Source organism: Phyllobates terribilis, unplaced genomic scaffold, assembly GCF_046119375.1.
Source record: "Phyllobates terribilis strain yellow unplaced genomic scaffold, ASM4611937v1 Scaffold_57__1_contigs__length_8443340, whole genome shotgun sequence".
NCBI lineage: Eukaryota > Metazoa > Chordata > Amphibia > Anura > Dendrobatidae > Phyllobates > Phyllobates terribilis.
Window position 1 is genome coordinate 7,123,149 of NW_027362817.1, and position 72,089 is coordinate 7,195,237.

The window sequence follows — 72,089 nt, forward strand, 5'->3', positions numbered from 1 at the left end:
CTGGTAAAACCCGGCCCTGTAATCCGGGCCCATTAAACTCTTCTCATCACTATGTGTGCTGGAGCCTGCTTCTCCGGGTCCTACATCACCAAAGCTTGGCACTTCGGGGACACATACCTCCCGTTCACGACCTGTCCGGCAGCCAGCTTACATAACCCCCTCTACCCAAAGCCGGGGGGCTTGGCACATTCTGTCACCATACAATAAACCCTTGACAAGGCATCAGCATTCCCATGTTGTTTCCCAGGCCTATGCTCTACCTGGAAACTAAAATATTGTAGAGCCAGGAACCACCTAGTCATTCTGGCATTGTTCCCCTTCTTTTCTCGCATCCACTTCATTGGGGCATGGTCTTACACTAACCTGAACCTCCTACCTAACAGGTAATACCTCAGAGTGTCTAACGCCCACTTAATGGCCAAACATTCTTTTTCTACAATGGAGTAGTTCTCACAAATGGAGATCTTCCGACTGAGGTATATTGCAGGGTGTTCTTCTCCGTTAATCTCCTGGGACAAGACTGCTCCCTGCCCGACATCCGATGCATCCATCTGGACCACAAACTCCTTGGAGATGTTGTTTCCACCAAGACTGGCTGTTTACAGAGGATCAGTTTCAATTCCTGGAAGGCCGCTTCTACTTAGTCCCTTTCAGAAGATCCGTCAGTGGGGCTGCTATCAGGGCAAAGTTAGGGACAAATATTCGATAGTAGCTTCTTTGAGAGGGGCTGTTACCAGTTCAAGATCGCCTCGACCTTATTTATTTGCGGTTTTATTTCCCCTTTACCAACCACGTACCCTAGGTACTTGGCTTCCTCCATCCCCATGGCACATTTCTTCGGGTTGATAGTAAAGCCCGCCTTCCTTAGGGCATCAAGTATGGCTTGAACTTTGTCCTGATGACTTTCCCAGTCCTGTCTGAATATGACAATGTCATCTAGGTAGGCTGCTGCATACTTTTTGTGGGGTGCTAAGATCCGGTCCATAGCTCTCTGGAAGGTGGCCGGAGCTCCCTGCAACCCAAATGGCATCCTGACGTATTGATAACATCCGTCTGGCGTCGAGAAGGCTGTCTTCTCCTTGGCCTCTTTGGACAGGGGAATTTGCCAATTTTTTTTGGTGAGGTCCAGAGTGGTGATGTACCGAGCAGGTCCTAGCCTTTCAATAAGCTCATCTACCTTAGGCATTGGGTAGGCGTCGAACTTCGAGACCTCATTCAGCTTCCTATAGTCGTTGCAAAACTGCCATTCCCCATCTGGTTTTGGCAATAAGACTATAGGACTGGACCATCCACTTTTGGACTCTTCAATGACTTCCAGGTTAAGCATTCGCCTCACTTCTTTTGAGATCACCTCTCTGTGGGCCTCGGCGATCCGGTATGGTTTTAGATTGACACGAACATGAGGCCCTGGGAGAACCTCATGCTCTATGACCTGAGTGAGTCCTGGCAACGCCAAAAACAGGTCTTTATTTCGCTGTAGCAACTCTTTGCACTGTTGCTTTTGGGCACATGACAGTGACTCTGCCACCTTGACCTCTTTCACATCGGCCTCAGCCTCAGCCACTAAACAGGGAGCTTCCATGGGCTCTCTATCTTGCCATGGCTTAATCAAGTTACATGGTAAATTTGGTAGGGCCTCCTCTTCCCCAGTTGGTGGATTTTATAGTTGACTTCCTCCACTTTCTCTACGGCCTCATAGGGGCCCTGCCACTTGGCCATGAACTTGCTCTCCACTGTGGGCACTAGCACAAGCACTCGATCTCCTGGGTTGAATGGTCTCACCCTGGCCGACCTATAATACACCCTGGACTGCACCTCTTGTGCCTTGAGGAGGTGCTCCCTCACAATGGGCATCATATGGGGAATCCTCTCTTGCATCTGGGCAATGTGCTCCACCACGCTCCTATAGGGAGTGGTCTCAGCTTCCCAGGACTCTTTCACCACATCCAGGAGTCCTCGAGGGTGTCGTCCATAGAGTAGTTCAAATGGGGAGAAACCTGTGGAAGCTTGGGGAATTTCCCTGATGGCGAACAACAGATAGGGAAGCAGACAGTCCCAGTCTCGGCCATCCTTTTCCCCTGCTTTCCTCAACATTGCTTTCAAGGTTTTGTTAAACCTCTCGACCTGTCCGTCCATCTGGGGATGGTACACGGAGGTTTTCAGTTGTGCAATCTGCAATATCTTGCACAATTCCCTCATGACCTTCAACATAAATGGAGTTCCTTGGTCTGTTATGATCTCCTTAGGCAACCCCGTTCTTGAAAACGAGTGGACTAACACCCGGGGCTATACACCTGTCAGAGGAGTTTCATAGTGGTACAGCCTCCGGATACTGTGTAGCATGATCTAATACCACCAGGATATACTGATGCCCTCGGGCGGACTTGACCAGAGGTCCCATTAGATCCATTGCTATGCGTTCGAATGGAACCTCGATGATGGGTAGGGGCACTAGGGGACTGCGGAAGTGGGCCACTGGGGAGGTTATCTGGCATGTGGAGCAGGAACGACAATAACTCTTTATTTCTCTATAGCAACCTGGCCAGTAGAATCTCCGTTCCTGAGTCTTGTCTGCACCCAGGTGACCACCCAACACATGAGAATGAGCCATGTCTAACACCCTGCGTCTATAGGGCCCTGGCACCAGCAACTGTTCTATTACCTCACCCCTTGGCTTGGTTACTCTGTACAGCAAATCCCCATTCACAGCAAAAGGAGGGAACGGTTCCTGAGGCATCTAATTTAACACAGAAACATTTTCAAAGGCCCCTTTCAGAGTTAAATACCTGAGTTGGGCAGTTCCAAAGTTTCCCTCGGACACCTCCAGCTCAGGGATATTGGCATCAGGGGATGTTGCCTCATCCTCATCGCCCACAAACACACACATGGGAAACTCATCTACCATGTTCTGCGGGCAAGTTTCTTTAGGGGCGATCTTGCTGTCGTCCGAGCAACCAGGTGTCTCCACTTTCCCCCACATTTCCCAGAATAATGCAAAGTCACGTCCAATTATTATGGGATGCAATAGGTCCTTAACAACTGCCACTTCATGAGATGTGGTGCCACAGTCTGTGTTTACATCCACCTGGGCGACAGGATAGTTCTTAGCGTCCCCATGGATACATCGGACACCCACCACCTTCCCTGGAACTAGTCGATGAGGGAGTGTGGCCCTTATCATGGTCACCAAAATTCCTGAGTCCAATAGTCCAGAGACTTGTACCACGTTTACTGACACTGAGCATGCCTGAGGGCCCTCGCCATGTTGAGGAACCGCGCTGCAGGCGGGGTAGGCAAAATAGGAGCAACGCCAGCCCATGTTGCAGTCCATTGGCTCAGAGTTTATGGGACACCAGGCGGCAATATGGCCAGGGGTATGACATCTCCAACACACTATATTATGGGGTGGGACAATGGGCAGAAACTCAGACCCCTCCTGAATTCTAGGACGCCCCCCAGGTGGGGCTCTAGTTCCCTTCTTTTGGGTGTCCGCCACCTTTTGGGAACCCCAGTATTGAGAGGCTACGACCCCTTGTTTTCCCAACGAACTCTCAACCACCTGGTATCTTTCCACCAACCCCACCAAGTCATCGGCATTATGTGGATCTCCCTGGGCAACCCAGGATTGCACCGACTTCGAGAGAGAGTGTATTAACCTATCTATAATGACCTTCTCCACCATCTGTGCTGGGGAGGAAGATTCAGGTTGCAACCACTTTTCGACCAGGTGTAGGAGGTTGAACATCTGGGACCGGGGAGGTTTGTCACTACAATAGTCCCAGGGGTGCACCCATTGCACCCTGACAGTCAGAGTCAATTTGGCACCCAAGCGTGCCAAAATCTCAGTTTTCAGCTTAGCGTACTCTTTCGCGTCCTGCAAGGCCAAGTCATAATAGGCCTTCTGCGGCTCGCCTGTCAAATATGGTGCCAGTACCTCCGCCCACTGCTCTGGTGGCAATTTCTCCTGCTCTGCCATGCTCTCAAAGACAATCAGGAACGCCACAATGTCATCACCTGGGGTCATCTTTTGTAATACTCTTCTTACCGTCTTCCTGACGTGTGAGCCATCACCTCGATCTGAGGATGTGGCGGTCGTCCTGCCACGGATCTGCTCTGCCAAGATTTCCATTTGTCTTTGCTGCTGTTGGATCTGCTGCATCAGAAGTTTATTTGTTTCCTGCTGCTGCTCCAGTTGCTGCTGCCTGCTCTGCTGACTCTGCAGGTACTGATGCTGGAACTGCACCTGCTGTTGCTTAAGTTGCTGCTGGTGCTGCGCTTGTTGCGCCTGCTGTGCCTGCAACAGATGTTTAAGCAGGTCTTCCATTTTGTCCGGCGACACTTGCTGGCTTATGGCCGACTTCACCCAGGACATATACGTCTTCTTGTAGCAGTCTCACTGCCGCTTGAGATCTGTGCCCGTGCTTCTAGCACCAATTGTAGGGATTTGTATTCAATGAGCCGCGTTGGAGGTAGGCACAGGTTCACACAGTGATGCAGTCCGCAGGTTCAAACAAACTGGTGGTTTATTTAGTGTCCATACACCAGTGAGGAAACAAAAGTAACAGCCTTTTCCTGGCACAAAAAAGAAATAACAGAACAAAGCTCAAAATAACAAGTCCATGCAGCACGGCCTCAGCCATTTAAACAAAGTGCCTTTCTCTGCCTCCTGCAGAGTCTAAGCAGCACATGCAAGGTCTGCTCACCTTGCCCAACACACACAGACAGACTGAGAGAGGCGCAGCTGTCTTAAATCAGCCTTCAAAGACCTGGACTGGAGGTAAGTGAGCAGCTGTTCCCCCCCAGCTCTTTCAGCTGCTCGTAAAACTCGGCTCTGTAATCTGGGCCCATTAAATTCCTCTCATCACTATGTGTGCTGGAGCCTCCTTCTCTGGGTCCTACATCACCAAAGCTTGGCACTTCGGGGACACATACCTCCCGTTCACGACCTGTCTGGCAGCCACCTTACAGGGCACACGGCCATTTGACTTTTTAAATGTAAAATTTGTTTGAATAATTAGTGGACGCCATGTCGCGTGCTTGTGCTTAAGCCCTGATGTGCTTAAATAGTGGAAACCACCACAAGTGACTCCATTTTGGAAACTAGACCCCTTAAGGAACTTATCTAGACGTGTGGTGAGCACCTTGAACCCCAAGGTGCTTCACAGAAGTTTATAATATTGAGCCGTAAAAATACAATTTTCAAATTTTTCCCACAAAAATGTTTTTCAGCCCCCAATTTTGCATTTTCATAAGGGTAACAGGAGAAATTGCACCATGAAATTTGTTGTACAATTTCTCCTGAGTACGCCGATAATCCATATGTGGGAGAAAACCACTGATTGGACGCACGGCAGGGTTCGGAAGGGAAGGAGTGCCATTTGACTTTTTAAATGTAAAATTTGCTTGAATAATTAGCGGATGTCATGTCGTGTTTGGGTAGCCACTGATGTGCTTAAATAGTGGAAATCCCCACAAGTGACCCCATTTTGGAAACTAGACCCCTCAAGGAACTTATATAGATGTGTGGTGAGTACCTTGAACCCCCAGGTGCTTCACAGAAGTTTATAACGTAGAGTCATGAAAATAAAAAAATTTTACTTTTTCCACAAAAATGATCTTTTAGCCCCAATTTTTTTATTTTCACAAGGGTAAGAGGAGAAAATGAACGGTTGTTCAATTTCTCCTGAGTACGTCGCTACCCTATATGTGGTGGAAAACTACTGCTTTGGCGCACGGCAAGGCTTGGAAGAGAAAGAAGCGCTATGTTGGCTGGGATGGGTTGCAGACACCATGTCACAACTGAAGAGTCACTGACATGCCAAAACAACAAAAACCCCATTTTGTAAACTACACCTCTCAAGGAATTCATCTAGGGGAGTAGTGAGTATTTTTTAACCCTCAGGCGATACACAAACTTGTATAATATTGGGTGGGGAAATGAAATATTACTATTTTTTCCACTAAAATGTTGCTTTGACCCCAAGTTTGCAGTTTTCAAAAGGGATAATAAGAGAAAATGTTACATAACTTCTCTTAAGTACATCAGTACCCCATAAGTCGTTGAGAACTACTTTTCAGGCACACTGCAAAGTTCGAAGGGAAGGAGCGCCATATTATAGTGCAGATTTTACTGTTGTTTGCAGGTGACATGATCCACTGGGAGAGCCCCTAAGGTCCCAGAACAGCAAAAAAACCCTATAAGTGACCCCATTTTACAAACTACACCTCTCAATAAATTCATTTAGGGGTGCAGTGATCATATTGACACCACATGTGACTCACAGAAATTTATACCATTGGGCAGTAAAGAAAAAATAATTCTATTTTTTACCACAAAAAAAAAATTTTAGCCTCAGATTTTACATTTTCACACAGGGCAATGGGTAAAAATGGTGCCTAAACGTGTCACACAATTTCTTCTAAATGTGGCAATACCTCATATGTGGCTTGACAGTACCGCTTAGCCATACGGAAAGACGCGGGAGGGATGGAACGCTATTTGACTCTTGTAGAACAAATTATTGTAGAATAGTTTGCAGACTCCATACACAGAGACCCTAAATGCTAGAAGAGCAGAATCCTCCCTCAAGTGACCCCATTTTGGAAATTATACCTCTTTGAGAATTTACCTACAGGTGTAGAGACAATTTTGACTTCATGGGTGTTTTACAGAAACAAGGAGCAATGGATGCTGCTGAGTGAAAATTTCAAACTACTGTTGAAATGACCAGTATGTTGTAGTGACCAGTACGTTGTGCCCTGCTCATGCTTCTGGAGACATGCACCCATAAATTAGGCGAGCTCTCATCGCTACAGCAATGCCAAACATGTGGACCCTAAATGTACAGTAGTTTAGGCACATTGTGGGGCTCAGAAGGGAGGGGGGCATTTGGATTTGGGAGCACATAATTTTCTGAATTTCTTTTGGGGGGCAAGGGCCATTTCGCTTTTCCAGAGAATTTGTGCTACCAGTAACTTGGGAGTCCCTTATATTTTCGTTAACAGATGACAGACCTGAGTGGGGACTTGCTTTTTTTGTGGATTGAGTTGAAGCTTTTATTGGGAACATATTACATAACGTTTATCCAGCGCTCTAGGCAGTGCACTTACATCGAGATTTCCATCTAAATCTTCAAGTGATGTAATTCAGATGAAACCCCTCCGGGATTCATTCACTATAGTGAGGCAGTAGAGTTACTCTCGATTCAGTCTGGCCTCTGTTTAGCGGTGTCCTTTTTTTCAGAAGTGCACAAAACTGTGGCCGACCGCGCTTTTATGCACGTCTAAAAAAACTGACACCGTGGGATCATAGGCCACGGTGCCTCCATCTACCTCATTACAGGAAATCTTCTGCTAGGGATTCCGTCTGAATCACGTATTTCCAAGATTTACATGGAAACCCCGGTGTAAGCACTCAGTGCAGAGCGCAGAATGAATATGAGCTGAGCCTTACTGCGTTGTTTAGGGAAGCAGAATGAACAAATTAGCAGCAGGTGAAGAATTGGTTTTATTTGTTTTTTACGCTGTTCCTCATGCAGTATAATTGATTAGACGGCTTTATTTTTCGGGTCAGTGCGATTACAACAATACCAGATTTTTATGTTTGGCTGTTGTTACACACTAAAAAAACACTTTGTTTTGTAAAATCTAGTTTTTGCTTCCCCATATTTTGAGAGTTATAATTTTTCCATATTTCAGCTGACAAAGTCATGTAAGGGTTTGTCGTTTGTGGCACAAGTCGACTTTTTTTATTGGTACAGTTTTTGGGTACGTGACATTTTTTGATCGCTTTATATTCCATTTTTTGGGAGGTAGAATGAACAAAAAACAGCAATTCAGGATTTTTTTTTTTAATACCGTTCTGCATGTTGTAAAAATAATACGCCAGTTTTAATATTCTGGTCAGTACGTTTACAGCGATACCACATTTGTATAGTTTCTTTATGTTTTGGCACTTTTACACAATAAAAACTATTTTATAGAAAAAATAATTGTTTTTGCATCACTTTGTGCTGAGAGCTATAATTTTTTTATTTTTCGGCTGATAGAGCTGTATGGCGGCTTTTTTTTTGCTGGACAAGATGATGTGTTTAGCGGTACCATTTTTATTTCCATTTGGCTTTTTGATCGCATTTTATTCCATTTTTTGTTTGGCAGTATGATGAAAAAGCATAGCTTTTTGCTCCGTGTTTTTTTTTTTTTTACGGTGTGCACAGAAGGGGTTAATAAGTGTGACAGTTTTATAGATCTGATTGTTTTGGACGTGGCGATACCAAATATGTGTACTTTTTTGTTTTTGCATAAATAAACTGATTTATTGGTTTAATATTTTTTTTTATTTTTTTTATTTTGTGATTTTTTTTAACAGTTTGAAAACATTTTTAGACTTTCTTTTACATTTTCACTTAGTCCCTGTATGGGACTTCAATTTTTATTTTACTGAGCACTGGTGTCATGCAATGCAATAGACATGTATTACATTGCATGAGAGCTGACAGTTTTACACTGTCAAGATCTCATGTTAGACTCAGCTGCTGGCTGAGTCTAGCAGGACACAATGCATGGCAGACCCGGAGGTCATCATGTGACCTCCGGCTGCCATGACAACGCCGAGTCCTATTATGGGGGCCGTCGAAAAGGTGAATGGATGACCCCCCTCTCCCTCTCACTGTCTCCTAAATGCCGTGATCGCTATGGATCGCAGCATCTAAAAGATAGCAAAGGGTTAACATCATTGGGACCTGATCCAATCAGGTCCCAATAATGTCTCCTGTCACTGCTACTGCTCTGCACTGCCAACCGCAGAACTTGCAGGACCCTTGGGGTCCTGAGCACTGCAAGACCTCTGACTGTTCATAAATGTTGGAGCTGCACAAAGCCCAGCAAGCACTGAGGTGTAGGTACAGTGGGAGAACGGGAAGCGGTTAAAAAGAACCTGTTAGGAGGATTTAGCCCTATAAGCCCTGTAGCATCTGCTTCTTGTACAGGTCACTGATTATTCAGAGACTTGCTTCCTTTTTAAAATTACGCGCCTCCACCTTCATCGTGTAGGCGGTGCGTGCACAGTGTGAGTCTGTGGGTTTCATCCCTCATTTTCATTCTTTGCCTCATCTAAGGTTCCTTTACTATTAGGTCTATCAGGTTTATATTTGGTTTCTAACATCTCGTATACTATTTTGCTTCTGCATGTTATATCTGCTCAGGTACTTAGGCCATTTGGCTATTGATGATTATCATGTTTGTAACATACCTGGCGGCGTTCTTGCATAGGGCACCATCTCCCACTATGCAAGATCGCAAACTTGGTCATCAGTCCAGTCTGCTAGCCTGGCTTCTTTCCATGCTGTCTGCTTGCCTGTGTTCTGGCTGCTTAGGGCGGCGTCCCGGTCACTTCCTGTTTCTTGTAGCTCCTGTGGGCACACCCCTAATGCATCCTCAGCCTATTTCTGTCAGTCACTGGATATTTAGACCAGCTTCATATGGAAGCTGATGTCTGAGCAACTTCAACATTCAGTGTGCTCCTTGACTCTGAATGTGCCAGGTCCTGTTCTGTTTTTCCCTGCCTGTCCGCCTTCCTGGAGGCTGTATTCCCAGGCCTGTCTGAACACGCTCCTAGCCTGTTCGTTTCTGCCTCTGGGGGCCATATACCCAGGCTCGTTCCTGTATTTCGCTGCAGTTACAGTTCCTGTCTGAACTGTCTCCTAACCTGTTACCTGTTTTGTCCCTATGTCCATTTCCTCCCTTTTGCTGCAGTGTCTGAACCAGCACTTGGCTATACCTAGGCTTGTTCCTGTATTTCGTTGCAGTACAGTTCCTGTCTGAACTGTCTCCTAACCTGTTACCTGTTTTGTTTCTTTGTCCGTTTCCTCTCTTTTTCTTCAGAGTCTGAACCTGCACCTAACTCCTACTCGTTGTCGCTGTACTTCTGTTTGTGAATTTGGAGTCCACTCGCTACTTCTTTGCAAGTACCTTGTGTGTATCTGGTTCTGCCTTTCCCTTCCAGTCTGTTCCGTGTGAACAGAGCCCTGTCCCCTCTGCTCTGTCTTTGGTCACCTCTTTGGTGGTTTATCTCTGCTCTGCTTTACTTACCGCTCTGGCTGTTTCTGCCCGCTCTGCTCTGCCTTGTCTACCGCACTTGCGGTTTCGCTCTACTCAGTCCTGTCCACCGCATCTGCGGTTTCGCTCTGCTCAGCCTTGTCCACCACACTTGCAGTTTCACTCTGCTCTGCCTTGTCCACCGCATCTGCGGTTTCACTCTGCTCTGCCTTGTCCACCTCACCTGCGGTTTCACTCTGCTCTGCCTTTTCCACCGCATCTGCGGTTTCGCTCTGCTCAGCCTTGTCCACCGCTTCTGCGGTTTCGCTCTGCTCAGCCTTGTCCACCGCATCTGCGGTTTCACTCTACTCTGCCTTGTCCACCTCACCTGTGGTTTCACTCTGCTCTGCCTTTTCCACCGCATCTGCGGTTTCGCTCTGCTCAGCCTTGTCCACCGCTTCTGCGGTTTCGCTCTGCTCAGTCTTGTCCACCGCACCTGCAGTTTCGCTCTGCTCAGCCTTGTCCACTGCACCTGCGGTTTCGCTCTGCTCAGCCTTGTCCTCCGCTCCGGTGGTTCTTCCGTGCTTTGCCTTGCTCACCGCTCCGGCGGTTCTTGCCTGCTCTGCTCTTGCTCTCTGCTCCAGGCGGCCTCGCTCTGCTCCAACCTGCTAGTGCCTCCCTGTCGGCACTCCAGCCATGCTTACCAGTACTCCCTGCCTGCATACCTGTCGTGCTTACCAGTGCCCGCCTGTCTGCATACCTGCTGTGCCAGGATGGAAGGCTGTTGAGTGTCATCATAAAGAAAGGTGGCTATATTGATCACTAATTTTTTTGGTTTTTGTTTTTGCATGTCAGAAATGTTTATTTCTAAATTTTGCGCACTGATATTGGTTTACCTGGTGAAAATAAACAAGTGAGATGGGATTATATTTTGTTTTTATTAAGTTGCCTAATAATTCTGCACAGTAATAGTTACCTGCATAAACAGATATCCTCCTAAGATAGCCAAATCTAAAAAAAAAAACACTCCAACTTCCAAAAATATTAAGCTTGGACATTTGGAGTCTTTTGGGTTGATTGAGAACATAGTTATTGATCAATAATAAAAATAATCCTCTAAAATACAACTTGCCTAATAATTCTGCACACAGTGTATATTGGCTTATGAAATTAGGTTCTAGTTTCATCACATCCATTACATATGTTACATTGTTTGGTCTTGTAGCCTTTTTGTTTTTAATACTTTGTACTGTCTTGGTTTGTTGCTTATGTATATAATAAATTTATATTTTTACAAAGTGATCTCCAGGCATTTGCATACTTCTTTGTTTTCTTGGTTAGCCGCCTCCATTATTTTGTTGGTGGCACGTGTACAGTTTGAGTCTGAGTCCTGTGTACAGAAATTCAGTAAAATGGCGCCGGAGGCAGAGCATGAGCAGATTGAGATTTTGGCTCGGTGAAAAATTCAACTGAGCCAAAATCTCGATCAACGCTTTAAATAATCAGTGACCTGTACAAGAAGCAGAGGAGACTGGTGGGGGGGAGGAGAACCAGTAGAAGACCCTGCCTCCATGTCCCACCCCGAAGCACAAAGCAGCAAAGAAGACCTCATTTTATCATAACTTCATAAGGTGAGTATTCAACAGCTCCTGACAGGATCCCTTCACATCAGGTATCAGATTATTCAGCATTACAGCACCATTATGGCAATATTGTTAGTTTATAGGGCTAAATCCTGCTGACAGGTTTTCTTTAAATGGTGAAACAAACCTCAGAAATTAGAAAAAGCGGCAGATGGTTGTGTAATAGAGTCATCACCTGTACATAATGATACAGGTTCAACTCAAAAACGGGAGCAGGGTTTAATTTTTTTATTTGCTGTATGTTGGGGTTACCCTTCAGATTTGTTTTAACCCCTTACTTTCAAAGCCTGTTTCCACCTTCCTGACCAGGCCAACCTTTTAAATTCTGACCAGCGTCACTTTACGTGGTAATAACTGTGGAACGTTTCAACATATCCTAGTGATTCTTAGATTGTTTTGTGTCATTCCATTTTAAGTGATCCAAATCTATTTTTTTTACCTGATATCTTAGGATATTTGTTTTCTTTGGTGTCTTTTTAAGTGCTATTTTAGTTAACTAAAAATTATAAGTTTTGAATTTTATCTTCATTAGTCACAAGACTGTTTGTTAATCTCCGTTGGATCATATTTCGAAGCGTGATTTTCTAAATACAGTCTCATCCTAATCATATGTTTAATACTAAATTAATAGGATCTATATTTGTAACACATTTTTAAATATACATGTAACAATTTTTTATTATTACGTCACTAATTGTCCTTTTTCAAGTTTTTAAAAATAGTACATTAGTTAAATCATTAAGCTAAAAAATAAAACAATATGAACTAGTATTAAACAATTAATAGTAAGTCTTTACACTGACCTTTTATCATCAGTTTGTCCTTTCTACTAGGTGATATGTAATCTTGTCACAATCTCTTACTAACAATGACCGTTTCCTTTTGTGTCGGTATGTCTGCTGTTATGGGGGTTCGCTCCACTCGAGTTACTATATGATTTTTGTTTACTTTTAAAATCTCTGGTTTTCTTGGATACACAAAGGACGGTGATGGATCAGAAGGTGCAGAAAAAAGTTACTTATTCTCCTTCATTATCATAATCTTTGGAGAGTACGTTGGCCAGCCAGCAGTGCCGATCATATTCACAGATCACATAACCATTGCCAATCTTGTGCAACCTTTAATTACTTTATGGACTTCACTGTCATTGCTGAATGAAAAAATCCTTATTTTTTATTTCTGTTTCACTACGTGGAATTACAGCGTGCTATTGCCAAGTCCCTTTGATGGGCTATGCTTCCTGGAATCAATGTTTTAACAAACTCTCCTTTTCTTCGTAGTCTTGTTTGGTACCCGAGGCGTAGCTAGGGTTTTGGTTCAGAGGGGGTGAAACTTCTGAGTGGGCCCCTAACCGGGTAACCCTGATTACAACTATGGTGGCGCACCCAGATAGTGGATGTAGGAGAACCTCAGCAGATGACCGCGCTGTTACTGAAAATAATCTCTATACAAAGACCAGCACTGATATTACCGACATATGGTGACCATATATTGATAGATGCCAGTCCTGCAGAGCATATAAGAGATCACAGCACAGTTATATACGATAACTTACAGCTCACGTTCTTTCTGATTAAGTTGTTCACTTTTCCCGTCTTTTCCATCTGGCCCAGACCAACACGACAATGTCTCCATCCATGACTCAGAGTCTCAGGTCTGCAGAGATCACAACAAAGACACATTTGACTCTTTACATTTCAGGCCCCGTCCACATCTATTCCCAACCTGCACAAATTCCTCATCCTGCTGATAATCCAATACTGAGCCTTTGTTGCTGTATGTGTCCTTATTAGTGTTGAGCGAGTACTAAAATGCTCGGGTGCTCGAAGCTCGGGCCAAGCTCACCGTGATACTCGGGTGCTCGACCCGAGCAACGAGCCCAATGTTAGTCTATGGGAGACTCGAGCATTTTTGCGGTGGCACCCCCGGCAGTCCTTTAAAAGCCTAACAAGTGCCCAAAACGATAGTGACAGTGCTCAAATGACATGGGGACAGCATGGGGATCGCCCCAGGAAGCATTTATGACCCCCAGGTCACTGCTGTCAACAACGTGGTCAGAGGTATTAAGCCACTTTTATGGGCTCACAATAAAACGTTCAAAAACGAAAATGAAACTTTTTTCCTGTGAAATATGTTAAGGAACATCCTTTCCAGGGAAAAGACTTGTGTATAAGTTAAAATAAATGACCAAAAACAAAAATACTCCTCCACACCTTCGGCTATGTTCACAAGTAGCATTTTTTATGCGTTTTTGCACTTTTGTATTGCTTTCAACTATGACAAATGCATTCACCGTGAAATGTCATTTTAACATTTTACAACCTTATCTGGCCATGTGCTGTGTGACACATGCATAAAGTGCTGAAAAGACAAGGGAACAGCATGGGGAAGACCCCTGGAAGCATCTCTGATTCCCAGGTCACTGTCTAAAAGTGTGCCCATCATAAGTGATCCTTACCGCATCAGAAGATGCAGACTTGCAACTATCCCCATGCAAGTTCTAGTCCCAGGGCAGTGTTCAATTGTACCTCCCCCATTCCTTGCAATACAAGCTCAAGTATGCAGCCTGCCACCCACCCACCCCCAGGCTGCAATACCATACTGCTGCTTGCTTACACTTTAAATTGGGCCTTTTAGGCATGTGGAGGCGGAATCTAGCCACCACGCCATGGCTGTGTCGGCGGCCTGGTATCCATACTCAGTCCCCAGCCGCCTGGTGGCCGGGTGTCCCCGCTTGCTCCCCAGCCTCCAGGGGGTGGCCGGGTGTCCATACTCGGTCCCCAGCCACCCCTATTTGTCCCGGTAACCTTTCCCACACTTTTCTTAGCCTGGCCTGCTTTAGGGCAGCATTGGCCGAGCCCACCGGACTATCAGACTCCCCCGGTGGGCCCTGGCTTCTCCATCAGGGTAGTTGAGAGTGCCAAGGTGAGGAGCATGATGAGGATGATAGAAGTTAGCATCTGCTTTGTTTTGTTGTAATGCAAGCGCGTGTATGTAGTAGCGGCTAGGCCTGAGTTGGTCAGCGTTTTGGCGCATATCCTACCTCCTCCGAGGATTGCTGGATGTTTTCCTGCTACTATCCAAGTTCTATGACTCCCGTTAAAACAAAGCTTCAGGTGATAAATGATGGATAAGGTAGTGGCAAAGGAGAAAGAGCAGGAGGAACAGGGACCATTCACATCAATATCAGGCCAGTCAACCAGATGTGTCTTGTAGGATATATGTTTCTGTAACAAAAGGAGCGGTTCGGCTACACAGTTATAGGGCATACAGTGAGTGCAATGCCTACCGAAAATTTCGAGCCACTCCAATGCCCTTTGGAAATGACATGGAGGTCAGAGGGCGTTAACTAAACCTTTTTTTTCCATTTATAGCAACTGGGTCTCCCGTGCACAGTTGGCCTAAGCAGTGAATGGAAGGCTTTCCAAAAATTATGAGGAACTGCAATGCCCCTTACAAGAGCCATGTGTGGCACCCCAGGGGTCTGGTCACCACAGTAATAGAGATATTACGTCGGAGAGCAAGTGGGAGGTTTCCTGGTCAGGATCCCTTAAACATGCAACATCCTCCTGCCCCAATCCTGGGAGGGGAGAATTCTGCCCTTATAAACTGGATCTGGGGCGGGGTTGAGTGAGTCAGAGAACAGTCAGAGTCAGAGTGAGAGCAAGGGAAAGTAACAGCAAGGAGCTCTGTAGGAGCTAGGAGCTAAAGACCAGGGGCTGGAAGCTGAGCAGAGCTCGCCCTGGCAGAAGACAATAGGAACCGGACACAGGAGTCCGAAGCTGTGAGGACTTATATATCCAGCAGCAGAAACCAGCCAGCAGGGGATTTCAGGTCCTCTGGCCATAGAAGTCCGGAGGCTCAGTCACAAGCAAGGGACCAGCACCGCCGTCGTGGAGCGGAGGCTAACAGAAGGCCCCAAGTCACCAGCCATACGGGTGAGCACTACACGGTACACTCAGGGACGTGGGCTACTTCTACCCGCTTACAGCAAGGTAGCCAGGAAGAGTGCAGACAAACGGGGAGGCCTACAACTCCACCTGGCCAGGGGAACTCCTGCTTGCTCACAGACTGACCAGGCCTCTTATGCTAGCCAGTACTCCCGGGAGGGTCTACCTTATAATCATCAGTAAAGACCCTGAACTGCACTGCAAAGACTCTGAGTCATTCCTGCTGTGCTCGTGCACCATCACCCCCATCATCCACACTCACTGCCCTGAGGCTATACTCCTCCCGAGGGGAGTTATCCCATTCTATGCTGGGCACACAACACCAGCCTCAGCGGTCTGCCTCGCAGCGGTGGTACTCCCTGACCGCAATCCACGGGTGGCGCAGTCGGAAAATTAACCTCAAAACCTAAGAAAGACTGCCACTGGTCTGACCAGCCTGAGCCACGGGACCAGGTCACCGCCACGGAGACTACAGACCCCAGAGACCCGGCACCGGGTATCCCACACACGTGTACACACGGCCCAGGGGGCGCGTCACATGCAGTACAGCATATTACAAACATAAGTCCCATTATTGGGGAGTGGGTGTCCCATAGTATTTCCTTATGCTTTCCCAGCAAAAGCTGCCAAAAATTAGGACGGAGCAACTTGCAATGCCCCTTACAAGAGCCATGCAGTACAGCATATTACAAACATAAGTCCCATTATTGGGGAGTGGGTGTCCCATAGTATTTGCTTATGCTTTCCCAGAAAAAGCTGCCAAAAATTAGGACGGAGCAACTTGCAATGCCCCTTACAAGAGCCATGCAGTACAGCATATTACAAACATAAGTCCCATTATTGGGGAGTGGGTGTCCCATAGTATTTGCTTATGCTTTCCCAGAAAAAGCTGCCAAAAATTAGGACGGAGCAACTTGCAATGCCCCTTACAAGAGCCATGCAGTACAGCATATTACAAACATAAGTCCCATTATTGGGGAGTGGGTGTCCCATAGTATTTGCTTATGCTTTCCCAGCAAAAGCTGCCAAAAATTAGGACGGAGCAACTTGCAATGCCCCTTACAAGAGCTATGCAGTACAGCATATTACAAACATAAGTCCCATTATTGGGGAGTGGGTGTCCCATAGTATTTGCTTATGCTTTCCCAGCAAAAGCTGCCAAAAATTAGGACGGAGCAACTTGCAATGCCCCTTACAAGAGCCATGCAGTACAGTATATTACAAACATAAGTCCCATTATTGGGGAGTGGGTGTCCCATAGTATTTGCTTATGCTTTCCAAGCAAAAGCTGCCAAAAATTAGGACGGAGCAACTTGCAATGCCCCTTACAAGAGCCATGCAGTACAGCATATTACAAACATAAGTCCCATTATTTGGGAGTGGGTGTCCCATAGCATTTGCTTATGCTTTCCCAGCAAAAGCTGCCAAAAATTAGGACGGAGCAACTTGCAATGCCCCTTACAAGAGCCATGCAGTACAGCATATTACAAACATAAGTTCCATTATTGGGGCGTGGGTGTCCCATAGTATTTGCTTATGCTTTCCCAGCAAAAGCTGCCAAAAATTAGGACGGAGCAACTTGCAATGCCCCTTACAAGAGCCATGCAGTACAGCATATTACAAACATAAGTCCCATTATTGGGGAGTGGGTGTCCCATAGTATTTGCTTATGCTTTCCCAGCAAAAGCTGCCAAAAATTAGGACGGAGCAACTTGCAATGCCCCTTACAAGAGCCATGCAGTGCAGCATATTACAAACATAGGTCCCATTATTGGGGAGTGGGTGTCCCATAGTTTTTGCTTATGATTTCCCAGCAAAAGCTGCCAAATTTAGGACGGAGCAACTTGCAATGCCCCTTACAATAGCAATGCAGTACAGCATATTACAAACATAAGTCCCATTATTGGGGAGTGGGTGTCCCATTGTATTTGCTTATGCCTTGCAAGCAAAAGCTGCCAAAAATAAGGACGGAGGAACTTGCAATGCTGGTACCCTGGTGGTATAGTGGGGTGGAGGCTGAGGATAAGGAGAAGAAGATTAAACAGCCGAAACGAGGAAGCGTATACCCATGTGTGGGTGTGAAGCGGTGCATGTGAATACACCTCCCGAAATAACACAGTGGATTTGACTTTATGTTACTCTGCTGTCATTTGGTGGTGATGAGAAGTCTGGCCCAATCCAGCCCTTGTTCATTTTGATAAGGGTCAGCTTGTCAGCATTGTCAGTTGACAGGCGAGTGCGCTTATCAGTTATAATATAATTGTCAGTTAGCGGCACTAAAAACACGCTCCGATAACACGCTAGCGGCAGGGCAGGCCAGGACTCCCAAGGCGTACAGAGATAGTTCATTCCAAGTGTCCAGCTTGGATACCCAATAATTAAAAGGCACAGAGGAATCACGGAGGATGCTGGTACGATCGGCAAGGTACTCCCTCACCATCTTTTGAAACTTTCCACTCCTTGTGAGAGTACCCCGTGCCTCAGGGCCTGTAAGCTGGGCGGGTGTCAGAAAACTGTCCCAGAACGTTGACAGTGTTCCCCTGCCTCTGCTGGATTGGAGTTGCATCTCTCTCGCCATGTACGCCTTGGTTGGGCAACGAACTGTGACCTCTGCCGCTAGCGTGTTCAGATGGGAATTTTTTTAAGAGTTCTGCAGCAAGGGCCTTCTGTTATTGCCCCATTTTTGTAGACCTCTCCACCTCAGGAATAAGAGAGTGAAAGTTCTCCTTGTAGCGGGGGTCTACAAGTGTCACCAACCAGTAATGACTGTCACCAAACATTTTGACAACGCGAGGGTCTCAGTTAAGGCAGCGTAACATAAAGTCAGCCATGCGTGCCAGACTGGTAATGGGCAAGATTTCCGTGTCCTCACCAAGATGACGACTGACCATGCTCTCCTCCCCCTCCTCCTCCTCCTCTTCCTCCTCCCCCCTGTCCTCAGGCCACCCACGCTGAACCGACGGTATGACACTTGTACAGGTACTACCGTCTACAACGCATGATAGCAGCTCCTGTTCTTCCTCCTCCTCCTCTCCCTCATTGTCCCCCAATGCACGTTGGGATGAGATGAGGCTGGGCTGTGTGTAATCGCCCGCTACGGCTTCTTGATCCATCTCATCATACTCTGGCTGCAATGCCTCCTCTTTAATTCTCTGCAGAGAGCGTTGCAAAAGACAGACAAGTGGGATGCTGACACTAATGATGTCATCATCGCCACTCACCATCTTGGTGGCCTCCTCAAAGTTTGTCAGGATGGTACATATGTTAGACATCCAGGTCCACTCCTGAGGTCTTATGTGTGGAGTCTGACCTGAATATCGACTGCCTTGTTGCAGCTGGTACTCCACAACTGCTCTCTTCTGCTCACAAATCCTTTGCAACATGTGGAGGGTAGAGTTCCAACGTGTGGGGACATCACACACCAGTCGGAGTGCCGGAAGCTGCAAACGCTGCTGCAACACAGCAAGGGCGGCGGAAGCTGTAGCCGATTTGCGAAAACGAGCTGACAGGAGGCGTACTTTCACGAGCAGATCTGGCAACTCGGGGTATAATTTAAGAAACCGCTGAACCACGAGGTTAAGCACATGAGCCAGGCATGGTACGTGTGTGATCTCACCTCGCCTCAGAGCCGCCACCAGGTTACGGCCATTGTCACACACGACCATGCCGGGATGTAGGTTCAGCGGTCTCAGCCACAGATCTGCCTGCTCTTTCACAGCTGTCCACAACTCACAAGCAGTGTGAGGCTTATCACCTAAGCTTATGAGTTTCAGCACAGCCTGTTGCCGCTTGGCGGAGGCAGTACTGCAATGCTTCCAGCTTGTAACTGATGTGGTGATATCTGAGATGGAGGCTGAACATGAGGAGAAGGAGGAGGAGAAGGAGGAGGAGGAGCTGTACACTGTGGGGGCAACTCTGACTGACATAGGGCCCACAATCCTCAGTGTGGGGAGGATGTGTTCCGTCCCAAGGTCCGACTGGGTCCCGGTTTTCACTATGTTTACCCAGTGTGCCGTCAGAGAGATGTACCGTCCCTGGCCACAAGCACTTGTCCACGTGGCCGTTGTCAGGTGGACTCTCCCAGTAACTGCGTTGTTGAGGGCACGGCAGATGCTTTGGGACACGTGCTTGTGTAGTGCGGGGATGGCACACCGGGCAAAATAGTGTCGGCTGGGGACCGAGTACCGAGAGACGGCCACCGCCATAAGATTGCGGAAGAATTCCGTCTCCACCAGCCTAAAAGGCAGCATTTCCAATGCAAGCAGTCGTGAAATGTGCGAATTTAGGACTGTGGCCTGTGGGGCGTTAGCTGCGAATTTCCGCTTTCATTCAAAGGTCTGGGATATGGACAATTGAACGCTGCGGTGGGACGTGGACGTTGATGCTGTTTCTTGAGAAACTGCCATAACAAGTGAAGACTGAGAGGAGGGGTATCTTTACATGCAGTATGGACAGGGGATTGCCTTGCACACACAACAGGGGGTTCTATTGCATGCACAACAGTGGAAGAAGCAGTGGTGACACCCGCTGACACTGGTCGTGGACCCTGGGTTTCGCCCCACAAAGTCGGGTGCTTTGCTGCCCTGTGCCTGATCATGCTGTTGGTGGTCAGGCTGGTAGTTTTGTCACCCCTGCTGATGCTGGCATGGCAGGTGGAACATATAGCCTTTTTGAGGTTATCAACAGAGTCTTTAAAAAAATTCCAGACTCTGGAATAGTGTTGAGCCACCCCCGTAGTGTTCGAGTTCGGTTCGGTTCGTCGAACACCCGTGTGTTCGCCGAACTGTTCGTCGAACTGTTCGTCAAACACCTTCGAACACCGTTAAAACCAATGGCAGGCAAACAAAAACACATAGAAACACATAGAAAACACCTTCAAAGGTGTCCAAAAGCTGACAAACTGCTCAGAAGACACAACTAACACATGGAAAAGTGACAAGTACATATAGTCATGCGAAAAGAAAAGAGGTGGAGGAGTAAAAGGAGGGGGAGACACAGATATAGGCATATCATGCCCTTCTAAAATCCAAAAAGTGAGAAGCCGACACGTTCAGTCCTCTCCTGCCCGTGCCACCTCCGTGTCGCCGGGTTTGTGCCAGAGCCGCGGTGAACCCTGACGGCCAGCCCCCCTCTCCCAATACTGGTGCCTGTCCGCTGGTGGGTCGAGCTAGCCCCCCTGTGGTGGAGGCAGCTCTATGCTTTTTAATTTAAATTGTCTCTCTAATTTGAATGAATACACTTTAAATCCATTTACAAGAATCTATTGGAGGGCAAGTCTCATGCCAGCAGCCGCGTAATTCCAGCTCCAGTAGCGTCCACTAAAGCTGCTGCAGTTAAAAAGCTTTTATAAGGATCGAGCTCGGCTGTCCACCGCAAGGCATCCTACTGCCAGTCCCAGCCCCTATGCCTTGGGGTGCCTCCTGATGCTCTTCACTGAGTATCCCGTGGTCCCGAAGCATTTCCTTTGAAAAAATTAAGTGTCCAAACTACAGGTGGTGTAGCTTGCTTAACAGCGGATAATCCGCTGACTAGCAGACACTGCTACTAGGCACAAAGTATTTCCTGGGCTAGATGCAGTTAAAAATTTGTAATTAGATACTCTCGTTGGATGCTGAGAAAGCATTCCATAGAGTGTCCTGGCACACCATATATGATTCTCTTAAAAAGCTTGGGGTAGGGGTCTAGGGGACCCTTTTATATCCAAAATCACGGCCCTGTATCACAATACGTCACCTAGGCTGAAGATAAATGGAACTGTAGCACCCTGAGGGCTCGGTTGCTACAGAGGTATTGCACCTCACCCAGAGGTGTGATATCTCACTCTCAGGTAAGGATGGAGTGTGGATCAGGACCCGACACCTGCATGCATTACACCACATTGCCGTGGGGCAGGGCGACCAATATGCCTCTGAGATGGGCACGACAGTCCCTGTCCCTGGCTGGAGTGGGGGGAGGGAACACTGAGGAAGGGGAACCCTATAGTGCAGGAGCAGGGAGGAAGCAGTTCCTGGGTGCATTGAGAAGGGAGTATAAAAGGTGGGCACCATCTTAGTTCAGTGCAGAGAAGTCTGAGCAGAAGTGGCAGGGAGCAGGCGCTCTGCATGAGCTCTGCTCCGGAGGCGGGCCTAGTAACAGAGGCCCAGGCCTGGAAGAGGGAGAAGGAAGGAAGAGGAGCGGAGAAGGCTCCAGGAGCGAGGAATGAAGGGATCCCAGGGGTGCGGACGGGCGAGTCGCCACCGCACGCCCGAATCCACCTGCGTTGAGGGGTCAGGCCAAAGGGGGAGACCGGTCCCCGAAACTAGTGGAGGCAGGAAACGACCCTCAGCTAGAAACCGGAGGCTGTGACATTTTATGTGGCGCAGCCCCTCGCTACACCCGCTAGGAAGGCACCACATAGGGTCAGGGAAACTGGCTCCAAGTTTACCAAGAGGAGGCCCGAGGCAGCCGGACAGAAGGGTTGGTAAGAAAGGCCAGACAAAGGACAGACAAAGGGGGTCCTGTGAAGCGCTCCAAAGTTATCTGGGAGTTGTCTGAGCCCCTCACCTGGTGAGCACAGTACGACGTGGGCAGCCGTTACCTGCAGACGTGGTCTGGATAATAAGAACTGTGAGTAAAGGCCCTGGACTGCATCACTGACTCCGTGTCGTTACTGCTGCTGCCCTGCACCATCACCCCCATCCTCCGCATACACTGCCCTGAGGCTATACTCCTCCCGTGGGGAGTTATGCTACGCTCTGCTGCACCCACAACACCAGCCTCAGCGGTCTGCCCTGCAGCGGCGGTTCACTCTGACCGCAATCCACGGGTGGCGTAGTCGGACATTTAAACATCAAAACCACATAAATAGTTCCGCCACTGGTTTGACCACCCTGAGCCATGGAACCGGGTCGCCGCCACGAAGACTACAACCACCAGCATCCACCAAAAAGGGTCCGGCTCCGGGTGTCCCAAGGCCCAGGGGGTGCATCAGAACATTTTCATCACCTTTCACAATCACCAATGGGACAAGTCAGGGATGTCCTCTGTCCCCTCTCTTATGCATCCTAGTGACGGAGCACCTGCTCTCATCAATTCGCCATAACCCCAATATTAGGTGGATTGAGGTGGGAGGCACTGAGTACAAGTGCTCTCTATTTGCTGATGATGTCCTAGTATATATCACTCAATCACATATATCCATCCATGCTGTTATGGCTGAAATAGATCACTTTGTTACATGGTCAAATTTTAAAATCAATGCAGCGAAGTCTGAGGCCCTCGATGTCTCCCTCCCCAAATCCATATAGGATTCCATCCAGTCCAACTTTCCCTTTGCCTGGCCCTCACAGGGTATCAAATACTTAGGAATTCCTATTCATAGAGACCTCTCCCATCTATGTTATCTTAATTTTGGGCCTTTTATTGAACAACTCCATACAGACCACAGTTGGCAAGTTAGAACTGTAAGATTCACTACGTGAACCACTGGTGTTTTGTGGAAAAGCACATGTACACTGTGTTCCAAATTATTATGCAAAAAGTGTTTAGGAGTGATAAGGGAAGAATTTGTTTGTCAGTTAAACTCATTGATGGTGATGTGTGTCAGGGCTCTTTATATCACTGTAAGCAATTGCAGACACCTGTGCTAATTAGTTTGGCAGGTGTGTCCAATGAAAGGCAAGACTACTTAAGAAGGCTGTCTCACATTATTAAGCAGACTACATTTTCTGCCAAAATGGGAAAGAAAAAGGATGTGTCGGCTGCTGAGAAGCAACAAATTGTGGAGTGTTTAGGTCAAGGCATGACTACAATCAACATTGTGCGATGATCAGGATGAAGTGTCTTGGCAATCAAGAAGTATGTAGCTGATTCACAGTACACACGTGTGCGTGCTGATAAGGGCAAATTGAGGACTCTTTCCTACAGGCAATTACGTCAGGTTAAAAGAGCAGCGGCAAAAAAGCCTTGTCATAGCAGCAGACAAGTTTTTGAAGCGTCCCCCGAACAACAAGATGCAGGGTCCTTCAGAGGTTTGCAGCTGTGCATACGCCATCCTGTCGACCTCCTCTATCCACTTCACACAAGCAGAAACGGCTCCAGTGGGCCAAACATTACATGAAGACTGATTTCAAAACTGTTTTGTTCACGGATGAGTGCCGTGCAGCGCTCGATGGTCCAGATGGATGGAGTGGAGGATGGTTGGTTGATGGACACCCCACGCAAACACGGCTACAGCGCCAACAAGGAGGAGGTGGAGTAATGTTTTGGGCTGGAATCATGGGGAGAGAGATTGTCGTCCCCCGAGCAACAAGATGCAGGGTCCTTCAGAGGTTTGCAGCTGTGCATACGCCATCCTGTCGACCTCCTCTATCCACTTCACACAAGCAGAAACGGCTCCAGTGGGCCAAACATTACATGAAGACTGATTTCAAAACTGTTTTGTTCACGGATGAGTGCCGTGCAGCGCTCGATGGTCCAGATGGATGGAGTGGAGGATGGCTGGTTGATGGACACCCCACGCAAACACGGCTACAGCGCCAACAAGGAGGAGGTGGAGTAATGTTTTGGGCTGGAATCATGGGGAGAGAGATTGTCGGCCCCTTTAGCATCCCTGAAGGGGTAAAGATGAACTCCATAATGTATGTGGAGTTTCTCAAACAGTACTTCCTGCCATGGTTCAAGAAGAAGAACCGTGTAATCCGCAGCAAGATCATTTTCATGCATGATAATGCATCGTCTCATGCTGCACATTACACATCTGCATCTCTGGCTGATATGGGCATAAAAGGGGACAAACTTATGGTGTGACCCCCATGCTCCCCTGACCTCAACCCCATTCAGAACCTCTGGAGCATCATCAAAAGGAGTGTCTATGATGGCGGGAGGCAGTTCACATCTAAGCAACAGCTCTGGGAGGGTATTCTGTCCTCATGCAAAACAATTGAAGCAGAAACCATCCAAAACCTGACAAATTCAATGGACGAGAGAGTTCAGAAGCTCCTTTCGAACAAGGTTTCCTATGTGAAAATGTAACATCACCTAGAATAAAGTTTTAAGTTGAAAACTGTTTGATTTCAGTTTCTAATAACCTGCTAATGCTTATAATTTCAAAAATGACCATTTTTTTGGTCTTTATTAAAATGAAAAGGTTGATCGAAAAGTTTGGGGGATCTAAGAGTGTGGCAACCCAGTAGTCATGATTACTTCGAATTCTGACAATATGAGGGTCATGTTGCAGGTAGTGCAGCAAGAAGACACTTATGTGTCTTGCGCATCTCGGAGCCCCAAAATTATTTTCCGGGCTAGATGCAGCTAAAAATTATTATTAATTTTAAATCTGGTGGAGCTTAGTATAGATGGCCTAATAGGATCAGTGCTGCACACTGCTACAAAGCCCAAATTATTTTCCAGCAAAGATACAGATAAACATGATTAGTAATTTGAAAGCTTAAAACGGTTGGTAGGGTGATTTTAACCAATCATCAAGCTTTTACTCTCCCCAGGATGACACAGGGGTAGAAAAGTCGTTTCGGATCCATGATTTGTTCATCTTTATTGTAACATACCTGGCGGCGTCCTTGCATGGTGGTCCATCTCCCACTGTGCAAGAGAGCGCACTTGATCTCCTGTCCAGAATGTCTCTCTGGCTTCCCTCCATGCTGTCTGTTTGTGTCTGTCTCTGCTGCTTAAGGGCGGCGCCCGATCACTTCCTGCTCTTTGTACCTGCTGTGGGTCACGCCCCTTGTGCGTCCTCAGCCTATTGCTGTCTGACACTTGGTATATAGCTCAGCAGCTCCCTTCTATCCCTGCCTGTGCATATGTGTTTCTTTCAGTGTGTGCTTGCACTCTGAAGTTGCCAGGTCCCGTTCCTGTTTCCCTGTCCGCCCTTCCTGGAGGCTGTATTTCCAGGCCTGTCTGAACTGTGTCCTGTATGTCTCCTGCCTTGCGGTGTCAGCTCCCGTGTCTGAACTGTGTCCTGTATGTCTCCTGCCTTGCGGTGTCAGCTCCCGTGTCTGAACTGTGTCCTGTATGTCTCCTGCTTTACGGTATTAGTTCCCGTGTCTGAACTAAGTCCTGTATGTCTCCTGCTTTACGGTATTAGTTCCCGTGTCTGAACTAAGTCCTGTATTTCTCCTGCCTTGCGGTGTCAGCTCCCGTGTCTGAACTGTGTCCTGTATGTCTCCTGCTTTACGGTATTAGTTCCCGAGTCTGAACTGAGTCCTTTCTGTGTTCTTTAGTCTGTCCTGTCTGAACACGCTCCTTGCCTGTTCGTTCCGCCTCTCTGGGGGCAGTATTCCCAGACCCGCTCCTGTATCCCGCTGCAGTGTCGGTCTCCTCCGTACACTCAGTTCCAGTCTGAACTCTCTCCTATCCTTTACCTGTTTTGCCTCTATGCCCGTTCCCTTCCTTTTTCTGCAGAGTCTGAACTTGTACCTAACTCCTGCCTGTTGTCTCTGTACTCCCGTTTGTGAGTTTGTGGTCCACTCGCTACTTCACTGCAAGTACCCTGTGGGTGTCTGGCTCTGCCTTTCCCTTCCTGTCTGTTCAGTGTGAACAGAGCCCTGTCCTCCCTGCTCAGTCTTCTGCACTCTAGTTGTGCTTGCCTGTACCCCTCTGCCTGTATTGTTCCTGAATCCCGGTGTGTACTGGGTCCTATCCCGCCTGTGTTCCTACTTGCTAGTGCCTCCCTGTCTGCACTCTATCTGTGCTTACCTTTACCCCCCGGCCTGTATACCCGCCTGCCTGCATACCCGCCTGCCTGCATACCCGCCTGCCTGCATACCCGCCTGCCTGCATACCCGCCTGCCTGCATACCAGTCTGTTCCTGTATTCCCCTGTGTGGGTCGACAGCCGTGTCCGGGGTCTGTCCTGGAGTAGCACCTGGTCCCTCTGCTCGGTTCCTCCTTGGTGCACTGGCGTCGTATGCCGTCGTGCGACCCTGGTCGGATCGGGTGAATACTTAGTCACGCCCCTCCAGGCATACACTCTCCGGCACGGTCCAGTGGAATCACTACCAATCACCCGCACACGCCGCTTAGCCCGGGCGTGTGCATAACAGCATGCACAGGCCATGGTTCCCGTTGAGCCCCACGGCCTTCGCTCTTTGAGAAGTTTTTCCAGCGAATACATGCATTAAAATAAATAAATAAATTTTTTTCCCTTTAGCTGAGTTCCAGGCGAATTGCGCACTCGTCCAGATGGATCTATCAGCTCTCGTTCCTGCGGATCCGCCACGTTACTATGGGGATCCAAAACAGTGTCGTGCATTTGTGGAGCAATGCATGCTACACTTTAAGGCCTACCCTCTTTATTTTCCTTCCGATTGGGCTAAAGTGGCCTTTATTATGTCTTACCTGGCGGGGGATGCCTTGGAATGGATCAACCCCCTATATGAGACACAGGATCCGATCCTCCGGGACCTAATGGCCTTCCTGGTGGCCTTTCTAATGGTCTTCGATGATCCTAACCCGGAGGCTCCTGCTGAAGCTTCACTTCCCAATATCCCGGAGCAGCCCCAATGGGTAATGTGTGTGGGTAGCGTAATAGTTCTCCAGCCCAATGAGACTACTGCCCACCCAGAATCCTCACAGGGTGACTACGCTTTCCGGAATACTTCTCCCAACCTCAAGAGGCAGTCCAGACGTGCTAGACTTAGAGGCAAGCAGTCACGCCTGGGTCTGTCCTCCCTGAGACCTCCTGAACCCTTCGGGGTGCTACCTGGTAACGAAAGGACAGAGACTCTCCTATACTCTGTACCTGATACCTCGCTCGCTTCGTCCAGTGAGTCCAACCTGGTATACTCCGAAGCAGAGGTTACTCCTGAGTCTCTACACCCCTCCGACCAGGCGGAGGACCTCCAGTTGTGTTTAGAACCCTTCGGGGTGCCACCTGGTGGTGAATGGACAGAGACTTTCCTATTTCCTGTACCTGATACCTCGCCTGCTTCTTCCAGTGAGTCCGACCTAGTGTTCTCCGAAGCAGAAGTTACTCCCGAGTCTCTACACCCCTCCGACCAGGCGGAGGACCTCCAGTTGTGTTTAGAACCCTTCGGGGTGCCACCTGGTGGTGAATGGACAGAGACTTTCCTATTTCCTGTACCTGATACCTCGCCTGCTTCCTCCAGTGAGTCCGACCTAGTGTTCTCCGAAGCAGAAGTTACTCCCGAGTCTCTACACCCCTCCGACCAGGCGGAGGACCTCCAGTTGTGTTTAGAACCCTTCGGGGTGCCACCTGGTGGTGAATGGACAGAGACTTTCCTATTTCCTGTACCTGATACCTCGCCTGCTTCTTCCAGTGAGTCCGACCTAGTGTTCTCCGAAGCAGAAGTTACTCCCGAGTCTCTACACCCCTCCGACCAGGCGGAGGACCTCCAGTTGTGTTTAGAACCCTTCGGGGTGCCACCTGGTGGTGAATGGACAGAGACTTTCCTATTTCCTGTACCTGATACCTCGCCTGCTTCCTCCAGTGAGTCCGACCTAGTGTTCTCCGAAGCAGAAGTTACTCCCGAGTCTCTACACCCCTCCGACCAGGCGGAGGACCTCCAGTTGTGTTTAGAACCCTTCGGGGTGCCACCTGGTGGTGAATGGACAGAGACTTTCCTATTTCCTGTACCTGATACCTCGCCTGCTTCCTCCAGTGAGTCCGACCTAGTGTTCTCCGAAGCAGAAGTTACTCCCGAGTCTCTACACCCCTCCGACCAGGCGGAGGACCTCCAGTTGTGTTTAGAACCCTTCGGGGTGCCACCTGGTGGTGAATGGACAGAGACTTTCCTATTTCCTGTACCTGATACCTCGCCTGCTTCCTCCAGTGAGTCCGACCTAGTGTACTCTGAAGCAGATGTTTTCTCTGAGCCTCAGTACTCTTCTGACCCGGCGGAGGACCTCCAGTTGTTTCCTGAATCCTCCGGGGTACCACCAGATAACAAAGAGACAGTGACTTTTCCTCATTATGTACCTGATAACCCGTCTATTTTTTCCTGTGAGCTTGACAAGATGTACCTCGAAGCAGAGATTACCCTCAAGTCTCTGTCCCCCTCCAACCCAGTGAACGACTGGTCCTCGAATTCCCTGCGGAAGATTCTGGCAGGCCTGAAGAAGAGGGGCGTAAGGGGGGAGGTACTGTAACATACCTGGCGGCGTCCTTGCATGGTGGTCCATCTCCCACTGTGCAAGAGAGCGCACTTGATCTCCTGTCCAGAATGTCTCTCTGGCTTCCCTCCATGCTGTCTGTTTGTGTCTGTCTCTGCTGCTTAAGGGCGGCGCCCGATCACTTCCTGCTCTTTGTACCTGCTGTGGGTCACGCCCCTTGTGCGTCCTCAGCCTATTGCTGTCTGACACTTGGTATATAGCTCAGCAGCTCCCTTCTATCCCTGCCTGTGCATATGTGTTTCTTTCAGTGTGTGCTTGCACTCTGAAGTTGCCAGGTCCCATTCCTGTTTCCCTGTCCGCCCTTCCTGGAGGCTGTATTTCCAGGCCTGTCTGAACTGTGTCCTGTATGTCTCCTGCCTTGCGGTGTCAGCTCCCGTGTCTGAACTGTGTCCTGTATGTCTCCTGCCTTGCGGTGTCAGCTCCCGTGTCTGAACTGTGTCCTGTATGTCTCCTGCTTTACGGTATTAGTTCCCGTGTCTGAACTAAGTCCTGTATGTCTCCTGCTTTACGGTATTAGTTCCCGTGTCTGAACTAAGTCCTGTATTTCTCCTGCCTTGCGGTGTCAGCTCCCGTGTCTGAACTGTGTCCTGTATGTCTCCTGCTTTACGGTATTAGTTCCCGAGTCTGAACTGAGTCCTTTCTGTGTTCTTTAGTCTGTCCTGTCTGAACACGCTCCTTGCCTGTTCGTTCCGCCTCTCTGGGGGCAGTATTCCCAGACCCGCTCCTGTATCCCGCTGCAGTGTCGGTCTCCTCCGTACACTCAGTTCCAGTCTGAACTCTCTCCTATCCTTTACCTGTTTTGCCTCTATGCCCGTTCCCTTCCTTTTTCTGCAGAGTCTGAACTTGTACCTAACTCCTGCCTGTTGTCTCTGTACTCCCGTTTGTGAGTTTGTGGTCCACTCGCTACTTCACTGCAAGTACCCTGTGGGTGTCTGGCTCTGCCTTTCCCTTCCTGTCTGTTCAGTGTGAACAGAGCCCTGTCCTCCCTGCTCAGTCTTCTGCACTCTAGTTGTGCTTGCCTGTACCCCTCTGCCTGTATTGTTCCTGAATCCCGGTGTGTACTGGGTCCTATCCCGCCTGTGTTCCTACTTGCTAGTGCCTCCCTGTCTGCACTCTATCTGTGCTTACCTTTACCCCCCGGCCTGTATACCCGCCTGCCTGCATACCCGCCTGCCTGCATACCCGCCTGCCTGCATACCCGCCTGCCTGCATACCCGCCTGCCTGCATACCAGTCTGTTCCTGTATTCCCCTGTGTGGGTCGACAGCCGTGTCCGGGGTCTGTCCTGGAGTAGCACCTGGTCCCTCTGCTCGGTTCCTCCTTGGTGCACTGGCGTCGTATGCCGTCGTGCGACCCTGGTCGGATCGGGTGAATACTTAGTCACGCCCCTCCAGGCATACACTCTCCGGCACGGTCCAGTGGAATCACTACCAATCACCCGCACACGCCGCTTAGCCCGGGCGTGTGCATAACATTTATGAACGTGAGTCTGTCTACATTATCAGTGGAGAGCCGCGTGCGCTTATCTGTCAGCACACCACCAGCAGCGCTGAACACACATTCAGACAGAACGCTGGCTGCGGGGCATGACAAGATCTCCAAGGCGTAAGTGGCTAACTCCGGCCATTTATCCAGATTGGAAGCCCAAAAAGAGCAAGGGTCCAGTGACACAGTCATGGCTTCAATGTTTACTTGGAGATACTCCTGTACCATCGTCTCTAGGCGTTGACTATGTGTCAGACTTCTTGTCTCCTGTGGCCTTGCAAAGGATGGGCTAAAAAAGTGGTGAAATGATTCCGCAAAATTGATGTTACCAGCAGATACTGTGGTTCTGTTACGGTTTGAGTGCTGAACACTTGACGGTCCCACGGTTGGCAAGTTGGAACTGTGAGATTCACTACGTGCACCACTGGTGTTTTGTGGAAAAGCACATGTAAGATTCTGCAACAGTCTCTGCTGATACTCCTGCATGCGTGCATCCCTTTCTATGGCAGGAATAATTTCTGCAAATTTACTTTTGTACCGGGGATCTAACAGTGTGGCAACCCAGTAGTCAGGATTATTTCTAATTCTCACAATTCGAGGGTCATGTTGCAGGTAGTGCAGCAAGAAGGCACTCATGTGTGTTGCGCATCCAGGAGCACCAAGTCCCTGTTGTGTTGGTGGCGAGGTAACAATCATGCTTCCTTCCTCTGTCCTCTCCCCCCAACCTCGCACAACAGAAATGTGATCAAGGTCTCCCTCATCTGATGAGTCTTCCATCAGTTCGTCCTCCACTTCTTCCTGGGCTCCTGCACCTTCCTCACTAGTTTGGCTGCTACCATGCGCCCTGGTAAAACCATCTCCCCCACCCTCACATGCCTGCCGCCGTGGTGCTGCCGACCATCTGGACCTTGCAGATGTTAGCCCTTCCGCATACAACTCCTCCTCCTCTACTTCCTCCACCTCCTCTTGTGCCACCACCTGACTCCGAATTCTGTTTAACATGTGCTCCAGCATGTAAATCACAGGAATAGTCATGCTGATAATGGCATCGTCAGCACTAAACATCTTCGTCGCCATTTCAAAACTGTGCAGAAGGGTGCATAGGTCCCTGATCTGAGACCACTCCTCCAGCGTGATTTGCCCCACCTCTGGATCTCGTTGGCCCAGGCTATACGTCAGACCGTATTGCACCAGGGCTTGTCGGTGCTGCCACAGTCGCTGCAACATGTGCAGAGTTGAATTCCACCGGGTAGGCACATCGCATTTTAGCCGGTGAAGTGGCAGGCCCAACGACTTCTGTAGAGATGTAAGTCGCTGAGCTGCGGGATGCGAATGGCAGAAGTGGGCACACAGCGACCGTGCCCTTTGCAGAAGGCCATCTAGTCTGGGATAGTGGGCTAGAAATTGCTGGACAACCAGGTTCAACACGTGAGCCATACAAGGCACGTGTGTGACATTGCCCCGGCGAAGGGCCGCACCCAGGTTTGCAGCATTGTCGCACACGGCCTTCCCTGGTTTCAGGTCCAGTGGAGACAACCATTCATGAAATTGGTTCTCCAGAGCTGACCACAACTCCTCAGCTGTGTGACTCACATTTCCCAGACATTTCAAAGTAAAAACCGCCTGATGACGTTGAGCCCTACTGCCAGCATAGTAAGGAGGTGTGCAGGATCCCTTCTGCGCAGTTAGAAAGCTTGTGGTATGACCAGACAGGCTTTGGGTGCAGGTGGAAGACCGAGAGGAGGTTGAGGAGGCAGAAGCAGTGGAGGAACTTTGACATAAAGAGGATTGACGCACAACTCGTGGGGACGGCAAGACTTGGACAGCAGCCCCTTGTCCTGCTGTCACCATAGTTACCCAGTGCCCAGTCAGCGACATGTAATGCCCCTGTCCATGCCTACTCGTCCAAGTGTTTGTGGTGAAATGCACCCTGTCACACACAGAGTTTCTCAAAGAAGCGGTGATGTTGTGTGCGACATGCTGGTGGAGCTCAGGCACACCTTTCTTTGAGAAGTAGTGCCGACTGGGCATCTGGTACTGGGGCACTGCGACGGACATAAGGTCTCGAAAATCCTCTGTGTCCACCAGGCGGAAAGGCAGCATTTCTGTAGCCAAGAGCTTGCAGATGGTGAAATTCAACCTCTTAGCTTTCTCATGGCTAGGAGGAAATGGTCTTTTACTTGTCCACATCTGAGGGACCGAGGGCTGGCTATTGTGCTTAGACGGGGTTGATAAGGGTGTCCCCGGCAAACTGCCGGTCTGTGAGGAAGATGCAGGCGGACATGTTAGGTTGCCTTGATCCAAAGGTGGTGCTATCGATGTCGGACAGCGCTCAACACCAGCTGGTGTTACCACCTCCAAAGAAAATGATGACCTGCCAATCACGCTGGCTGTTGCAGGTAAAGAGGTGGCAGGTCTGCGCCCCAAAACAGGTGTGACTGCTGTCCCCCCAGTCACAGAGGATGAAGAGGCCGCGGATGCGCAAGATATGGCAGATGGTGGTTGGCCCGGCCGGCTAGGCCGCATTGTAGCACACTGAGCTTCCCACTGCAACTTATGCTTCATGTCTATGTGCCGGTTCATGCATGAAGTACTCAAACTATGTATTTTTTGGCCTCTACTTAGCTTTTGCTGACAAATGTTACTGATAACACGAGTTGGGTCATCTTTATCGATCTGAAAAAATGCCCAGGCTATGCAAGGCTTAGCACCCATGCGACCTGAAGAGCCACCACGACTTGTGGTGAGAGGCAGAGTTGTGTTTGAGAATGCAGTTGTTGACGTGCTTCCAGTACTACGTCTCTGTCCAGGAAGGCACAACCTGACCTCGTCGTCACTAGCATCTTCCTGCACCTCCTCTGCTGACCTCATCTCTTGGCTGACTGTGGGTTGACAGTAAGTGGGATCTCCAACCTCATCATCATCACCCTGTGCGTTATCACACCCGTTGTCCTCAGAGCCAACCTCTTCCTGCCCTGACCGAAAAGTCAAGTTGTCGCTCCAATCAGGTATTTGAGTCTCATCATCGTCTTCCTCATTGTCTCCAATAACAGGAGTTACAGTTTGGGAATGAGGGTCTACATTATGGTCAGAACCTTCTGCATCTGGTCCTGGATCTGACTCATAAAGATTCTGGGCATCAGTGCAGATCATTTCCTCGTCTGGATTCACAGAAGCGCTGGAGTCGACCTCTGATTCCCAGGCTATAGTATGAGTAAACAGCTCTGCAGACTCAACCATCTGTTCTACCTCATACTCAGACGGGCAGCTGGAGATTTGGGAGCTGTGAGGAAGCAAGTGCGATTGGGGTGACACCTTTGAGGACTGGAGTATTTGTGATGTTGAAGTTGATGTGGAGGAGAGCCCACTTAAAGGAGCACTTGATATCCGTTGAAGCACCTGCTGTTTTTGTGCCTCATCTGGAATTTGTAGCGATTGGCGTGGCCGTAAGAAAGGGATCTTATCACATTGTCCGCTAAAAGAAGTAGACATTTTAGTTTGGCTGGAAGATGGTCTTTCTTCTGCAGATGTTACTGTTGCTTTAACACCTACCCCACGGACACAACCTTTTTTCCCCTTCCCAACACGCCTATTCCCCTTTCCACCAGCAGCAGGCCTTTTTCCACTCATTTTGTTGGTTAACTAATTCACAACTCTGGAGTTGTTTGCACAAAAAAACAATGGATGGGAACCGAGCAGAGCTGAGTGGCCAAACTGTGGTATTAGGCCAAAACTATTGGCTGGGTTAGATGCAGAAAAAAATTATATTCAATTTGCAACCTGATGGAGGTCAGTATAGATGGACTAATAGAACAAGTCCCACACACAGCTAGAAGCCCAAATGTTTTTTCAGAGGTAGATGCAGAAAAAAATTGTATTCAGTTTGCAACCTGATGGAGGTCAGTATAGATGGACTAATAGAACAAGTCCCACACACTGCTAGAAGGCCAAATATTTTTTCAGAGGTAGATGCAGAAAAAAATTATATTCAGTTTGCAACCTGATGGAGGTCAGTATAGATGGACTAATAGAACAAGTCCCACTCACAGCTAGAAGCCCAAATATTTTTTCAGAGGTAGATGCAGAAAAAAAAATATATTCAGTTTGCAACCTGATGGAGGTCAGTATAGATGGACTAATAGAGAAAGTCCCACACACTGCTAGAAGGCCAAATATTTTTTCAGAGCTAGATGCAGGCAAAAAATTATTTTTAATTTGCAACCTGATGGAGGTCAGTATAGATGGACTAATAGAGAAAGTCCTACACACTGCTAGAAGGCCAAATATTTTTTCAGAGCTAGATGCAGATATAAATTATTTTTAATTTGCAACCTGATGCAGGTCAGTATAGATGGACTAATAGAACAAGTCCCACACACTGTTAGAAGGCCAAATATTATTTCAGAGGTAGATGCAGAAAAAAATTATATTCAGTTTGCAACCTGATGGAGGTCAGTATAGATGGACTAATAGAACAAGTCCCACACACAGCTAGAAGCCCAAATATTTTTTCAGAGGTAGATGCAGAAAAAAAATATATTCAGTTTGCAACCTGATGGAGGTCAGTATAGATGGACTAAAAGAGAAAGTCCCACACACTGCTAGAAGGCCAAATATTTTTTCAGAGCTAGATGCAGACAAAAAATTATTTTTAATTTGCAACCTGATGGAGGTCAGTATAGATGGACTAATAGAGAAAGTCCCACACACTGCTAGAAGGCCAAATATTTTTTCAGAGCTAGATGCAGACAAAAAATTATTTTTAATTTGCAACCTGATGGAGGTCAGTATAGATGGACTAATAGAGAAAGTCCCACACACTGCTAGAAGGCCAAATATTTTTTCAGAGCTAGATGCAGATAAAAATTATTTTTAATTTGCAACCTGATTAAGGTCAGTATAGATGGACTAATAGAGAAAGTCCCACACACTGCTAGAAGGCCAAATATTTTTTCAGAGCTAGATGCAGACAAAAAATTATTTTGAATTTGCAACCTGATGGAGGTCAGTATAGATGGACTAATAGAGAAAGTCCCACATACTTGCTAGAAGGTCAAATATTTTTTCAGAGCTAGATGCAGATATAAATTATTTTTAATTTGCAACCTGATGCAGGTCAGTATAGGTGGACTAATAGAACAAGTGCCACACACTGCTAGAAGGCCAAATATTTTTTCAGAGCTAGATGCAGATAAAAATTATTTTTAATATGCAACCTGATGGAGGTCAGTATAGATGGACTAATAGAGAAAGTCCCACACACTGCTAGAAGGCCAAATATTTTTTCAGAGCTAGATGCAGAAAAAAATTATATTCAGTTTGCAACCTGATGGAGGTCAGTATAGATGGACTAATAGAACAAGTCCCACACACAGGTAGAAGCCCAAATATTTTTTCAGAGGTAGATGCAGATAAAAATTATTTTTCATTTGCAACCTGATGGAGGTCAGTATAGATGGACTAATAGAGAAAGTCCCACACACTGATAGAAGGCCAAATATTTTTTCAGAGCTAGATGCAGACAAAAAATTATTTTGAATTTGCAGCGTGATGGAGGTCAGTATAGATGGACTAATAGAACAAGTCCCACACACTGCTAGAAGGCCAAATATTTTTTCAGAGCTAGATGCAGAAAAAAATTATATTCAGTTTGCAACCTGATGGAGGTCAGTATAGATGGACTAATAGAACAAGTCCCACACAGTGCTAGAAGCCCAAATATTTTTTCAGAGCTAGATGCAGAAAAAAATTATATTCAATTTGCAACCTGATGGAGGTCAGTATAGATGGACTAATAGAATGATGCTATGCCCAAAAGATTTTACTTCACTAGGTGCAGTAAAAAAATTTGTATTCTATACACAGGTGGTATATCTTGCAACACAGATAGGCTACTCCACTGACTAACACACTCTGCAATAGGCCAAAAAGGATTAGCTTTGCTAGATTCAGCCAAATGCTGTGAAAAAAACTTGCACAGCACTGGCACAGACCTGCCTGGCAAAAACTGATAGGAACTGATGTAACCTAGTCCTGAAAAGGACTGCAATTACAATTAGTCTTTACTCCCACAATCTATCTATTTAAGAGCACAGACCTGCCTGATAAAAGTCATAGGAAATGCTGTAACCTAGTCCTTAAAAGGACTGCAATCACAACTATTCCCTACTCCCAAGCTATCTGTAGATTTGTGCAAAAATTGGCTTGAAATTAACAAGGTATAGCGTACACAGCAACAGCGGTGCCGTCTAACACGCAGCTGCAGCAGTGAGAAAATTGTGGCGACGGGGAAAATGGCTTGGTCTTATAGGGCAAGGACATGTGACATACACTGCCAAAGACACATGCCCTTGCTTGTGTGAAAAAAAGCACTTCGCTCCGTGTGTGCGCTGCTGATAGGCTGACAGATTGCACCTCCCCACTGTAAATGCGGGAAAGAGAAAAAAAATGGAGATCTTCATTATTCCTGCAGAGATCCATCCCCTGCCCCTCCCCCCACCCCGCTGTACACTCAAACTGCGTATTAACATTAATTTTCATCATTACTGAGAAAAAATCCAGTTATGATTTTGGTGCACGAACAGTTATCGAACATAACCTCGAACAGCCGAATTTTTCTCAAATCGTTCGTGTTCGCCGAACGGCTCGAACACCACCCAAAACAGCTTGAATTTGAGATTGGCGAACAGTTCGAGTCGAACAACGCTCATCTCTACTCTGGAAGACCTACCTCTCGTACTGGCAACGTCCCTCGTGTTGGTGTTACGGGGAACGGTTGCCTGCCTTCTGTCTGCGGCCACCACACTGCTTCTTCCTGCCTGTTGGGGTACTCTGCCTCCTTCCCCCTGTGTGCTGCTGGCCTCACTCTGTATGTCCTCCTTCCACGTTGGGTCAGTTACTAGATCATCCACCACCTCCTCCTCTTCCACTTGCGCACCACGATCCTCCTCCTCACTTCCTGGCAATTGTGTCTCGTCATCGTCCACCTCTTGTGACAGATTGCCAACGTCGACTTCCTGTGGCTGTGGCTGTTCAAATATTTGGGCATTGCAACATGGAATCTCCTCTTCCACCACTTCAAGCGTATCAGGCGAGGGGCCCAAATATGGAAATGGACCAGTGAACAGCTCTTCAGAGTGTCCAAGTGTGGGATCACTTGCTGTCTGACGACACTCGGCATGGTGGGAGGAAGCAGCATCAGGGTGAGGAGGAGTATGCGGTCGAGACTCACGGCTACTAAGAGTTGACCGTGTGGAAGACAGACCGGAGGTGGGGGTGCCCAGGTAACTGGAAGTATTATCTTCTATCCAATTAATAACCTGTTCACACTGATCAGTTCTCAATACTGGTGTTGTTCTGTGCTTCCCTAGTAATTCGGTCAAGAAGTGGGAGCGAGAAGATGTGGCTGTTGGTTGTGGCACATTTTCACCTTGGCCACGGCCCCGTCCTCTGCACGAACCATCACCAGAACATCCACTTCAACGTCCCTTGCCACGCGCCTTGCCCATTGTAAATGAAGTAAAATAGCTTACATTTGCACTATCAATGGAAAAAGGGTAATACAGAGTAGATTAGAACCAAGGAAGAGGAAAACCACAGTTATTGTTTACTGGGGTATACCACACATTTTTAAATAGAGATATTTGCGGCTGAACAGTGAGCGACACACTCAAATTGCTTTTTTTTAAGATACCAAAGGCCCATAACTGGATAGTACAGCGATTTGACCCGTGGAACTGTGAAACCACACTGGGATGTCGGGCCTACACAAGACTATTTTCAACAGATATATTTTTGTGTCACAACAGTCATGAGACACTACTGTTTTTCTTTACGGAAAAAACTACCAAAAGCTGAATAATAGAGATTTTTTACCGTGGGATGGCAAAACCACAGTTATTGTTTACTGGGGTATACCACACTTTTTTAAATAGAGATATTTGCATCTGAACAGTGAGCGACACACTCAAACTGCTTTTTTTTTAGATACCAAAGGCCCAAAACTGGATAGTACAGCGATTTGACCCGTGGAACTGCGAAACCACACTGGGATGTCGGGACTACACAAGACTATTTTCAACAGATATATTTTTGTCACAACAGTCAGGAGACACTACTGTTTTTCTTTACGGAAATACTACCAAAAGCTGAATAATAAAGATTTTTTACCGCGGGATGGCAAAACCACAGTTATTGCTTACTGGGGTGTACCACACTTTTTTAAATAGAGATATTTGCGGCTGAACAGTGAGCGACACACTCAAGCTGCTTTTTTTTTTAGATACCAAAGGCCCAAAACTGGATAGTACAGTGATTTGACCCGTGGAACTGCGAAACCACACTGGGATGTTGGGCCTACACAAGACTATTTTCAACAGATATATTTTTGTGTCACAACAGTCAGGAGACACTACTGTTTTTCTTTATGGAAAAAACTACCAAAACCTGAATAATAGAGATTTTTTACCGTGGGATGGCAAAACCACAGTTATTGTTTACTGGGGTATACCAAACTTTTTTAAATAGAGATATTTGCGGCTGAACAGTGAGCGACACACTCAAATTGCTTTTTTTTTTTTGATACCAAAGGCCCAAAACTGGATAGTACAGCGATTTGACCCGTGGAACTGCGAAACCACACTAGGATGTCGGGCCTACGCAAGACTATTTTCAACAGATATATTTTTGTGTCACAACAGTCAGGAGACACTACTGTTTTTCTTTACGGAAAAAACTACCAAAAGCTGAATAATAAAGATTTTTTACCGTGGGATGGCAAAACCACAGTTATTGTTTACTGGGGTATACCACACTTTTTTAAATAGAGATATTTGCGGCTGAACAGTGAGCGACACACTCAAACTGCTTTTTTTTTAGATACCAAAGGCCCAAAACTGGATAGTACAGCGATTTGACCCGTGGAACTGCGAAACTACACTGGGATGTCGGGCCTACACAAGACTATTTTCAACAGATATATTTTTGTGTCACAACAGTCAGGAGACACTACTGTTTTTCTTTACGGAAAAAACTACCAAAAGCTGAATAATAAAGATTTTTTACCGTGGGATGGCAAAACCACAGTTATTGTTTACTGGGGTATACCACACTTTTTTAAATAGAGATATTTGCGGCTGAACAGTGAGCGACACACTCAAACAGTTTTTTTTTTTTAGATACAAATGGCCCAAAATGGATAATACAGAGGTTTGAACCGTGGAAGTGCAAAACAACACTTCTGTTTCTCTAGCCTACACCAGACTATTTTCAACAGTTATATTTGTGTCTGAAAAATCAGAGACACGCTTTTTTTTGGGGGAGGAGGGGGGACACACCAAAAGGTTAATAAGACGGGTATTTGTACAGTGTGAAAGAGGAAAAAAAAGGAGGATTTAGATGGAAAAAAAGGATTTTTCCTGGCCCCCGACACCTGGTGCTAAGTCCAGCAATTTCAGCAACAGGAGCACACAGGACTGTAATGCAGCATTTGCTGGTATAACCACTGTGTCTCCTATACAGCCTGCCTGCCTGGTATCTGGGATGGATATTAGTCCTGAAAAGGACTGGTTGTTTGTTCTGGCAGCCTTTACAGACCCTACACTAACTATTTTGCAGTTTATATCTTTCCCTAAATCAGCAGCGCTGTCCCTACACTGTCTAATCCGGAGCAACTGTGTCCAAGATGTCACCCCGTTTTAAATACTCGAGGTGACGCTGTGCGGCCAGCCAATCACTGTAATGCCCACAAGCAACATGGCTGCAGCATTACAGTGACTGGCTGGCAATCCGTGCATGTTCATTGGCTCTGTAAAGAGCGCCAAACATGCAGGGCGGAGACCCGAGCTCCCGCCTGAGGAACCCGGAAATGCTCGGTGCTCGCCGAACATTCCGAGTAGCGTGGTGCTCGGGCGAGTATCAAGCAGTGTCGAGCATGTTCGCTCAACACTCGTCCTTATTACTACACCTACTGTGTGCCTTCTAGATGGTAAAACAAACCTCTAGAATATGGTAATGCCGTGTGCAAGTGTCCTAGAAAACAGTGCCCACATTTTACCCCCTAAAAAGTAATAATGCCCCCTGTGTGCCCCTTTGACAGTCATAATAACCTAAGTTCCCCTATAATGATAAGTGCCCACTTAACATTTAATAATGTCCTGAGTCTCCCTCCATGTACAATTCCCCTCTACACAGTGTGATGCTCTCTTATACACAGTATAATGCCACCTCACTGTATAGTAACCCACACACATGAATACTGACCCCATAGTAGCCTCCAAACTTATGGCTCCCACACTGTGCAAAGACCCCACATTATCTCCCACACTGTATGATGGCCCCCACATTGTGCAAAGACCCCACATTATCTCCTACACTGTATGATGTCCCCCATGTTATAATAATTGTGTTATGCACACGCCCGGGCTAAGCGGCGTGTGCGGGTGATTGGTAGTGATTCCACTGGACCGTGCCGGAGAGTGTATGCCTGGAGGGGCGTGACTAAGTATTCACCCGATCCGACCAGGGTCGCACGACGGCATACGACGCCAGTGCACCAAGGAGGAACCGAGCAGAGGGACCAGGTGCTACTCCAGGACAGACCCCGGACACGGCTGTTGACCCACACAGGGGAATACAGGAACAGACTGGTATGCAGGCAGGCGGGTATGCAGGCAGGCGGGTATGCAGGCAGGCGGGTATGCAGGCCGGGGGGTAAAGGTAAGCACAGATAGAGTGCAAACGGGGAGGCACTAGCAGGTAGGAACACAGGCGGGATAGGACCCAGTACACACTGGGACTCAGGAACAATACAGGCAGAGAGGTACAGGCAAGCACAGCTAAAGTGCAGACAGGGCTGAGCAGGGAGGACGGGGCTCTGTTCACACTGAACAGACAGGAAGGGAAAGGCAGAGCCAGACACCCACAGGGTACTTGCAGTGAAGTAGCGAGTGGACCACAAACTCACAAACGGGAGTACAGAGACAACAGGCAGGAGTTAGGTACAAGTTCAGACTCTGCAGAAAAAGGAAGGGAACGGGCATAGAGGCAAAACAGGTAAAGGATAGGAGAGAGTTCAGACTGGAACTGAGTGTACGGAGGAGACCGACACTGCAGCGGGATACAGGAGCGGGTCTGGGAATACTGCCCCCAGAGAGGCGGAATGAACAGGCAAGGAGCGTGTTCAGACAGGACAGACAAGAGAACACAGAAAGGACTCAGTTAAGACACGGGAACTAATACCGCAAAGCAGGAGACATACAGGACTCAGTACAGACTCGGGAACTAATACCGAAAAGCAGGAGACATACAGGACACAGTTCAGACACGGGAGCTGACACCGCAAGGCAGGAGAAATACAGGACTTAGTTCAGACACGGGAACTAATACCGTAAAGCAGGAGACATACAGGACTTAGTTCAGACACGGGAACTAATACCGTAAAGCAGGAGACATACAGGACACAGTTCAGACACGGGAGCTGACACCGCAAGGCAGGAGAAATACAGGACTTAGTTCAGACACGGGAACTAATACCGTAAAGCAGGAGACATACAGGACACAGTTCAGACACGGGAGCTGACACCGCAAGGCAGGAGACATACAGGACACAGTTCAGACACGGGAGCTGACACCGCAAGGCAGGAGACATACAGGACACAGTTCAGACAGGCCTGGAAATACAGCCTCCAGGAAGGGCGGACAGGGAAACAGGAACGGGACCTGGCAACTTCAGAGTGCAAGCACACACTGAAAGAAACACATATGCTCAGGCAGGGATAGAAGGGAGCTGCTGAGCTATATACCAAGTGTCAGACAGCAATAGGCTGAGGACGCACAAGGGGTGTGACCCACAGCAGGTACAAAAAGCAGGAAGTGATCGGGCGCCGCCCTTAAGCAGCAGAGACAGACACAAACAGACAGCATGGAGGGAAGCCAGAGAGACATTCTGGACAGGAGATCAAGTGCGCTCTCTTGCACAGTGGGAGATGGACCACCATGCAAGGACGCCGCCAGGTATGTTACAGTACCTCCCCCCTTACGCCCCCTCTTCTTCAGGCCTGCCAGAATCTTCCGCAGGGAATTCGAGGACCAGTCGTTCACTGGGTTGGAGGGGGACAGAGACTTGAGGGTAATCTCTGCTTCGAGGTACATCTTGTCAAGCTCACAGGAAGAAATAGACGGGTTATCAGGTACATAATGAGGAAAAGTCACTGTCTCTTTGTTATCTGGTGGTACCCCGGAGGATTCAGGAAACAACTGGAGGTCCTCCGCCGGGTCAGAAGAGTACTGAGGCTCAGAGAAAACATCTGCTTCAGAGTACACTAGGTCGGACTCACTGGAGGAAGCAGGCGAGGTATCAGGTACAGAAAATAGGAAAGTCTCTGTCCATTCACCACCAGGTGGCACCCCGAAGGGTTCTAAACACAACTGGAGGTCCTCCGCCTGGTCGGAGGGGTGTAGAGACTCGGGAGTAACTTCTGCTTCGGAGAACACTAGGTCGGACTCACTGGAGGAAGCAGGCGAGGTATCAGGTACAGGAAATAGGAAAGTCTCTGTCCATTCACCACCAGGTGGCACCCCGAAGGGTTCTAAACACAACTGGAGGTCCTCCGCCTGGTCGGAGGGGTGTAGAGACTCGGGAGTAACTTCTGCTTCGGAGAACACTAGGTCGGACTCACTGGAGGAAGCAGGCGAGGTATCAGGTACAGGAAGTAGGAAAGTCTCTGTCCATTCACCACCAGGTGGCACCCCGAAGGGTTCTAAACACAACTGGAGGTCCTCCGCCTGGTCGGAGGGGTGTAGAGACTCGGGAGTAACTTCTGCTTCGGAGAACACTAGGTCGGACTCACTGGAGGAAGCAGGCGAGGTATCGGGTACCGAGTATAGGAAAGTCTCTGTCCATTCACCACCAGGTGGCACCCCGAAGGGTTCTAAACACAACTGGAGGTCCTCCGCCTGGTCGGAGGGGTGTAGAGACTCGGGAGTAACCTCTGCTTCGGAGTACACCAGGTTGGACTCACTGGACGAAGCGAGCGAGGTATCAGGTACAGAGTATAGGAGAGTCTCTGTCCTTTCGTTACCAGGTAGCACCCCGAAGGGTTCAGGAGGTCTCAGGGAGGACAGACCCAGGCGTGACTGCTTGCCTCTAAGTCTAGCACGTCTGGACTGCCTCTTGAGGTTGGGAGAAGTATTCCGGAAAGCGTAGTCACCCTGTGAGGATTCTGGGTGGGCAGTAGTCTCATTGGGCTGGAGAACTATTACGCTACCCACACACATTACCCATTGGGGCTGCTCCGGGATATTGGGAAGTGAAGCTTCAGCAGGAGCCTCCGGGTTAGGATCATCGAAGACCATTAGAAAGGCCACCAGGAAGGCCATTAGGTCCCGGAGGATCGGATCCTGTGTCTCATATAGGGGGTTGATCCATTCCAAGGCATCCCCCGCCAGGTAAGACATAATAAAGGCCACTTTAGCCCAATCGGAAGGAAAATAAAGAGGGTAGGCCTTAAAGTGTAGCATGCATTGCTCCACAAATGCACGACACTGTCTTGGATCCCCATAGTAACGTGGCGGATCCGCAGGAACGAGAGCTGATAGATCCATCTGGACGGTGCGTAATTCGCCTGGAACTCAGCTAAGGGAAAAAAAATTTATTTATTTATTTTAATGCATGTATTCACTGGAAAACTTCTCAGAGAGCGAAGGCCGTGGGGCTCAACGGGAACCATGGCCTGTGCATGCTGTTATGCACACGCCCGGGCTAAGCGGCGTGTGCGGGTGATTGGTAGTGATTCCACTGGACCGTGCCGGAGAGTGTATGCCTGGAGGGGCGTGACTAAGTATTCACCCGATCCGACCAGGGTCGCACGACGGCATACGACGCCAGTGCACCAAGGAGGAACCGAGCAGAGGGACCAGGTGCTACTCCAGGACAGACCCCGGACACGGCTGTTGACCCACACAGGGGAATACAGGAACAGACTGGTATGCAGGCAGGCGGGTATGCAGGCAGGCGGGTATGCAAGCAGGCGGGTATGCAGGCCGGGGGGTAAAGGTAAGCACAGATAGAGTGCAAACGGGGAGGCACTAGCAGGTAGGAACACAGGCGGGATAGGACCCAGTACACACTGGGACTCAGGAACAATACAGGCAGAGAGGTACAGGCAAGCACAGCTAAAGTGCAGACAGGGCTGAGCAGGGAGGACGGGGCTCTGTTCACACTGAACAGACAGGAAGGGAAAGGCAGAGCCAGACACCCACAGGGTACTTGCAGTGAAGTAGCGAGTGGACCACAAACTCACAAACGGGAGTACAGAGACAACAGGCAGGAGTTAGGTACAAGTTCAGACTCTGCAGAAAAAGGAAGGGAACGGGCATAGAGGCAAAACAGGTAAAGGATAGGAGAGAGTTCAGACTGGAACTGAGTGTACGGAGGAGACCGACACTGCAGCGGGATACAGGAGCGGGTCTGGGAATACTGCCCCCAGAGAGGCGGAACGAACAGGCAAGGAGCGTGTTCAGACAGGACAGACAAGAGAACACAGAAAGGACTCAGTTAAGACACGGGAACTAATACCGCAAAGCAGGAGACATACAGGACTCAGTACAGACTCGGGAACTAATACCGAAAAGCAGGAGACATACAGGACACAGTTCAGACACGGGAGCTGACACCGCAAGGCAGGAGAAATACAGGACTTAGTTCAGACACGGGAACTAATACCGTAAAGCAGGAGACATACAGGACTTAGTTCAGACACGGGAACTAATACCGTAAAGCAGGAGACATACAGGACACAGTTCAGACACGGGAGCTGACACCGCAAGGCAGGAGAAATACAGGACTTAGTTCAGACACGGGAACTAATACCGTAAAGCAGGAGACATACAGGACACAGTTCAGACACGGGAGCTGACACCGCAAGGCAGGAGACATACAGGACACAGTTCAGACACGGGAGCTGACACCGCAAGGCAGGAGACATACAGGACACAGTTCAGACAGGCCTGGAAATACAGCCTCCAGGAAGGGCGGACAGGGAAACAGGAACGGGACCTGGCAACTTCAGAGTGCAAGCACACACTGAAAGAAACACATATGCTCAGGCAGGGATAGAAGGGAGCTGCTGAGCTATATACCAAGTGTCAGACAGCAATAGGCTGAGGACGCACAAGGGGTGTGACCCACAGCAGGTACAAAAAGCAGGAAGTGATCGGGCGCCGCCCTTAAGCAGCAGAGACAGACACAAACAGACAGCATGGAGGGAAGCCAGAGAGACATTCTGGACAGGAGATCAAGTGCGCTCTCTTGCACAGTGGGAGATGGACCACCATGCAAGGACGCCGCCAGGTATGTTACAAATTGTAATAAATTTCTTGCTTATTTTAATAATCATTATTATATAGACTTTTAGAAGGTTTATATACATATATATTAGACTCAGTCTTATATCAACTAATTATTATCTCTAAGTGAACATTTGTGGGATTGTTGTTGAATTCCTTTCTAGTTAGCTGGTTTCTTCCCTCACTCGTTAAAATGCAATAATTAGAAGTTACAGCCAGATTATTTGACCTTCACATAACAGCTGCATTTCATCTTCTGATAATTATATTTTCCTGTACTAGAATCATTATTATGACACGCCTTTATTTTTACCTATATAACTGCAATGGAATGAAATGAAGGTAGACATTATGATTAAGCTAATGGTTTGTTGGTTTTCATTTTGTCTCCTTGCTAGCATGATCAATAAATAATAGATTATCTTACAAATTCAGGTGTGGACGATTTCTAATGGGTAATGAAGAAAATTCCACTGACATTTTGGGGGTGTTGGCCGGGAATCCAACATCTTTCCCTCACGGGTGAGGACTGCAAACCGTGCACGGGGTGTTCTGTAACTCTATAAGTAAACCCTCCGCCTTAATATTAGGCGTCAAGAGGCATTGTCAGTTATCCCAGACTGAGGGAGAGTGACAGATTTCCTATAGTCTAAGGATCTCTGGGAATTGTCTATATCTGAATACAGGTAAGACCATTTAATTATAATCTTTATTATATTCGGTAATTTTGTTAATTCAGTATTAATTTTATTCTAGAAATTGATTTGGAGACTGTGATTGTGAACATTAGCAATTGGAGTTTGTAGGCTCCTGTAAGTTGGAAGTTGTTTACATGCAATTGGGGTTGTAAGACTCCTGTAAGTTGCAAAACTTCATAAATCTGATTGAAGTTTAAGTTCCTGTAAGAAATTTCGTAGAATGGGTACATAGCCAATGTGAGAAGGCTACTGTGGAATAAAAAATTCTGTGTGCACTGTAAACTTATCTAGATGGTGAGGGTCGAATACCCTCGGGGATTAAGGAATCCGCTGGATTAACCCAATATAAGAGCTCAATATAAGCTAAAGTTTTTTTTATTTTGTTTTTGTCTTCTGTAGTGTCTTGTATGTTGATTCCTGCTAAATGTGCTGTTTTCATTTGTTTGTTTTTGAAGAATTAAAACACCATAAATATATGTTTTATGTTACATATGAGACTCCTTGAATGATCTCTTGAGTGAATATATAAGGATTGAAATATAAAATCCTGTGTGTATAAGGGAGTCCAATCAGGTCTGGTCAACAGTCATTTGTGGACTGGATACAACTCATAGATTATTGTAACGTTTAAAACACCTAGGTACACGGCATCTGATCCCTAAATAGAGAATATTTGCTGTTGTATTGTTATAGGTGTTTTTCTTTTAATAACACTGAGTGACTGAACCCTCCTCATTTAACCCCTTTCTGATGTGTGACCTAACAGTACGTCATTGTGACCTGTGCCAATTGGACCAATGACGTCTTATTAGTTCATGGTCTTTAATGCGGTCCCGCGACTAAAGTCGCGGTGATCGCATTAAGTTTCCGGCGCCATCTTACTGTCCAAAATAGTTCACTAAGTACCCTATATTTCATATGCAACTGTGCTTTACATTTATATATAATGATGGTAGGGTATGAGATATATTTTTTGTCTTTTGTAGGTTTGCATCTTTTTGCTAGTGTGAACATGCTCCTATTTCTTGCATGTGTACCATCTTAGACCTCAGTTCACATTGCTTGGTTTTTTGTCTTGTTTGCATTCTGTGCAAATTAGGGGTGTGGCATGCCCCTTGTTGAGCTGGTTAGTATATATGTAGCTTACCACGGGCTTAGGTGGTCTGATATTGGGGCCCGGTTCTATTTGTCTACCCTTTTATATGCATTACTTCAACTTTGATATACAGTAAGGTTTTTAATATAGACAGTGTAGGACCGTCCCAATTTAGGGTCACCTTGTCGCTGGTGGGACGGCTTGTATACTTTTTTTGATCAAAAATAGTTCACTAAGTACCCTATATTTCATATGCAACTGTGCTTTACATTTATATATAATGATGGTAGGGTATGAGATATATTTTTTGTCTTTTGTAGGTTTTGCATCTTTTTGCTAGTGTGAACATGCTCCTATTTCTTGCATGTGTACCATCTTAGACCTCAGTTCACACATTGCTTGGTTTTTCATCTTACGTCAGGGTAGATGGCGCCGGCATCCCGGGGGGGTGTCGCAGCCCCTCCGCACCCACGATCGCTGTGATTGGCTGTTCAATTCTGAACAGCCAATCACAGCATTCTCACTGTCTCTGGCAATCAGATTGCCGGAAACAGTGATGTCCAGCCTAGGATCGGTGCTCCTGAGAGCACCGATCCTAGCCTGTTGCTAGGAGACCCCAGTCCTGACCCCAAAGCGCTATGATCGGCACGATCGCATCGATCGCACTGATCGTAGCTTGACCGCGCGGTGACACGTTGGTCATGGGGCGGTGACCGGCTTGTGACCTGCCTGTCACCGCCCCATGACCCCCTGCAATGTGATGAAAGCCCCCAGACTGTTCTGATTGGAGCGATCGATGATTACATCGACCGCTCCAATCAGAGTACCTGAGTACAGGTGACCTCCCTGTGGCCCCCTGTGGTGCGTGCTCTGCCCCAGCCATGTCTGATTGTACCCCTCCCTGTGACCTCCCTGTCATCTGTATTCAGGTACTCTGGTTGGAGCGATCAATGTCATCATCGATCGCTCCAATCAGATTACCTGACCGGGAGGTGACTTGGTGGCCTGTCACCACCCTATCACCCCCTGTGACCGCCCTACAGACCCTCACACTTGGTGAGGATTTCTACAGAGCAGTCACATCTGATCTGTCTGTCGCTGGGCCTTGTAGTGCCAAAGACCATCTTCTCACCTGCTCCAGTCGCTGCTGCTGCTCTAGTCTCCTGGATCTTATGCTCCAGCGTCCTGGGTCTCTTGCTCCTGACCTGCTGCGGATTCTGCTCCAGATCCTGCTCCACAGCATGCTGAGAAAAGAACAGAAAAGACTTTGGTAAGTCCATCTCTGTCCTCCCCTCATCCACCCCAATCCCCCCTCTTCCCTCCCCCTCTCTTCTCTCCCCCCTCTTTTAACTCCCTTCCCACCACTTTGTTTTTTTTCGTACGTCCTGCAGTGGCTGAGCGATGACCAGTGACTATGTCACTGATCAACGTCTGTGCTCGCTGCTTTTCAGCATTTTTTTTTGTTAATTCTCTTGGTTCCGGTCTCCAGCTCCAGCTTCGGTCCTTGTTTCCTGCTCTGGGCTCCAGTTCCTGCTCCGGGTGCCGTCTCCCGCTCCGGGCACCGTCTCCTGCTCCGGGCACGGTCTCCTGCTCCGGGCACGGTCTCCTGCACCGGGCACGGTCTCCTGCTCCTGGGTCTTCTGCGCCAGTCCTGCTGCTGATCCTGCTCCAGAGCCTGCTGCTGAAAGAAGAACAAAGAAGACTTTGGTAAGTCATCTCTGATCTCCCCTCATCCACCCCAATTCCCCTCTTCCCACACATCCGTGCGCACATGTGGCGCCCCTGAGGGTTCGGTCGCAACAGAGGTATTGCATCTCACCCAGAGGTGTGGTATCTCACTCTCAGGTAAGGAAGGAGTTTGGCTCAGGACCCTAACACTACATCCACTACACCACATTTCCAGGGGACAGGGCAAGATTGCTCCTACGGGAGAGCACAGTCCCTGATCTCTGACTGGAATGGGGAGGAACCACCTAGAGAGGGGGAACTAGGTAGTGGATGGGTGGAGGACGTAGATCCTGGGAGCACTGGAGTAGGAGGTATAAAAGTAAGGAACCATCTTGGTTCAGGGGGTTAGTGGAGGAGAGAAAGTGGAAGTGACAGGAGCAGGGGCTCTTTACGAGCTTTGCTCCACAGGCAGGCCTAGTCAAGAGGCCTGAGCCTGAAAGGAGAGAAGATAGGCAAGGGGAGCAGGAAGGCTCCAGGACAGGAACAGAAGGGACCATAGGGGTACGGGCCATGCAGCTTCCACCCGTACGCCCGCTGCTGCCAGGAGGTAGGGGGGTCAGGCTAGAAGAAGGGAAACGGATCCCTCAACCAGCAGAGACTACAGGGCTCAACTGGGAACCGGAGGCTGCAGCACTTCAAGTTCAGCAAGTCGTCCACACCAGCCACTAGGAAAGTAGCCACATAGGGCCAGGGGACGGAACACACGTCGCCCGCCAAGGCCTGAGGACACTGGACAGAGGTGCCTCTAGGTGTGAGGTACAAGGAGAGAGGCCAGAGAGGACACACTGAAGGGGGTCCTGCTAAATGCTCCAGAGATACCTGAGGGTCGACCGAGCCCCTTACTGCGTGAGCACAGGATGCCGTGGGCTCTTACACTGGCCCTGTAAGTTGAACTGTTTAACCGTGAGTAAAAGATCTGGGACTGCATCATCTGGACTCTGTGATTCTTCTTGCACCGCGACACCCTGCACTATCACCACCATCCTCCACTCACGCTGCCCTGAAGCTACACTCTTCCTGTGAGGAGTTACACTACCATGCTGCGCATATCACCAGCTTCAGTGGACTGCTCCGCAGTGGCGGTTCCCAATAACCGCATTTCACAGGTGGCGTAGTCGGACTACCACTGGTTTGACTGCCCTGGGTCACGGACCGGGTCGCCGCCACGGTGACTACTACCCCCAGCACCTACAAGGCCCGGCCCCGGGTACCCCCACGGCCCAGGGGGCGCATCACACATCCAGCAGTTGTCGAGCATTGATCAGTGACATAGTTCACCGATCTACACTCGTGCTCGCTGTTTGCACCACATACAGTAGTTCCTTTTTCCCCTTTTTTCAGAAAAAAAGTTCACACCAAGCACACTGACACACACTCTAAATAAAGTACAGACACACACGCACTACATACATTACAAAAAAAAAATGTCCCTCTCATTCCAAACTCACTATTCAGCGGAGGAGGCATACGCACTTCTTGCCTCCGACACTGACAGCGAGGGTGAGGATCCCACATTTCTTTATTTTTCTGACTCCTCATCTTCCTCCTCTTCTTCCTCCTCAGGTGCTGCTAGACCGCCCCGCAGTCAGCCCAGGAGAGAAGACGGACCAGCACCCCCCACTACTGACCCATATGGACCTCGCCCCCCAAAAACTATGAGCCACTGATTCCTGACTTCATGGCGGAATAAGGAATCAAGTTTGACACCACCGGCCTAACAGAAATAGACTTTTTCAAAGTCTTTTTCTCTGAGGATTTTATAAACCTCATGGTGGGCCAAACTAATTTGTACGCTCATCAGTTTTTTGCGGGCACAGTACGAACAGGCCGAGACAAAGTCTACCACATCCTTGCGCAGGGTAGGCCACCAGTAATGCTGGGTAATGAGTAGGAAGGTCTTCTTTTGCCCAGCATGGCCGGCTAGTTTAGATGAATGACCCCAGTGAAAAACCTTCTCACGATCTGGTACCGCTACAAACGTCTTACCGGGTGGAAGATGAGTCAGATCCAAGGGGGCCACATTCATCACTTTGGAGGGGTCGATGATGTGCATAGGCTCCTCCTCTTGATCGGAGGACAGGAAGGATCGGCACAAGGCGTCGGCTTTGACATTCTTGTCCGCCGGACGGAAATGTAGGATGAAGTCGAAGCGGGCGAAGAACAAAGACCACCGGGCCTGACGCGGATTGAGTCTTTGGGCATTCTGGAGATATGCCTGGTTTTTGTGATCCGTATAGATGATCACCGGGTATAGAACCCCTTCAAGCAGGTAACGCCACTCCTCCAGTGCCAATTTAACGGCTAACAGTTCTCGGTTTCCTATGGAGTAGTTGCGCTCAGACGAGGAGAAGAGTTTGGAGAAGAAGCAGCAGGTTACCATTCTCCCGGATGAAGACTTTTGGGTGAGCACCGCTCCGACTACGGAGGAGGAAGCATCAACCTCCAGGTAGAACTGTTTGTTGCAGTCCGAACGGTGCAGCACTGGGGCAGAGGAGAAGGCTTGCTTTAAGGAAAGGAAGGCCTCCTCAGCTTCGGGCGACCATTCCTTGGGATTTGCTCCCTTACGGGTGAGCGTGGATATGGGGGCAGTCCGGGAAGAGAAGTGCGGGATGAAGAGATGATAGTAGTTGGCGAAGCCCAGGAATCGCTGAATCACCTTCAACCCCTCCCGACGGGGCCACTTTAGGATAGCAGAGAGCTTCTCAGGATCCATTCGTAGGCCTGTCTGGGAGATAACATAGCCCAGGAAAGGAAGAGAGGTCTGCTTGAAGAGGCACTTCTCGAATTTTACATAGAGGTGATTCTGCCTGAGCCTAAGCAGGACCTGACGAACATCCCCCCGGTGTGTGGGAAGATCCGGAGAGAAGACCAAGATATCGTTCAGGTACACCACCACGCAAGAGTAAAGAAGATCACGAAAGATGTCGTTGACCAATTCTTGGAAGACGGCGGGAGCATTGCAGAGACCGAAGGGCATCACACGGTATTCATAGTGACCGTCCCGGGTATTGAATGCAGTCTTCCACACGTCTCCTTGACGGATTCGGACCAGGTTATACGCCCCACGTAGATCTAGCTTGGTAAAGATCCTAGCTCCCTTAAGACATTCAAACAACTCGGAGATGAGCGGCAAGGGGTATTTGTTTTTTACCGTGATTTGATTGAGTCCTCTATAGTCAATACAGGGGCGTAATGAACCATCTTTCTTCTTGACGAAGAAGAATCTGGCTCCAGCCGGGGAGGTAGATTTCCAGGTGAATCCCCTGGCCAGATTCTCCTCGATGTACTCCAACATGGCCCGGGTTTCGGCCGACGACAACTGGTAAATACGCCCACGGGGCGGAGTGGCGCCAGGTCGATCGGGCAATCATATGGCCTATGAGGTGGCAGTGTCTCTGCTTCCTTTTTACCGAAGACATCTGCATAGGACCAGTAAGGTGCCAGTAGTCTGGGTAAATTAGCCGGGGTAGGTGGAGGATGAGCCGTGCGAACCGGAACCAGGCAGGTCCTATGGCAATCCTGCCCCCACCGGAGTACTTCACCGGATTGCCAGTTCAGCACGGGTTTATGTGTCTGGAGGCAGGGTAGGCCTAGCAATAGGGAGTGAGAGAGTCCGGACAGCACATGGAAGGAGATCTTCTCAGAGTGCAGCATTCCCACCTGCAGGATTTTGGGTTCAGTGACGAGCAGGATGGTCACCGGAAGGAGTCTTCCATCCACGGAGGCGACTGACAATGGTTCAGCCAGAGGTTTCGTGGGAATCCGGTATCTCTCTACCAGGGACTGGGAAATGAGGTTTCCAGCAGCTCCAGAATCCAGGTGAGCAATTTCAAAGTGACGGTTTTCTCCCCAGGAGATAGAGACAGACAAAGTCAGGGACGGAGAGGGCTTACTTTTGCCTAGGACGACCTCTCCGAGTGGTCCTAGACACTGGAGTTTCCCGGCTTCTCCGGGCAGGAACGGATGAAGTGCTCCTTACTGCCACAATAGTAACAGCTCCCCTCGGCTCGGCGTGACTCTTGGCGAGATTTGACCATCTTGGTCTGGTCGATCTGCATAGGTTCGGGCGAGTGCGCCCGGGGAGTGACTGGTTGAGAGGCAGGTCTCTGGAAGGTAGGAGCAAGGTGAGGAAACTTTCTCTCCCGAGTAGTCTCTTTGGTACGTTCTTGGAAACGGATGTCAATCCGGGTAGCTAGTGACACCAGGTCATCCAGGGTGGTGGGAATGTCCCGACTGGCTAACTTGTCCTTAATCCGACTGGAAAGACCCTCCCAGAAGACGGACTCCAGAGCCTCGTTGTCCCAGGCAAGCTCAGAAGGGAGGGTATGGAACCGTATGGCATATTGGCCCACAGTGAGACTCTCTTGGCGGAGACATAGCAGAGAGGAGGCTGAAGAAGATTTTCATCCTGGTTCATCGAAGACTTTCCAGAAAGCAGCGAGGAAAGATGATAGGTCAGACACCAGGGGATCCCCTCTCTCCCACAGGGGATTTAGCCATCCCAGTGCTTCCCCAGTGAGATGGGACATGATGAATGCCACCTTGGCCCAGTCGGAGATGAACTGATGTGCCAAGAGTGCACTGGTTTATGAAACCTCGAGCTAAGGCCGGGTTGCCAGCAAAACGTGGAGGTGCCGAGAGCCGGGGTCCAGGGCTGGATTCCGTGGTATTGGTGGGCAGTGGTGCTGCCGGAACGAAAGTCACACGACTCGAGGTGGATACAGGTGGGACAGACAGCGTGTCCAAACGGGAGTTGACATTCCGCAGGTAGTTCAGAATGGTTTCCTGTTGGGATCTCTGAAGAGAAACCTCCTGGTACAGGTCTGTAAGCCAGGGGACTTGGGGGTCACCAGGTTCCATGGCCCGAGCAAACTGTTACGGGTCCGGGAGGTGGAACCTCTATGCTACGGTGCAAGGAGGGACCCAGAGGGGCGTGACTAAGTATCAACTCGGACTGACCCTGGTCATACTGCGGCCAACGACTCCGTGACCAGGGAGGGACCGAATAGAGGGACCAGGTGCTACTCTGGGGACAACCTTGTAAGTGAGCAGGTGACTCCCACGGTACAGATGGCAGGGACTGACCGGAATAGCAGGTAAGCACAGCAGGCAGGCTGGCGAGCAGAAGCCTCCAGGTAGGCAATCAGGTAGACACGGCAAGTGATGGCAGGAGTCTCTAGGTGGGCTGGCAGGTGGTCACGGCAAGAGACGGCAGGAGTCTCTAGGTGGGCTGGCAGGTGGTCACGGCAAGTGACGGCAGGAGTCTCTAGGTGGGCTGGCAGGTGGTCACGGCAAGTGATGGCAGGAGTCTTTAGGTGGGCTGGCAGGTTGTCACGGCAAGAGACGGCAGGAGCCTCCGGGTAGGCATGGCAGGTAACAAGCGGGTAACAGGCAGGTCACAAGCAAGTGCTCCCAGGTGAGTGGGCTGGCAGGCACGGCAGGTAACAGGCAGGTAACAGGCAGGACTGGTAGTCAAGCTAGCAGCGGGACCTGAGGGCTGAAGCAGAGGTAAGAAACACTGTGCAACAACTTTTGCTCGGGCACCTCCATTTTGGAGGAGGTGCCTTATATATAGGAGGACCCTCGGCTATTGGCCGGGGACTCCTTAGGACGGCGCGCGCGGCCCCTTTAAGAGGGAGGGAGTGCGCGGGCACCCTAAGCACAGTGCCAGGGGAGCTGCGCGCGCCGGCAGCAGGAAGGGGAGCGCTGGAGAACGCAGAGCGGGGAGCGAGGAGGTGAATGGGACGGCGTCTCAGCCTGGCAGAGGGCAGAGACACCGATGCTACACCAACTGCTTTAACAGCTTCTCCATTTCTCCATTTTGTCAACGGGGTGGGGCTGAAAGGTGGCAGGGCTGATTGTGGTCATACAGCTGCCGGTGGGGTATGCCTCAGTCACAATGCCCACATTTTCCACCAAGCTGTAGGGTGGCAGTGTTCACACCGTGCAGTAACTGAGGCAGTGACCCAAGCAAGTCCAACATAAGCAGCTTTTATTCAGCAAAACTTACAGATAAACAGAAAGTCCTCCGGATCGCAGCCGGGTTAACACAAGTCAATAATAACTGGTGCCGGGGGCAACGGCCGTGCCGGGCCGCTCAGAGCCTAACGGGTGCAGAGCCTTCCCAGGCGTGGGTTCAGCTGCACACAGGCCCACCGAGCTTTCCTGCTATGCTCCTAGCAGATCCCAACACTGAACAAAACTAATCTTTATTGCAGGGTTATTAAAGTACCTGTGGCAAGAGCCACTGGAAAACTCGGGTTGGAGGGAGGAGGCCGCCCCACTGCCTTCCTGTAGCCTCCCTCAAGAAATGAAGGACCTGACGGGTTTTACTTAATCTGCCTTAGTCAGATAGCCTGACCAGGTCAATGCTCACCTTCATTCTTTCATTGCAGCTGCAGATGAGTTTGTGACTGCAATGCACTCCAATGGATTTAATAGGTCTCTGTACACATTCTGGGGGATATATAACGTCCCTCGTATACGATCCCAGTCACTGCCTCACAATATACAGTACAGACCAAAAGTTTGGACACACCTTCAAATTTAAAATTTTCTGTATTTTCATGACTATGAAAATTGTACATTCACACTGAAGGCATCAAAACTATGAATTAACACATGTGGAATTATATACTTAACAAAAAAGTGTGAAACAACTGAAAGTATGTCTTATATTCTAGGTTCTTCAAAGTAGCCACCTTTTGCTTTGGTGACTGCTTTTCACACTCTTGGCATTCTCTTGATGAGCTTCAAGAGGTAGTCACCAGAAATGGTCTTCCAACAATCTTGAAGGAGTTCCCAAAGATGCTTAGCACTTATTGGCCCTTTTGCCTTCACTCTGCGGTCCAGCTCACCCCAAACCATCTCGATTGGGTTCAGGTCTGGTGACTGTGGAGGCCAGGTCATCTGGCGTAGCACCCCATCACTCTCCTCCTTGGTCAAATAGCCCTTACACAGCCTGGAGGTCATTGTCCTGTTGAAAAATAAATGATGGTCCAACTAAACGCAAACCGGATGGAATAGCATGCCGCTGCAAGATGCTGTGGTAGCCATGCTGGTTCAGTATGCCTTCAGTTTTGAATAAATCCCCAACAGTGTCAACAGCAAAGCACCCCCACACCTCCTCCTCCATGCTTCACGGTGGGAACCAGGCATGTAGAGTCCATCCGTTCACCTTTTCTGCGTCGCACAAAGACACGGTGGTTGGAACCAAAGATCTCAAATTTGGACTCATCAGACCAAAGCACAGATTTCCACTGGTCTAATGTCCATTCCTTGTGTTCTTTAGCCCAAACATGTCTCTTCTGCTTGTTGCCTGTCCTTAGCAGTGGTTTCCTAGCAGCTATTTTACCATGAAGGCCTGCTGCACAAAGTCTCCTCTTAATAGTTGTTGAAGAGATGTGTCTGCTGCTAGAACTCTGTGTGGCATTGACCTGGTCTCTAATCTGAGCTGCTGTTTACCTGCGATTTCTGAGGCTGGCGACTCGGATAAACTTATCCTTAGAAGCAGAGGTGACTCTTGGTCTTCCTTTCCTGGGGCGGTCCTCATGTGAGCCAGTTTCTTTGTAGCGCTTGATGGTTTTTGCAACTGCACTTGGGGACACTTTCAAAGTTTTCCCAATTTTTCGGACTGACTGACCTTCATTTCATAAAGTAATTTAGGGCACTCGTTTTTCTTTACTTAGCTGCTTTTTTCTTTCCACAATACAAATTCTAACAGTCTATTCAGTAGGACTATCAGCTGTTTATCCACCTGACTTCTGCACAACACAACTGATGGTCCCAACCCCATTTATAAGGCAAGAAATCCCACTTATTAAACCTGACAGGGCACACCTGTGAAGTGAAAACCATTTCCGGTGACTACCTCTTGAAGCTCATCAAGAGAATGCCAAGAGTGTGTGACGCGCCCCCTGGGCCGCGTGGGGAACCTGGAACCGGGCCTTTTTGTAGATGCTGGCGGTTGTAGTCACCGTGGCGGTGACCCGGTCCCGTGGCTCAGGGCAGTCAAACTAAATGGCAGTCTATATGCTGAATGTCCGACTATGCCACCCGTGGATTGCGGTCAGAGTGAAGCACCGCTACAGGGCAGACCGCTGAGGCTGGTGTTGTGGGTGCAGCAGAGGATAGTACAACTCCCCACGGGAGGAGTATAGCCTCAGTGCAGTAAATAGGGATGTTGGTGGTGATGGTGCGCGGAAGCAGCAGTAACCACACGGAGTCTGTCATGCAAGTCAGGGTCTTTACTGTTGGTGGTATTAAGGGACCCGTCTGGATTACAGGTTAACAATGGAGACCTGGTCAGTCTGAGAGCAACTGGGAAATCCTGCTGGTCAGGGGGTGTTTGTAGGCCTACCGTGCTGACTTCACTCTTTCTTGGCTATCCCGCTGTAGTGTGGTGGTAGCCCACGTCCCTGAGTGTACCGTGTTGTTCTCACCCGTATGACTGGTGACTCGGGCCTTCCATACCTCTCACCCCTCTGGGGTAGTAGTGGTCCCTCTCGTGTGGCTGAGCCCCCGGGCTTCCTTGGGCCAGAGGACTTGAAGTCCCCTGCATGGTGGTTTTCTGCTGCTGGGCCTATAACCCTCACAGCCTCGGACTCCAGTGTCCGGCTTTGTAAGTCTGCTGACCTGTCCCTGCCTTGTCTCTGGCTTGTCTCTGGCTGGTCTCTCACTGGTCTCTCTAACCCCGCCTCAGATCCAGTTTATAAAGGGCAGGTTTCTCCCCTCCCTGGACTGAGGCAAGAGGTGCTGCATGCTAATTGTCCCTAACCAGGGAACCTCCCACCTGCTCTCAGACATGACATTGCTGTCACTGTGGCGACCAGACCTGGGGTGCCACATGTGCAAAGCAGTCATCAAAGCAAAAGGTGGCTACTTTGAAGAACCAAGAATATAAGACATATTTTCAGTTGTTTCACACTTTTTTGTTAAGTATATAATTCCACATGTGTTAATTCATAGTTTTGATGCCTTCAGTGTGAATGCACAATTTTCAAAGTCATGAAAATACAGAAAAATCTTTCAATGAGACGCCATGTTGTGTTTGGAGAGGCCCTGATGTACCTAAACAGTGGAAACCCCCCGCAAGTGAAACCATTTTGGAAACTAGACCCATCAGGGAACTTATCTAGATGTGTGGTGAGCACCCTGAACCCTCAAGTGCTTTACAGAAGTTTAGAACATTGAGCCATAAAAATAAAATTTTCACATTTTTGCAACAAAAATGTTTTTCAGCCTCCAATTTTGCATTTTCATCAGGGTAACAGGAGAAATTGCACCATGAACTTTGTTGTGCAATTCCTCCTGAGCACGCTGATATCTCATATGTGGGGGAAAACCACTGTTTGGGTGCACGGCACGGCTCGGAAGAGAAGGAGCGCCATTTGACTTTTTGAATGTAAGATTTACTTGAAAAATTAGCGGACCCCATGTTGCGTTTAGAGAGCCCCTGATATGCCTAAACAGTGGAAACTCCACACAAGTGACACCATTTTGGAAACTAGACCCCTTAGGGAACTTATCTAGATGTGTGGTGAGCACCCTGAACCCCCAAGTGCTTTACAGAAGTTTATAACATGGAGCCGTGAAAATAAAAAAATCAAACTTTTTCCACAAAAATTATGTTTTAGCCCCATTTTTTATTTTCACAAGGGTAAGAGGAGAAAATGGACCCCAAAAACTTTTGTTCAATTGCTCCTGAGTATGCCAATACCCCATATGTGGGGAAAATACAGTGTTTGGGCACGCTGCAGAGTTCAGAAGGGAAGGAGCACTGTGTGACTTTTTGAATGCAAAGTTGACTAGAATCTAGAGCGGAGTGTTTGGAGAGCCCCTGATGTGCCTAAATAGTGGAAACCCCCCACAAGTGACCCCATTTTGGAAACTACACCCCTCAAGGTTTTTATCAAGTGGTGTAGTGAACATTTTGAACCCAGAGGTACGACACAGAATTTGATAACATTAGGTCATCATATTGAATGTTGTTAGTAGTCTTGAGCGCAAGTGCTCGCTACTTGAGTTTGCATCGGGTACTCAGGTATGCACCATGTATCGGGGGTGCTCGAGTCCCCGCCAGCATGTTTCACGGTTATTAGACACCCCAAAAAAAAAACATGCTGGGATCGCTCGTGCATGGCAGGCAATCCCCGCAAGGTTTTTTTGTCCGCGAAGCATATGGAGCAGAGACTCGAGCATGTCACTTGAGCACCCGCTATACTCAGTGCATACCCAAGCACCTGATGCAAATTCAAGTAGAAAGCACTTGCGCTCAGCACTAGTCACCATATCCTCATCTTTTTTTTTTTTTACTTTTGAAAAAAATCCCAACCCTAACCCCAACCCTAATCCTAGCCCAACCCTAACCTAACCCTAACCCCAACCCTAGCCCAACCCTAACCCTAGCCCAATCCTAACCCTATCCCAACCTTAACCCTATCCCAACCTTAACCCAACCCTAACCCCAACCCCAACCCTAGTCCAAACCTAACCCTAGCCCAACCCTAACCCAACCCTAACCCTAGCCCAATCGCAACCCTAGCCCAACCCTAACCCCAACCCTAGCCCAACCCTAACCCCAACCCTAGCCCAACCCTAGCCCAACCCTAACCCCAACCCTAACCCTACCCCAACCCCAACCCTAACCCTAGCACAATCCTAGCCCAACCCTAGCCCTAGCACAACCCTAGCCCTAGCCCAACCCTAACCCCAACCCCAACCCTAACCCTAACCCTAGCACAACCTAACCCTAGAGTTTATTTTTTACACAGTTCTTTGTGCTGTATAAGTGATTAGATGACTTTATTCTTTGGGTTGGTGCGATTACAGCGATACCAGATTCATATCGGGTTTTTATGATTGACAGCTGTCACACACTAAAAGACACATTTTTTTGTAAAATCTAGTTTTTGCATCGCCATATTTTGAGAGCTATAATTTTTCCATATTTTGGCCGAGAGTCACGTGATGGCTTATATTTTCCAGGATGAGTTGACGTTTTAATTGGTGCCATTTTCAGGCACGTGACATTTTTTGATTGCTTTCTATTCCGATTTTTGGGAGGCAGAATAAAAAAAAAAAACAACAATTTAGGAATTGCTATTTTTTTTTTATTCTGTTCTGCGTGTGGTAAAATTGATAAGGCAGCGTTATTCTTCGGGTCAGTACGTTTACAGCGGTACCACATTCATATTGTCTTTCTATGTTTTGGTGCTTTTACACAATAAAATCTATTTTATAGGAAAACATTTTTTTTTGCACTGCTTTATTCTGAGAGCTATAACTTTTTTATTTTTCGGCTGATGGAGCTGTATGGTGGCTTGTTTTTTGCGGGACAATATGACGTTTTCAGCGGTACCATTTTTATTTATATTCGTCTTCGCGTGTTATTCCATTTTTTGTTTGGAGTTATGATGATAAAGCATTGTTTTTTGCTTCGTTTTTTATTTTATTTTTTTACCGTGTTCACTAAAGGGGTTAACTAGTGGGACAGTTTTATAGGTCAGGTCGTTCTGGACGTGGCGATACCAAATATGTGTACTTTTATTTATTTATTTATTCTTTTTTCATAATATTTTTTGATGGGTACTTTATATTTTTATTTTTGGTGGATTTTTTTTATATTTTCACTCCAATTTTTTTTTTCATTTTTTAACACTTTTTTTTACTTTATTCTTTGTCCCACTGTGGGACTTTCACTTTTTTTAATTCTGATCACCTGTATAGCATAGGGATGGAGCACCATCCCTGTGCTATACAGGCTGTCATCGCTGCAGATGCAGAAGATACTTTGGTAATGCCCTGCACATGACCAAAGTATCTTCCTGCTGTCTGGTGACCCGGATGTTGTCATGACGACATCGGGTTGTCATGGTAACATCCAGGAAGCCACGGCAGACAGCGCTGGATGCCACGAGGGATGAGTATCGCGATCACCTCCCCTTGCCACCGCAATGCTGCAATCGACTTCGATCGCAGCATTGTGGGGGTTAATGTGCCGGGAGCGGTGCGGGACCGCCCCCAGCACATAGCTCCGGGTGTCAGCTGTGACAGTCAGCTGACACCCGGCGGCGATCACGCCTGCACAGCCTGTGTGCGGGCACGATCACCATGATGTACTATTCTGTACCTGGCTCTTAAGTCCCAGGGTGCAGGTACGGAATAGCACGTCATGGGCCAGATAGGGGTTAAAGAATATTTTGGGATTATTTTTACTTTCTCTGCCAATGAGTCTCTCTGTCTCAATCTTTGCTGCCTTGATTTGGTTTTTACAGAATTTATTTAATTTACTGTATTTATTTAATGCCTCATCACTACCTACTTGCTTTAGCTCTCTAAATGCTTTCTTTTTGTCACTTATTGCGCCCCTTACAGCTTTATTTAGCCATAGTGGTTTCCTCCTATTTCTAGCATGTTTATTCCCATAGGGTATATATCGTGCACAGGTCCTATTCAGGATGCTAATAAATGTCTCCCATTTGCTTTGTGTAGTTTTATGTCTCAGGAAATTGTCCCAGTTTATTTCACTAAGATCATCTCTCAAACATTGGAAATTTGCCTTCCTGAAGTTTAGTGTCCTTGTAACCCCTCTACTACACACCTTATTAAAGGATACATGAAAACTTATTATTTTGTGATCACTATTACCCAAGAGACCCCAACTCATATATTTGATATGCGGACTGGCCTGTTGGTTAGTATTAGGTCTAGCAGTGCCCCCCTTCTTGTTGGGTCCTGAACCAGTTGTGAAAGGTAATTGTCTCTCATAGTTGTCAAAAACCTATTACCTTTGCTTGAACTACAGGTTTCTGTTCCCCAATGTATTGCAGGATAGTTAAAGTCCCCCATAATAATGACTTCTCCTTGAGTCGCTGCTTCATCTGTTTGCTTTATGAGGATATTCTCCGCTGTTTCCATTATTTTTGGAGACTTATAACAAACCCCTATCAGTAATTTATTATTAGAGTGATCTATTCCAAGTGTTTAGTGTTTATTTCTGTTAATATTGATGATTTTGGCTTACAGCCAATGAAAACACAAAACTCATTATCTCAATAAATTAAAATAATGAACAAAAAACACATGCAAAGGCTTCCTAAGCATTTAAAAAGGTCCCTTAGTCTGTTTCAGTAGGCTCCACAATCATGGGGAAGACTGCTGACTTGACAGATGTCCAGAAAGCAGTCATTGACACACTCCACAAGGTCCCAGAGTTCCAATTTTCATTTGGAAATCAAGGTCCCAGAGTCTGGAGGAAGAGTGGAGAGGCACACAATCCAAGCTGCTTGAGGTCTACTGTGAAGTTTCCACAATCGGTGATGGTTTGGGGAGCCATGTCATCTGCTGGTGTAGGTCCACTGTGTTTTATCAAGACCAAAGTCAGCGCAGTGGTCTACCAGGAAATTTTAGAGCACTTCATGCTTCCCTCTGCCGACAAGCTTTTTGGAGATGGAAATGTAATTCTCCAACAGGACTTGGCACCTGTCCACACTGCCAAACGTACCAATACCTGGTTTAAAAACAACAGTATCACTGTGCTTGATTGGCCAGCAAACTCGCCTGACCTTAACCCCATAGAGAATCTATGGGGTATTGTCAAGAGGAAGATGAGAGACACCAGACCCAACAATGCAGTCAAGCTGAAGGCTGCTATCAAAGCAATCTGGGCTTCCATAACACCGCAGCAGTGCCACAGGCTGATCGCCTCCATGCCACGCCGCATTGATACAGTAATTGATAGTCCAAATTCCAGACCATCATTCTTAGTTTATTATGTGAAAAGGAGCTTGTACCCTGTTATCAAATAGAGAAACTCATCTTGCAATTTACAAAATAGGCCATTGAGTTCATAATTCTCATTAAAACATAATATTTTATTAAGTAATATATAAAAACATTACATACTCAAGTACAAAAAAATTGAAATATATATGAAGCTAGACAGTATAAATACCCAGTATATGGGCAGTGTTACGCTCACACCCGGACTGACTGGCATGAGCGTGGTTAGTGGTCACAATGGGCCATGAACTGAGGAGTGCCTGGAGGGGCATGACTTAGGGCCTCGCCAGATCTGACCACGAACACATGGCGGCTTAATGAACTCCGTGCTATGAGGAGGGACGTAGGAGGTGGCCCAGGTGCTACTCCAGGTCAGACCCCGGTCACAGCTGTTGACCCACACTGGGGAATGCAGGAACGGGCAGGCATGGCTGGTATGCTGACAGGCGGGTACTGGCAGGCACGGCTGGTATGCAGACAGGCGGGTATGGCTGGTATGCAGACAGGCGGGTACGGCTGGTATGCAGACAGGCAGATACTGGCAGGTAGGAACGCAGGCTGGATAGGGACCAGTACAGACTGGGATACAGGAGCAGAGCCACAGGTGCGGTGGACAAGCAGAGCAGTGCAAAACCGCAGGTGCGGTGGACAAGCAGAGCAGAGCAAAACCGCAATTGCGGTGGACAAGCAGAGCAGAGCAAAACCGCAGGTGCGGTGGACAAGCAGAGCAGAGCAAAACCGCAGGTGCGGTGGACAAGCGAGGCTGAAAAGAGAAGAGTGAAACCGCAGAGCAGAAGGTGCAGGCAGACTGGACAGGGCTCTGTTCACATGAAACAGACTTGGAAACACAGGAAGATAGTTAGAACACAGGAGGTAGATACAGAGGCAGGGAGACGGGACAAGCAGAACCAGATACACACAAGTTACTTACAATGAAGTAGCGAGTGGACACAAAACTCACAAACAGAAGTACAGAGACAACGAGTTGGAGTTAGGTGCAGGTTCAGACACTGCAGGAAAAGGGCAGGTACAGACATAGATACAAACAGATAACGGGCAAGGACACAGTTCAGACAGGAACTGAACCCGGAACAAGATACAGGAACGAGCCTGGGATCTCAGCCCCCAGGGTGGCATAAACAGACTAGAAGTCACAGATACAGGTAACGGGCTTGGCTATACAGCCCCCAGGGTGGCGTAACAGACTAGAAGTCACAGATACAGGTAACATACCAGGGTATACAGCCCCCAGGGTGACGGAAATAGACAAGATACAGGACAGGACCTGGCAATGCAGTTACACAGAACACACTGAAATAAAGTGTTGCTCAGGCACTTCCTACTGGGTGGAGGGGGTTTAAGTATCCAGTGACTCACAGCAATAGGCTGGGGACGCATTAAGACTGTGCACACTGTAACTTTAAGAATCACGCAGTAACCTCGCCGCCGCCCTAAGCAATCAGACAAGAGACATGCACACAGCAAGTAATGGAGCAAAGTGTGCAGCCTGGACTGATAGGTAAGTTGGTGGTCTTGCATGGTGGGAGATGGTAAGCCATGCCAGCACGCCGCCAGGGATGTTACAGGCAGGAGAAATCCACTTGACAACAGGGAGTATATTAGTAGCAATGTTTTACAGCAAGTTAAAGGGCAGCATACAAGGTAACGCAGTAGTATTATAAAGTCCCATATGCACTGGAAACTGAAGATCCCAGTGCATACAGCCTCCCATGTAAAATGTCAGCAAGTGCCTGGTAGCACAAAGGGAACTGAAACAGATACAGCAGTTTACTTGCGGTTCTATGCTGTATGGTCTTATTAACTAGAACCAATGCCACAGACAAATCAACAGAACAATGTCTAGTATTTAATGAAAAAGATAATTTCATTACCCATAGTCAGGTGCCAAGGAGAGCCTCCAACCCAGACCCCGAACGCGCGCTTTCGCTCTTGCTTCCTCAGGGGGTGTTGCCATAACACTCTCTAGGTCTCCATTTATCTGTCAGGACCTTCCAATCACATGGTCGGCATTGTCCGTCCAATAATATTCACTATATGCTGCACATGCGCACCCGCCCACCATGGTCACGGCCGCTCCTCCACCCATCAATTCCCCGCAGCAGCCACAGGACGCCGTCGGCACCAGACAGCAACCATGCAAGTGCGGCAGGGAACCGCCGGCAGAGGGCTAGACACCGCAACTCACGACCACGGGGGAGCGTGTGCATCATCCCCAGTAAAAATAATCAGTGCATAGGTATTACCCCATGCATTCTTGCAAAGGGCTTACCAGTTACCTTTACCACAGTGCCTTTTGATTATAATTATAATATATTAACCAAGCATAAAGTGCAAATGTGCTAAAGTGCAGACTTGTATATATACCTAACAACATTTTATCTCTTAATATTATAGTTTTACTCTCCTTCTTTCCTCTACCTTTTGGTCTTCCATATGTTTCCATAAATAAGAAAGACCAATATAGTATACAGTTAAATTGAAAACAAGAATCAGCCAATATGTGTCTACCATTACATTCCACATCAATACATATTCCACTGTACAAATCAATTCATTACCAATAAATATTAATACTGTGTTATGAGGATGTAACCAATTATATGGCATGTATAAAGAGACATTTCGAGGTGAAGTTAGATCTAAAGAAACAGAGTCACTACATATTTGATGTTCGTGGATACATCTGCGATGCTTTTCGTTTTTGATGAGCCTCTTCCTGAAAGGTACAACCCAGAAGGTCTTGTCCCACATGATGTCCCTGACCTTTGCACATGATAAGTAACATATAGGGCAATCTTAAGGGATGAGAACATACATAAAATTAAAAAAATTAGTATGATATATTAAAAACACATAAATATAAAAATAACAATCCATATGGTAATAGAGACCATATTAATAAAATAATCCACCTTAGTGTAGGGGGGAAGTAGAGAGAATTTCAGAAATCTCCAAATTACAAATATGAGGAGAATCCCAATGACTCATTTAGCCCCTGCGGGACCATTGTTCCCAGAATGGTGATCCACCGGCATTCTTTTTGTGCTGGGAGATGCTTTATATCCCCACCCCTAATGCCACATTTTATACATTCTATTCCCCTAACCATAAATGACTTAGGATTGCACTGCTGGAATTTCTCATAGTGGCGGGTTATTGTTTTAAGCTGAGATATGTCCGTCACTGTTTCTGCCGCAATAATGTCTCTCACGTGCACGAGTTTTAAGTTAGCTTGATGTCAAACCAACATATATTTTGGGACAGCTACATTCAGCGTAGTAAATTACCTGTGTTGTACAACAGATAATGTGCTGCCTTATTTTATATGTTTTATGTCCATCAGCCGAAGTGAAAGTTGTTGCACGTGATATATTTTTGCATGCGATACAATCGCCGCAAGGGAAGCAGCCAGGAGATGGTCCACGCGTACCAAAGGGATTTGCCTGTGTAGGAATATAATGACTCTTTGTCAATAGGTCTTTTAGATTCCTACTAGAGATGAACGGTGTTTGACTCGAACTGTTCGCCATTCTCAAATTCGAGCTGTTTTGGGCGGTGTTCAAGCCGTTCGGCGAACATGAACAATTTGAAAAAAATTCAGCTGTTCGAGGTTATGTTCGATAACTGTTCGTGCACCAAAATCATAACTGGATTTTTTCTCAATAATGCTGAAAATTAAAGTTAATACGCAGTTTGAGTGTACAGCGGGGCGGGGGGAGGGGCAGGGGATGGATCTCTGCATAAGTAATGAAGATCTCCATTTTTTTTCTCTTTCCCGCATTTACAGTGGGGAGGTGCAATCTGTCAGCCTATCAGCAGCGCACACACGGAGCGAACTGCTTTTTTTCACACAAGCAAGGGCATGTGTCATTGGCAGTGTATGTCACATGTCCTTGCCCTATAAGACCCAGCCATTTTCCCCGTCGCCACCATTTTCTCACTGCTGCAGCTGAGTGTTAGATGGCACCGCTGTTGCTGTGTGCGCTATACTTTCAGTGCTAATTTCAAGCCAATTTTCGCGCAAATCTACAGATAGCTTGGGAGTAGGGAATAGTTGTGATTGCAGTCCTTTTGAGGACTAGGTTACATCATTTCCTACGACTTTTATCAGGCAGGTCTGTGCTCTTAAATAGATAGGTTGGGAGTAAAGACTAATTGTAATTGCAGTCCTTTTGAGGGCTAGGATACATCAGTTCCTATCACTTTTATCAGGCAGGTCTGTGCTCTTAAATAGATAGGTTGGGAGTAAAGACTAATTGTAATTGCAGTCCTTTTGAGGGCTAGGTTACATCAGTTCCTATCACTTTTTGCCAGGCAGCTCTGTGCCAGTGCTGTGCAAGTTTTTTTCACAGCATTTGGCTAAATCTAGCAAAGCAAATCCTTTTTGGCCTCTTGCAGTGTGTGTTAGTCAGTGGAGCAGCCTATCTGTGTTGCAAGCTACACCACCTGTGTATAGAATACAATCTTTTTTACTGCACCTAGTGAAGTAAAACCTTTTGGGCATAGCAGCATTTTATTAGTCCATCTATACTAACCTCCACCAGGTTGCAAATTCAAAATAATTTTTATCTGCATCTAGCTCTGAAAAAATATTTGGGCTTCGGCTTGTAGCAGTGTGTGGGACTTGTTCTATTAGTCCATCTATACTAACCTCCACCAGGTTGCAAATTAATAATAATTTTTAGCTGCCTCTTGCCTGTAAAATAATTTTGGGCATAGTAGCAGTGTGTGGTACTCATTGTATTAGGCCATCTATACCAAGCTCCACCAGCTTTGAAATTAATAATAATTTTTTGCTGCATCTAGCCCGGAAAAATTTTTTTCTTCCCAATAGTGGTAGCAATAGAAATATGGGGCGCGCTCCTGGCTAACAAAAATATACGCTTCATAGCAAAAAACACCAGCCTAGCGCACTGCATTAATAAGATGGCATCATCGTCTCTCCCGTCTACGCGGGCTAGCATTCCTGTGCCTAAAACACAATGCATGGGTCCGCGCTAGCCACAATGCTGAGGGGGCTAAAGCTGCTGCTAACGCTTTATCACAATTCAATTGGCAGATTTTCACAGAGCTCCTCCCCAACGCCCACCCATCGGGCAACAGTTGCCCACCTTCCCTATGGGATCTAGTGGCGAATAGTTGATGCCATTAATCAGAGCGTCAGTTGCTCCGTCGACGTGGCAAGCATACGGTAAGGCATGGGAAGAGTGGCAAGACTAGTAGCAGGCAGACGGGTTGACCAATGTGAACAAGCCAGATTACAAGCCACCATAGAATTTCTCCACCAGCTAATGATGAGGGGCATATCAGGGGCGTCAGCGCAGCGGTGTCTGACCCGAGTAGCATTTCACTTCCAACTACTGAATTGGGGAGATGTGACAAAGAGATTCATCATCAGACAATCCATAAAAGGGTGGAAAAGAGGTCAGCCAAGTCAGGAGTGTAGACGTCCCGTCCCGTGTCACTAAAACTGATTTCTCACATCATATCCCTAACACCATTAACATGACACTCACAATTTGAAGCAACACTACTGTCTACTGCATTTGCGATCGCCTTCTTCGGGGCGCTATGCATAAGCGAATTAGTCCCTCAATCCAAAATTACCACCAGTGGAGGCTTATTACACCAGGACGTAGTCATAGCCAATTATGCAATACGTCTACGCATACGCCAATCGAAAACGGTTCCAGCGGGCAGGTGCACTTGGGTACTTCTACAACCCACAAATGGTACACTGAGTCGGGTAACAATAGTAAAAACATATATAACCATCAGATCACAAAGTAATTTCTTCCTATCACACATTGATGGAACGCCATTATCAAGATACCAGTTCCAAGCTATGTTTAATAAATGCATAACATCGGCAGGGAACCACCCCAAAGATTACGGGACACACTCATTCCGCATAGGCGCGGCCACGGAAGCAGCAAGAGCAGGACTGTCAGAAACGGAAGTTCAGAGGATAGGGAGATGGCGATCCACATGTTTGGCAAGATACATAAGACGGGACTTGTTATCATAACGTGGTTTGTTTCTTTTACAGGTGACGCTAAGCCAACAGTGTGGGTGATAGGCCACTCGTATATATATTGGGCAGAAAAAAGGGCGAAAGTCCGCCCAGGCGGGAGGAAATTAGAGTTTCATAACACATATTTCAACTGGAGAGGTATTAGAGGCCTGCTATGGCCACAGGTACTAATGGAGGTAATTAAGGTAGGGAGAGAGGCAAGAGGTCCGGTCATCTTAGTTATACAGGCCCGGGGAAATGACCTAGGTCATCACAAGAGCGCATAACTAATGGCAATAATGAAACTAGACACTGAGCTCTTCAGAGAATTTTTCACAAAACTAACTATAGTATGGTCAGAGATTGTGCCGATAGCGGTATGGCAAGGTGCGCGAGACATCACGGCCATCGAACGGACAAGGCGGGTAATAAATATTCAGATGGCAAAATTTAGAAGAGACAGAGGCGGTGTAGTGACACTACACCGACAACTGGAAGGAGATAAAGCAGGCCTCATATAGCCCGACGGTGTTCACTTAATGGATATTGAACTGGACATATTCCTGTCAGGACTCCAGGACGGAGTGGAACAAGCATTAAGAGTGATGGATGGAGGTCAGAGTCCTGGATACGAGTTTGCAGGATCCTCCGTGGCCTGGAAATAGAAAGGACATGTTGGAGAGTTACACTTGTTGGCCACCTTGCCGGTGTGGAGACCCAGGTCATGCTGCAAAAAGCTGAATTATTTTAGAAATAAAATGCCTTTCTAATGTAATGAGTATAAAGAGTTAATAAAGCTGTGACCGATCCTCACCCATCCAGTTGTAAGAGTTACATTATTGTATTGTCAAGGAAAGGGGGGCGGTAGGGGGGCTGAGCGTCTGGGTTTGGTTGGGGGTCCCCACAGTCTGCCTAGGCTAGATGCATTTAAAAATTCTTATTAGATACACAGGCGGTGCAGATTGCTTCGCAGCTGGGCTACTACGCCCAAAGTATTGCCTAGGCTAGATGCAGTTAAAAATTCTACGCTGACTAGCAGACACTGAAGCTTTGGAGCAGACCTCTGAGTAAACAGCTCTTCAGACTCAACCATATGTGTTACCCCAAGCCATAGTGTATGTAGTTTCTTACAGTTAAAAGGGGGGGGGAGCGACCCAACGCACCTGGAATTGATGATGCCAACGTCACATAAAACACAGCAAGGGGACTCCAAAAAGAGTCTCCATTTTTTCCAAAAATTGTGGCACAGACACCACTTAAGTGGCATCAATTGCCCCAGAGTTGCTTAAAACGGTTGGTGAGGTGATTTTATCAAATCCTTAAGCTTTTAGTCTCCCCAGGATGACACAGGGGTAGAAAAGTCCTTGCGGATCCATGATTTGTTCATCTTTATGAACGTGAGTCTGTCTACATTCTCAGTGGACAGCCGCGTGTGCTTATCTGTCAGCACACCACCAGCAGCGCTGAACACATGTTCAGAGAGAACGCTGGCTGCAGGGCATGACAAGATCTCCAAGGCGTGAGTGGAGAGCTCCGGCTATTTTTCCAGATTGGAAGCCCAAAATTAGCAAGGGTCCAGTGACACAGTCATAGCTTCGATGTTCACTTGGAGATACTCCTGTACCATCCTCTCTAGGCGTTGACTATGTGTCAGACTTCTTGTCTCCTGTGGCCTTGCAAAGGATGGTCTAAAAAAGTGGTGAAACGTTTCCACAAAATTGCTGTTACCAGCAGATACTGTGTTACTGTTACGGTTTGAGTGATGAAGACTAGACAGTCCCACGGTTTGCAATTTAGAACTGTGAGATTCACTACGTGCACCACTGGTGTTTTGTGGAAAAGCACATGTAAGATTCTGCAAAAGCCTCTGCTGATACTCCTGCATGCGTGAATCCCTTTCTATGGCAGGAATTATTTCGGCAAATTTACTTTTGTACCGGGGATCTAAGAGTGTGGCAACCCAGCAGTCGAGATTACTTTGAATTCTGACAATCCGAGGGTCATGTTGCAGGTAGTGCAACAAGAAGGCACTCATGTGTCTTGCGCATCTAGGAGGACCAAGTCCTTGTAGTGTTGGTAGCGAGGTAAGAATCATGCTTCCTTCCTCTGCCCTCTCCCCCCAACCTAGCACAACAGAAATGTGATCAAGGTCTTCCTCATCGGATGAGTCTTACATGCCCATCGCCAGTTCGTCCTCCACTTCTTCCTTGGCTCCTGTACCTTCCTCAACAGTTTGTCTGCTACCATGCGCCCTGGTTAATCCCTCTCCCCCACCCTCCCATGCCTGCCGCCTTGGTGCTGCCGACCGTCTGGACATTGGAGATGTTATCCCTTCCGCATTTAACTCCTCCTCTACTTCCTCCACCTCCTCTTGTCCCACCACTTGACTCTGAAATCTGTTTAACGTGTGCTCCAGCATGTATATCACAAGAATAGTCATGTTGATAATGGCATCGTAGTCAGCACTAAACATCTTCGTCGCCATTTCAAAACTGTGCAGACGGGTGTGTGGAGCCCCTGAGGGTTCAATCTGCACAGAGGTACTACATCTCACCCAGAGGCATGGTATCTCACCCCCAGGAAAGGAAGGAGTATGGCTCGGGACCTAGCTGGTGGGAGGGTCCTATGTAGTGGGTGTGGGTGGAGAAAGCAGCTTAGGGGGGCACATGTCAGGGAGAGTATAAATAGGAAGCCATCTTAGAAAGAGCAAGCCAGTCAGAGGAGGAGAAGTGACAAGAGCAGAGGCTCTGCATGAGCTCTGCTCCAGAGGCGGGCCTAGCCTGGGAGGCCCAGGACTGAAGGAGAGAAGAGAGGAGTGGGAGCAGGAAGGCTCCAGGAACCGAAGGGACCCTAGGGGTACATGCCGTGCAGAAGGCGACCCGTACGCCCGCTGCTACCAGGAGGTAGAGGGGTCAGGCCAGATAAGGGGAACCGGTCCCTCAACTAGTGGAGAAACAGCAAGGCTCAGCTAGAAACCGGAGGCTGCAGCATTTCATGTACTGCAGGCCAAAGTCCACACCAGTCTCACTAAGAAGGTAGCCACATAGGACCCAGGGGACAGAATACACGTCGCCCGCCAAGGCCCGAGGATACAGGATAGAAGTGTCACTGGTTGTGAGGTGCAGGGAGAAGGCCAGAGAAAGGACACACAGAAGGGGGTCCTGCTA